We start from the raw sequence: 60,132 nt of genomic DNA, 5'->3' as shown, positions 1-60,132 counted from the left end.
AATAATAATAATAATAATAATAATAATAATGCCTAGGTACATTATAATATCATAATAATGTATTATTATTGTGAACCGTAGTCGTCGTTGCTCCCTCCGCCGCCGCCGCCGCCGCCGCCTCCCAGTCGCTCGCGAATTTTTTTCTCTCGCCGATATTATATTTTGTCCGTTTACACCGGTTCCACAGGTCTCCGGGATTATAATATTGTGACGAATAATAATAATAATAAAAAAAAAAAAAAAAAAACGTTAATTCGCCGTCACCGCAGTGCTTGTTGTGCCCGCAGTATATATTGCGGTCAACGGTATAATATGTACAACGAGCCCGGTGCGCTCCCGGCAGTTTTTCCCAGACCTAATCCTAGGACCCTCGCTGAATTTGTGTTTTGATCGCTATAAATTTGTTTGGAATTATAATAATTATTGTATGACGTACACACGACCGGTGGTCCCCCGGATCGTAAACAACAACGCCCCCGTGTACCGCATTAAAATATTTTTAATCCACGTTATCGACTGCGAAAACACTGTCTGTACAGGAGGGGGTAATATGCTATCATGATATTATTATTATTTTTGGGGGATGTTATATTATTATTGCTATATTACGGACACTGCCCCGTTTCGGGGGCACGGGGGTGCTGTCGCCGGCGTCAAAAAAAACAATGTCTTGTTTACTCAACCGTCAGATTCATCTAATACGATCCGATGCTTTGGATTGCGAGTCACATTGCGGGCAAAGGGATGAGACTTGTTTTTTCTCCCCTAAGCCACTGCCCCCCTCCCCCGCACACACGCCCCTCGACTTCTATTGTACCCTCACCCACCGGGGGCGCTTTTGCATTGTTGTTCCGTCAGTGGTTGGTCGTTATCTCCGGCCGGCAGCCGACACTTCCCCCCCCCTACCCCTCGACCACCGCAATCAAAGCACGCATCGGAAGTGTACGGCGTTATTTTCTCACCCCAAAAACACGGGTATCGCGTCACTGCTCCGGTCCGTTTGAAACTGTTTTGTCACGTCTCTGCGTTTCACCGCCCACGATTATAATAATAATGTATGGTACATTTTGTTTTCGGTGGGTCCCCTCCGAGGTAGTTGCTCTGACGAAATACCCGTCTAAATAAAACGAATGACGTGCGAATTGTTGGCAAGCATAAATATTCATGATGACCGCCGGAGTGTCGCGTGCGCCCGATAGTAACTCACGTCACATCACGATAATGACGTTGTGCATCTGTAAAAATGATAAAATGATTATCTCAGTAGTTTTTTATAATATCATTCAAATGTGTGCATAATGTATATGGTTGGTGTTCGCCTATTACCGGGAGTAGTGTTTCTCGTCTGATTATGATGTATCGCATTGACAGCAACAACGAGGGACGGTCAATAAATTAAGCTCTGTATTATTAAGCATAAACGCAATGCTCGTGTGTGTGTGTGTGTGTGTGTGTGTGTGTGTCGGTTTTATATTTAATAAAATGAAATGTTCTTGTGGAATTTCCGAATTGATGAGAATGTAGTGAAAAGAGCGGTTTTGGGCCTATTATATTCCGTGTCGAAAATAGGTAGAGCAGAGTCCCTCCCGCGTTTAAACAAAATAGCCGGAAAAAATTAATTTGTACGAAAAAACCAACCCTCCGCAGTGGTCCCCCACCCAGTCCCTCTCGAAGGACCGCTGCCGCTACCATTATAACGTGTTCATAAAAAACGTTTCGTGCAGTGTATGAATATCTCTTATATACTGTTATGTACATGCGTATACCGGGGACCTATCCCACGCACGTATAAATATAATATATATATATATATATATATATGCGCGTGAGTGTGTCTTCGAAGGGTCGGCGTGATTTATGAAACGTCTAATCGATTCCGGTCGTATACTCCAGGGTTTCGATTCGAAGCTTTAACGCGGTATAATGTGCGTATATACGAGGTTCGATTTTCCAATGCTATTATTTTTTTTATTTTTATTTTTTTTTCGTTATTCCCTCCCCTAACCTCGACCATATATACGCGTGCGTGTGTATGCGGGTGTGTGAGTGTGTGCGTGCGTGTGTGCCTCGGTTACGCAGTCTGCAGATGATTAACAATATACGTCAACCGAGACAAATTCAAAACCGGAGCGGTGTAGAAGAGTCCTCCGTTCGGCAACCCCTCTCCCGTGCATTTTACATAGGGTTGTTACTGTGTATATTTCCACAATTCGTGTTTGTGTGTAATAATACATATACACATATTCGTGTGTACACATTTGCTCACTCTGTATCTCTAACTCTCCATCAGCCCGTGCAGCATATACGCACAGCAATTTGTTAATGGGTAGTGCTCTTAATTTTCCATCCAGATCCGCTGCTATTTAGACACTCCAAAACACACTGTTTGCATTGGCACTGCATGACGTGTATTTTCTGCTACCTCCCCCCACCCTGCACCGCTGCACATTATCGCGTGCGGATATACCCCTCATCATACACACAGCGATACATTACGAGCGTAAACAAGGGCATTATACGAGTATATCGAATACCACGCGAATTTTAAAGACAATGGTGTCTTGTAAGTCGTAACAACCAAGAGACTATAAAAACATTTCGATATACTTGTGCAGTCGTTGAAAATAAACTTTTCTAGATTTCGGAAAATAAAATACATTTTAAGACTTGCTACACACAATAACATATCATCGTTAGAATTTTTCAACTTTTATTTCTCTTAAAATCGTTTTACTAATACACGTCATTAGAACTAATTGTCCCATAAACTTTCGACATTCATCGACGGTATACTTATACTCAATTATATATAAATTTCGTTTAGTTCATTCGCGTTAGGCATTGCCGGTTATCAGTTCGACATTTATTACTTTCTTGCCCCACCCGCAAGCGCAGACAGAACGGTTTCCACGAAAATAAATTGTTTTTTCAGCATTAATAGATATGAGTTGATAAAATTCAAAATGTCTTATATTTTTTTACCATTGGCTAGGAGCATACTATTTCAAAGTGGATTGGTGGAGTCAATGAGTGGTGATTTTTTTCGACACGAAAGTCGCGAGAAGCGCTTTTAATATCCGACACACGTCACCAGCGGGGGAAAAATAAACGCTGACGACGAACCCCGTGGGTCGTTATTATTGGCCTGGTGTCAAAATTTCAAACCATGGCGGTGCGGAATAGGTAAATACCGAAAGGTCAAACATAGCGCGACCAACTCGGATGGCATTTTGAGAGGGTGACATTTGTGAGTGTACGTAGTGGCAGTAGATGCGGAGAGTTCAAGGGAAGGTGCGTCATTAGAGAGCAAAGGCCGCGGCTAGGACGTGATCGAGTTGTCAACGGTTTTCGGTCAAGTCGTTAAGACGGTGACTGAGTTCCACCCCTATCCACACCGTCCTTTTCTACTTCCTGTTCGCCACCCGCACGCCTCCCTATATCCTTTTATAACCAGCTAGCCTAACGAACCGGCAACTGGACAACGAGAACGAAATTCCCTTTGTAAAGATGCATATACATACGCGCTCGCGTAAGCTACACACACATTATAAAAAATAAACCGACACGACTCATTGGACAGTAGGTTCATTATGCAACAACAAAGACAATTTTTCTTTTTAAAAATATTTTTCTCTTCTCCCTTATCCATTCTCATTCTTCATTGAACTTTTTTTTAAATCTGTATTAAGAAATTTCATCATTATTTCCACGATGGAAATAATGGATGTAATATTTTTTTCAGTAATGATGTGAAATTATCGACTAGTAACTTTTAAAGATGCAACTACGCATAATTATTATTATTCCGTGATAGTATTTAGAAATAGTTGTGCTTAAAATTGAATTATTTTCATTGTTTGCATATTAGTTTTGTTGCATACAGTTTGCTGTTTGGTATCCTGATGAAAGTAATTACCAAATCGAGGAATATATTTCCATCATAACATTTTTATAGTGAACATGTGTTCATGCTCCGGTTGAAACAAAGTTTGTCTTCCTGTGCCTTCGTTTCATTTAATGCAAAACCAGATTGTGTGTATGCAAATACTTTGAGAAAGTAACCGGGCGTGTTCTTCTTAAGCACCTAACGCTCGAGGGTTATCATAGAGACGTGATGTGCATTATACGGGATTAACAAACGAAAGCAGAACGTGACGTACCCAGATTGAATAAATGCAACTTAAAAAATAACCGACCATAAAGTTTTCGACCAAATGTTGAGGCCCCAAAAAGCCTAAGTTCAACCGGCCCGAACGATGCACACTATGTATTCTTGTCCTTTGTCCAGCACATTGTTTAAATCGGAAATAAATTGGAAAACTTTTAGCCATCGTGTACAAAGTATGACAAAAGAAGGCTGAAAACTTTTTTAATTCGTTTGAATTCGTCAGCTGAGAATTGAAGACAAAAAATTGGATATGACAAACTTATAATCTTTTTTTTTACCTACTGAAATAAATTGTAAATACATTTTACTGTGCAAGTTGTATGTTATTATAAAATATGGATAATTACATGTATTGACAGTCTATAAAATATGTAAAATCGCTTAGTTTTATTTCACTTAGTATATCAACATATTATTATAATATATTTGACTTAGAAATCGATAATGTGTTTCTACTTAAAATATTGCATACAGTGTGCTCTTATATTTTATTATTAATGGTTAAAATAAAACAGGTTTATCGAAAAATTGAAAATTGAAAATCAGAAAATTAATTTTGTTGTGACTAGCTTTTTATGAAAAACTTTTTAATTACTGGTATAGGTTTTATAACGTTTTTGTTAATTGTAATTTGCCCCGTTAATGGCTACAGTATAATATATTCTATGGGGTTCAAAAACCGTAAAAAGTTAGTTTCACAAAAACTTATCGTACGTAATAAGTTGTAATTACACCGAACTTCAGAATTTCAGCTATTGATGGTGCTCTATAATTATTGATAAAAACAGTGTTATATTTGTAATTAAGTATAGTACATAATGTTTCCCCATTATACATCTTTCTCTTTGGTGCTGCGCATTGTTATTGTTTTTATCACCCTTCTGAGTTAAATAAAAACTGTATTTTATTAGCAAACTCCAATACATTTATTTATTTTTTTTAAATCCGATTGTTTAAGCCACCCCACATCTATCGTATACATTATTGTAGGCAACTTCCCGTCCTGTTTGAAACGATAATCTAAATGTGTTTCAGTGCATGTGACTCACACGTCACCGAACTCCTCTCTTTCTCTCGATTTCTATTTGACGGATCACTTAATACCGCGTTCGTTCCTTCCTCATGTACATAATATATTATATATAGTAATCTTGTATATTATTCCAGCAAGGTCCTAATCTGATACGACACGCCGAGACGATGCGACGCGACGCTCACCACCCCTCATATAATACATATTATAGCGTACTATTTAATACTGCCCGGGATAATGTCCTTTATTCCGATTACAGACTTCACTCTTGTCGTCTTCGTCCCCACGGTTTTAATCCTGCCGCGAGCTCACGGTATTACGACCAGAATCAATTGCTATTTCGTGGTGGAGGGGATGGTGGTTGAAGGTGTCAAACGGGAACCGAATATACACGCTGCTCGGTGGAAAGTTATCTCTAGGTTTTCTTCCGCTCCCCTTGTTCCCTTTTTCCTGAAGTTCTAACTCAGTTTCGTTGAATTGTACATATGATTTATAGTGTTATAATATTAATGGCGTGCATATATTATTTATCCACGCAAATATCGAATTTTCCAGGAAAATAACCACTTACACATAACAATGTTTCATAAAAATCCTAAACATAACTATATGTGTACTATAGTACTATATATGTGTCGTTGGAATTTCAGTATTATTTATAGTGTTCATAAGCAAAAAAATAATACTACACATTATAGTTTAAAATTTAAAGAATAAAATAAATATTCATTGTCCATCTCTATACATATACATGTAAATACGTTGGATGTAATATTTATAAAAATTATAGATACTCATAATATAATTAGATTTTAATAATAAAATAAACTTAACGTTGATTTTAATCGCGTGAATTCTATTTCCAGGTTGTCTGCTAAACGATTCTCTGAGAAATCCACCAGATGTGCCACCGAGAAATCCCGGCACGATGAGTAGGTTGAACGGTCGGCTGAAGGGTTCCGGACAGGGATCCAATGCCGGCACGATGGTACATCTTGCAGGAGACCATCAACACCCGATGGACTTAGACTTTGAACCATCCAATTGTGTCATAAGAACTGCTTCCGGGTCCGTTTACATACAGCCGGGTATGGATCATAGTAATATAATAAGAGTTTTTCTTCATCTTTATTTCTGTTCCACTTAACTGAAAATATTTAACGATATCCTCTAAAATAAAATAAAAAAAAGAAACGCCATTAGCAAACAATGACGGTAAAAGACGGTTTTGAGAAAAGTTGGAGGGCTCTCAATTATTATTCCGAACACTGTCGTCGTCGGAGAGAACGCCGAGCCGTTAATAATGCATCTAGAAATTCTCCTTTTAAAAATCATACAGTTGAGTTAACACTTTCTTAAGTGGAGGGGGAGGGACTGTGATTTTGAACTGATTATAATATTATATAGTCTTGAAAATAAAAAAACATAGTGCAATATTAAATTTGAGTCCTTTTTTATAGTAAACCGTACACTACCGTGGAATATTTTTATAATGAATATAATTTAAACTTTTATGTTATTACAGACATGACGAAAAGTGTGTTGGACTACAAGAATACGTCATCATGCAGTAGTCCTTCTAAGACTGATATTCACAAATCATCGGAAAGGTTTGTTCAAAATATTCAATAACTGGTGGTGAAACACTGAAACGAAACATTATGTTATTAACGTTATCATTTAAGCTAGTAAAGTTGACTTATGGCTATATTCATTATTTATTATTATTTACAATCATTTATTTTGATATCTTGATCATGATTGATATACTTGATTTTTACCTATACGTAAACACGTGTCGGAAACAAGACTCGGGTGTCCCAGCGTCATACTTTTTTGTTTTGTTTTGGAGAGGGTTCGAAAACATAAATCAGTCATAATGAAAGGAGCCATTACGTATGGTATTGTTGGAATTACTTTATGGGGTTCGTTCTGGGAACCGTTTTGAAAAACGAATTCTAACTAGCAAATGGAAACGCCCGCAAATTGCTATTAAAAACAGAGAGGGTTCTGCTGACCACACGATTTCGCCCCTCATCGTTTCTGTACAATGATATTATTGTGATAGAAATCTCTCTGATATACATACATGTAACTTATCGGCATTTCTGTTGAGTACGTCACCATTGAACCGTGATACAAGCGGTCACTGAGGATAACTTTTGTCATAATAATTATTATTATATCTACTGTAGGTTTCGTTTTATCATCAAAATGATATATGTGTATAATTATAGTGAATTTAATACTATTATAAGATTGATTGCATTGGCACTAGTTTATTTTGTTTACTGCGTCTAAACATTTTTTGAGTGATGTCATTGATACTTGTGTTGCATTTTAGTTTTAATATTTTGAGTACAAAACATATTATTTAATATTTTGACTGTAACACTAAGATAACATTTTTAAAAAAAGTGGTTACAGTTCAGGAAATATAATGATTTATTGCACAAATACAAAAATAAAACAACAAATAAAACCATTGAAACAAATTATGGAAAATATTTTTTATTACAATTTATAGTAGGTACTGCGCCAATCAAATATGTGATGTCAAACAAAGCTTTTGAAAATTCAATATTATATTTTTCACTCAAGATTGTTTATGTTTTATAAATATAAAACACAATTTTATTTTTTATACCTAATACGTATTTTTAATTTTTATTTTATTGATATTCAATAAAACTTTTATCATATTTTAGTACCCATTTGTATAATTGTTGTCTATAATATCCATATTTAAGTATTTTAGAATGTTTTAACAAAATGAATACATATTATTTTTTGTTCCGTAATTATATGAATCCTAGCCCTACAAATAGGTATTTTAAACAAGATACAATATAATATATTATCTTGACCTTAAATCGCATTTTTTTTTCTGTTCACCTGAAAATTATTAAAGTATTTAATTGAAATACACATGTGATTACAGGTGCTCTTTAGGTTACGGTGTAGGCATGCCGGTACTGCCAGTCAGGAATAACCTGAGACGACCGACGTCTTCTCATCATTTTTCATCCGCGTCCCGGTTCCAGTTCCAAAAAGGTTTCGCTTCTCGGTGTTCATGGAAGTGTACGTCAATAGTATTAATAGTTGTGTGCTTATTGATGGCCGTTGCATTGACTTATATCACGTGTAAGTTTTCAAATTCGTACCGTATTAAAAATTTAAAAAAAAAAATACCCTTATCCATAACTAAAATGGGAAAAAAATGATTACCATAACATCACAAAATATGTTTACTGATTTGCAGCGTCAAACCTTTTGCGGTTATCGTACCAAGGTCCAGCATCGTGTTCGGTGCTGGTCGACGAGAACGGTGGAAATGGTGACTCACTGGCCATGCCGAAGTCGCTGAACCACACTAAAACTTCGGAAAACACAGGTAGGTGGCGTCCACGAGACCCAGAAACCCGTGCACGTAGTAAACGTAGTTTGGAACGACAACGTCAGAATCACCGACCACTGGACTTGCTTGACGGCGGTGATGGTGACGTTGGAGCTAACGGTGATGGTATGGTAGTGGAGCATGATAACCCGGTAAAAGATAGTTTATCCTCTCGCACGCTTTACGCACGTACTAACAGAGCTTTGGCCCGACAAATGAACGACGCCATGGTGGTAGTGAAGTCTTCCAAACGGCTACCGATGACGCGTAAGCACCGGAAACGGCAGGCGTCTGACATGATCGTGTACCGGAAGGCATCCGATGACGACGACGACCGAGACGATGGTGACGTCATGGCTGGAAGCGTGGACATCGTGCCGTTGGATTCCGAACACCGTATCCGGGTAAATCTGACCATAGCGTCGGACGATGACTCAGCCGGAAGTCCGATGTATTCCTTGTCCCTGTCGTTGCCCAGAGCCGAACAGGTTGAACCGGTAAGAGTCCCTGACGTCGTAAACCCGGTGAACTCTCTGCCGCCGTTGCTGCAATCGCCCGGCGCAGAGTGCGATTGTTTCTGTCCGTGTCTCGATCAAAACGACGACGACGAAGACGATCGGACGACCATGGCTAATATCGCACCGACACGCACCTCGACATTCTCGTCGATCGATAATATGACTTCCGATACGATTTGGACGACAGAGTATTCCACGACCGAATCTCCCGAACAGACTGTGGACGTAGTTTCGTGTCCTCCTCCCTTGTTGATGTTCTGTGACACAGGTAAGTCGCCACTCCCTAGCGTATACATTAGAACGTGACAAAAGCGAAGGCGACGACCACTGACAACTTTATAAGCTGGCCCGTATAAGTAACGTCATATATCGTTTGAAGTTTAGACACCTATTTTTTTTTTTTTTTTAATTGAATTTATTATATGATTAGTGCTTGGTGATTGAAACTATTGTATATTTCATATGCGTTGTTTTAAATTCCGTAGTTGGTTTTGGTAATGGTGCTTAGAATATTATCTTATTTCACTTTTTAGTAGTTTAGATGATTTTATTTAGTATTAATATAATTGATTACATATTATTAGTGTATTTACCTAACATAATTAATCGTTATATTTAAGTGTTTCGTAGAAGTACAAAAACTGTAGTTATCATATTATTAGCTGTTGTATCAATATTTTTTTCAATTTAATAATATCGTGAACATTTCTAATTTTCACAATAAACGTTTATAGTCTTCATTATATAATATTTTACAAACAGATTAACTTACAATATAAACTAGCTTAAATAAATTGCACACATAAATGTATTACATTTCGGAGTCGACAAATAATTTTAATTAATAATGACATTTTATTTTCAATAAGTATTCGATTCTTTGTTTAAATTGGATGCGATAAAAGTTTTAATAATTTTCACAAGGAAATATAATTAAAATAAAACGCACGTAGTTCAGGCAATTCATTGATGTTGCAATGTGCTACAAAATTACCTTGTTAACTTGAACGGTCATTGGTCAATATTAAAAAAAATTATTTCACATAATATTTATTTATTTATTCATAAACCCTTTGGTACAAGAAAAAAAATGGTATTTAATTTCCATATATTATGTATAGGATTTAATTACGTTTTCCATTTAATGAAAAAAATTAATATTAAAATACACCATTTGTTTCTCAGTAGTTGTATAAACAAATGTGAGTTATACTCTTTAAAGTATCGACACTGTAGCATATTGCAATTTTTGATGTGAATAACCATTAGTGAATATTTTGTACTTACTGTTCGGTTTGACGTGTATATATAGGGTCAAAGTTATTCCCAGTCAGGACAGCACCACCCGACGGCACTACATTTGCGCAGATAACTTTGGGCGATAAAATCGACGGAGAAATACCTGCATTCGGCTACTGGAATGTCCAGTTTTATCATCCTCGGGCTGCCTACGTAAGGTTCAACTACGACTTTCCGAGAGGCGCCAGCATTGCCGTGTACGGTCGAAGGAACGCACTACCCACGCACACGCAGTACGAGATATTGGAGTTGCTCAATGGCTTCCAATCTCGACAGACCCGGTCCACACACGTGAGTTTTCCAAACACTTTAATACTACGTATTTTTGTCCACCTGCCAACATCAAATTTAATAATTTACGCGTTCTATATCGCAGTAGTAAATTGTATCGACAATATCGAATATTCAAATTAAAAAAAAAAAAAACAACCGATTATACAAGACGACTACATTTAAATAAAAAGTTAAAAAAAAATTTTTTTTAATGAAATAAATTTAATTGCCTATTGGTTATGAGTTACCTGATTGGTTTTTAATGTATTGCTGAAGTAAATAATTTTAATTTATATTGTAATTATTTAATATGGGTATCCTCAGTTAAATATTTAATTGAAATTAATAAAATATGTATAGCATCTCGCCTTTTTTTTTATTAAGATTTCAAGAACATCAATAGGCATATGGTACTTACCTTAATAGTCGATTAAAATAAAATTGTTTTATTTATTGCAAAATGTATTTTTAAAAGTTATCATTAGGTATCATTTATTTTTGAAACACAGTTTTGAACAGTTTGTAGCCTGTAGAGTGTAGAGCATAGGTACTTGTACATCAAATATTATTGTGTCATGTTTAATTATTAATATTGACAATGATTAGGGATGTCCATTATTATAAATAAACATATAACAATTGAATGCAACAAAATTGCTGTTATTGGCATTTGGTAATCGAATTATATTTGTTAAGTACATATTAAGTACATAATTAGATAAATGCGTTTGTATAATTTCATTTCACTGCCATAATGTTATTCGAAATAACGTCAAATTATTATCGTATTATTGCGAGGAAACAACCAAAGGTTTCTGCCGATTATGCTTTGTATAATATTAATCGATAAAATACTTATTTAAATATAAATTATTTATTTATTTATTCGTTTGGTCAATGTAAATAATGTGTCTCCATTTTACAGTCGATCATTAAAAAAGAAGTCACACATTATCTGGAACCAGGTCACTGGTTTGTATCGATGTATAATGACGATGGAGATTTAACTACTCTGACGTTCTCGGCATCAGTGTCTCAAGATATGACTTTGAGCTGTCCTAATGGATGTAGTGGCAAAGGAGAATGCATGGTGGGCCATTGTCAGTGCAACGCTGGATTTAGCGGAGACGACTGCAGTGACAGTAAGTAGACTAACACTAAATTTCAAATTTTATTGATTTATTTTTTTTCTACAGGCGTATCTGAAATCCAAACTCTTCGGCCACTTTTAGATTTATACGTGTTTTTTTTTTAAATTTTACTAACAATTTTTTAAGCATTTTTGTTTCATAATATTTGATTGCTTTGTCATTATTGTTATTTCACTATGCATAATATTATTATTTAAAAACAATAATTGATGTCTGTGTAAAGAATGATGGTCATTTGTGTTACCACATTGTGTTACTAATATTATTTTAATTTTAAACGCATAATATTTGAGGTGTGCTTTAATGGCATGTCAACGTTTGTATTACGTTTTGCAACAAGTGGTTTGGAATCAAATGAGTAAATGGTAATTTTTATTTTTTTTATTAAAGGTGTCTGTCCAGTATTATGCAGCCAAAGAGGCGAGTACATCAATGGCGAATGCCAGTGCAACCCTGGATGGAAAGGCAAAGAGTGTAATCTGAGACACGATGAATGTGAAGTGCCTGATTGCAATGGTCACGGTTATTGCACAAATGGTAAATGCATTTGTGCACTTGGTTTTAAAGGGAAATTTTGTTCGGAAGGTAAAGTTTTGAAAAACCGATAAATTCAAAGAATAACAATTGATAACATATTTATTGAACTGTGTAGTGGACTGCCCAAATCCAAATTGCAGTGGCCACGGAGTTTGTGTTGAGGGAACTTGTATTTGCAAAAAAGGTTGGAAAGGCGTGAACTGTGATGAGATGGATAAAGATGCATTACAATGTCTGCCCGACTGTTCGGGACACGGAACGTTCGATTTGGAAGCACAGACTTGTCAGTGTGAACCCATGTGGTCTGGAGAAGATTGTTCCAAAGGTAAAATATATTTCTCTAGTTCTTTCCTCGAATCGAGTTCTTATACGATTACTAAAAAGTGAATGATTGGTTTTGTTTTTAAATAATTTAAAAGCTATGACTGTGTTCTTTGTCTGATGATAATTTCATGTTGTAATGTGGATAATATATTTTTTTTGTAGAATTGTGTGACTTGGACTGCGGTACACACGGGCATTGTGTAGGTGATACTTGTGCTTGTCATTCTGGTTGGTCTGGTCAGTATTGCAATTTAAAACTATGCGATAACCGATGCAATGAGCACGGACAATGCAAAAATGGCACTTGTTTGTGCGTCACTGGTTGGAATGGCAAACATTGTACGCTTGAAGGATGTCCAAATAGTTGTTCTGGACACGGACAGTGTCGGGTAAACACTGACAACGTATGGCAATGTAAATGTTCCGACGGATGGGATGGTTTGGATTGTAATACACAATTAGAACGAGACTGTAACGACAATATTGATAATGACAAAGGTATTTATTATAATTAAGACGTAGCAGTTATAGTATAAAACTGTAAAAATCTATCGAAAATATTTGTGAAATGTGTTCATAATGTATATCCTGAATTAGGCATAGACGTACATGATGTGGGCTTCTGTAACTATAACTCTCAGAAGCTCTTAGAGGGCACGCCCCTCCCCCCCATAAAAAATTTAATTTTAATATGACATCATTGGACCTGATACCATGTAAAATATTAATCAGGGTGCGGGAAACTTTACTTTGGATAGTGTGAAAATTCAACCAAATGTTCTAAAGAGCTACGAAAATTTGTGCTAAATATATAATTGAATAATAATATTATTGTGTTTGTTCAGATGGTCTCATGGACTGTGAAGATCCGGAATGTTGTTTAAACCATTTGTGTCGCAGTAGTCAGCACTGCGTGTCGTCGCCCAAGCCCATTGACATACTGCTACGTAAACAGCCTCCGGCAATTACTGCATCGTTTTTTGAACGAACAAAATTTTTAATCGAAGAAGGCAGTCTACAAAATTATGTTAGACCTGATACATTCAATGAAAGGTAATTTTTAACTATATTGTTATTATTAATTTTTATTTTGTAATGACTGAATATAATAAATTCATTCTTTGTTGTACTCGGGGAACAAATAGGACTAGTAAATTACTAGAAATTCCGTAGTTCTCTGAAAATGTTATAATATGACATTATTGAGAGAATATCGGAATGCCAGAAAATGATAAACACATATCGATGTATTATATAAGTTGAAATTCTTAAGTGACTGTGTTTATTGTGTATGGTGTTACCTTCAATGTTTTCTGTCTTGAATCTTTCTATTGAAACTGCGTTGTGCCCATGTGAAAATATCCTTTCCTCAATGTTCCAGTCTCTATTGATTAAATGTCTCTAGCATCACTTCTCAGCATATGCATATAAACGATAAAGGAAAATTAAAAAATTTAATCCATTTTTTTTATTAAATTTGTATATGCAAATGTTGAAAGGTAGTGCTTGCATTTAACATTACAACTAACGACTACCAAGCAGCTTAATGTGTACCTATGCTTAATGTGTACTAATAGGGATTCATATTTTTCATTAACAATTGCGAAAAACAAATAACTAAATAAAAATATCTATATACTTTTTTTTATTACTAAACTAAAGCCTAACGCTTTCTTTCGAATATTATCTTGTTTCCAGCATTTTCTGGAGTCACTTCAACACGAGGTAAGAAATGGCCATAGTTTGCCCAGAATGGATTTTGTTTTTGTATTATTTTTGAAGGGAAATATAACTCCTTTTATTTATTTACGGGTGTTTTTATATTCTCTTTCGTCTTCTCCTATATATTTCGCTTAGCAAAAATTAGCATTTATCACACAAATCATATTTTAATACCAAATAAAAAAAATTTAAGTCTAAAATTTATAAAATAAAATTCACATCAATTATTGTCGAATGAATAAATATTTTCAGTACCTATTAATTATAAAATATTGATAGGCCTTTCATCAATACTACACTATGTGTTTAATTAAATATATTTCACCATTTGATTAGGCATAAAATGAGCTTTTGCTTGCATGACCTATACGCTTTTATCCAAAAAAACCCCTTTGTATTGTGTACTCGTCAAAGCTTTATTCTTCATTTGTAGTTGTACATGTTTGTGTTGTTTTAATAAATTGTGACGTTTTGTGTTTGGTTCCATTAACTGGAAATAATTAGATACGTAACACAAATTCTACCACTTGATGCTTTGTCGTATGATTTTTATAATCATTCAAGTGAAATACATTTTAACTTTGTAATTTTGTGTAATCAAATTTAAAAATATATATGGGGGAGAAATGCATAAAATAAAATAATCAAATTAAAATTGTTTTTCAGTTTAAAAATAAAATGTGACTTCATAATATCCCTAAATAATTTTCTTTTACTTAGTTGGATATTGTTTATTATTATTATTATTGTTTTAATATTTTTATGCATAGCACGTTAAATACAGTAAATTAGATTTTTTGGTTTTTAATTCAAACTCAAAATAACGTTAGAATTAAACAAAATATTTATTTTATTTAGCCGATCGGCTGTTATTCGCGGTCGAGTTGTTACGTCAACTGGAATGGGATTAATGGGAGTTCGGGTTAGCACGAACATTGCACCCGAAGGATTCACATTAACTCGTGAAGATGGTTGGTTTGATTTATTGGTAAATGGAGGAGGAGCTGTAACTTTGCAGTTTGGTAGAAGTCCATTTAAAGCACAGACTCAAATTGTAAACGTTCCTTGGAATGAGGTAATGTTTATTTGGGTGATTGGATATTTAAAATTATGTAATTAATCTAACTTTTGCATTTAAATTGTATATCGGTAGATCGTTATTATTGAGACGATAGTGATGTCATTGACTGAAGATAAAGGTATTCAGCTTAGTGGACAAGCTTGCAAAGCTCATGATTATGACCTTATGAAACCCGTCGTATTAGCATCCTGGAAACACGGTTTTCAAGGATCTTGGTCTGATAAGAGTGCGGTTTTAGCTGAATCTCAGGTTAATAATCAAATTTGTTTTTGATATTTTAATAATTTATTCTTTCAAATTTTATATTTGAATATACATATTATATATACATTTTAATTTGTGTTATTTTTTAATGGATCAATATATTATTTAAATTAGGTCGTACAAGAAAGCTTTCAAATTCCGGGAACAGGGCTAAATTTGATTTATCATAGCTCCAGATCAGCTGGATATTTATCTACAATACAATTACAACTCACGCCCGAGACAATCCCATCAACTTTGAAATTGATCCACTTACGAATTACCATAGAAGGAATACTTTTTGAAAAAACATTCGAGGCTGATCCTGTTATAAAATATACGTACGCTTGGAACAGACTTAATGTTTATCGCCAAAACGTATATGGAGTCACGACAGCTTTGGTTAAGGTCGGATATGAGTATACCGATTGCCGGAGTATTGTGTGGGACGTTCAGACAACCAAACTGAGTGGAAATGATATGAGTATATCAGAAGTAGGCTCTTGGAATCTAGATATTCACCATCGCTACAATTTTCACGAAGGCATATTGCAAAAGGGTGATGGATCAAACATTTATTTGAAACAAAAGCCTAGAATTATATTGACTACTATGGGTGATGGACATCAAAGACCATTAGATTGTATAGACTGTGATGGTGATAATGGATTAAAACAGAGACTATTGGCTCCAGTCGCATTAGCTTCTGCCCCAGATGGATCTATATATGTTGGTGATTTTAATCTGATTCGACGTATTATGACGGACGGTACAGTGAAAACCGTTGTCAGATTAAAGTAAGGATACGATTTTATTTTAATTTCAATAGTAATTTGTATTACCTATAGCAAAATAATAATCGCATTTTAAATGTATTTTATAGTGTTACGAGAGTGTCATATCGGTATCATATTGCCGTTAGTCCTTTAGATGGATCACTGTTTATATCTGATCCAGAGAGTCATCAAATTCTAAAAGTTAAAAACCCAAATAACTTTTCCGACCCAGATCATAATTGGGAACCAGCAGTGGGATCGGGTGAACGTTGTCTACCAGGGGATGAAGCGCATTGTGGAGATGGTGCATTAGCTAGAGATGCAAAACTAGCTTACCCCAAAGGTATAACAGTCAATGAATAACTTTAAAATTAAATTCATTATATCATATTTTATTCTTTTAGGTGTTGCTATATCTTCAGACAACATTTTATATTTTGCCGACGGGACAAACATTCGAATGGTTGACAAAGATGGTTTAGTATCCACTTTGATTGGTAACCATATGCATAAATCACACTGGAAACCTATACCTTGCGAAGGGACTTTAAACACAGGCGAAGTGCATCTAAGATGGCCAACCGATCTTAGTATCAACCCCTTAGATAATACTTTACACATTATCGACGACCACATGGTACTGAAATTGACCACAGACAACAGATTAAAAGTTATTGCCGGCCGCCCGATGCACTGCCCACCCGTTGGACGTACTGGTCTGAATACGGATCAGGAATTAGCTATACAAACTGCATTAGTTATGCCTCAGAGTATTGCATTTGCACCTAATGGCAATATGTATGTCGCTGAATCGGATTCACAGAGAACAAATAGGATTAGAGTCATAAGTAAGTTTTGATATTTGTTTCAAAAATGATTTTGATGTATACATTTTAATTGGTTTATTATATGATCATATTTGTATATTCTTTGTGTATCTATAGTCAAGTACAACTGATAATAAGATACCATAGTTACTATTTAGTTTTAATACTATTTATTTCACGAGGTTATTTAAATTTAATAAACCCGAGTAGGTACTTTATTATATTTTTTGTAACTTTGTGCCTAGGTGTCATATGAACTTTGTCATTAAGTCAGTCACTGTAATGCCATATATGTTAAATATCATTGTAGGTACTTATACGAAAAACGATTCTGTGCTGAGACAGTTTTTCAGCCTGTATTTCTGAGAATATCTTATATTCCTATTAGTTCATTTTTCTTCTATTAGTAATACCATAGTTTGAATTAATTGTCGACTTAAACAAAAAGAATATATTATACATACACTAATAGTTATAATTTGATTTTATATATTATTTCACATAAAATTATTAGTTGTAATTATTAATAAACTTATAAGTAAATACCGATGTACCGTAGAGCAGTGTAAATAGTTCCATGACATAAATAGTTTAAAACTAATCTAGATATCTTGAAAATTTCATTGAGTATAGAAAATTATAATTTAAGTGACAGTAAATGTTTCATGTAATGTAATGTGATCTTATTATTTTTTCAAAACTGTATTTGTAGTATAATATGAACTAATTTAATATTACTATAACATAATTATTTAAAATATAATTATATAGTTATATAGTTTTCAAATTTAAGCATTTGAAATACTTACATAATATTTTATTTATTATCAACAAATCGATTACACTTTGAATGTATGACCCGATAAGTTTTAATTTAAACATAAATTATATTACATACAAAACAAGTTGAAATAATAACTTGGATTTAAATAATAATAAAATATTAATATTTTAGGTACTGAAGGTAAGATTTCTCGGTTCGCCGGTACCGAGTCAAAATGTAACTGTTTGGACCGTGGGTGTGACTGCTATGAAGAAGACCATTACTTAGCAGCAACTGCTAAGTTTAATACGATTTCATCAATAACTGTATCTCCCGATGGTGTAGTCCATGTAGCAGATCAAGCAAATTACAGGTAAGTTTCTAAAAAATATTGATTTTATTTTTATAATTTATCTATAATGTTTTATAAATATTTCAGAATAAGATCTATTATGTCAAGGTCCCCAGAAGCGACCGCTACCCGCGAATACGAAGTTTACTCACCAACCACTCAAGAACTTTATGTTTTCAACCGTTTTGGTCAACATATCACAACTCGTAATATTCTTACTGGAGAGACTAGCTATCAATTCACTTACAATCAATTCACCAGTAGTGGAAAACTAAGTTCCGTAACTGATGCAGCTGGCAATAAAGTTTTCTTATTAAGAGATCATGCTCAGCAAGTCAATTCAATCGAAAATACCAAAGGCCAAAAATGTAGATTGCGCATGTCTCGTATGAAACTATTGACGGAGGTTAACACTCCCGACAATTATAATATAACTTTTGATTATTATGGACCTTCTGGTTTATTACGATCTAAGTTAGATTCAGCTGGTAGGGGCTATGTGTACACTTACGATGACTTTGGACGATTAACTGGTGCTGTTACGCCTACTGGAAAATTGATTAGATTGGCATTTGACTTGAGCGCAAAAGGAGCAACTGTAATGGTGTATAACGATGATAGTCAACCAATGACAATGTTGATTAAGGGAACGTCTGTAGAAACAAAATTAGGTAAATTGTTTATTTGAATTTTGATCAGATAATATTGTATAAGATCAATTAGGGACTTGTTTATATTATATTATTCATTTTTTATTAGGTGGTTCAGAGGAACATACATCAATAACAAGTGAAGGTGATATTGTATCGGAGACGTCTTGGGGAAATCGAGTGACAATTGAGTCAGTTCCTTATGCAGTACTGATGGAAGCAAACTCAGTATTAGTGGAAAGCTACCCTGTGCCAGGAAAATTAAAAACTGAAATAGGATCTGAATTGGCCAATAGGTTTGAATGGAGATACTATTTAAGAGGACAATCAGGAGGCAAATTGAAACCTGGTGAAGGTAATAATATCTATATAAGAATAATAAATATGGTTATTGAAAGCAAAATTTTAAATAACTACATTTAATTTACAGCTAAATCTGTTGCACAAGTGGGAAAAAAATTACGAATTAACGGTGAAAATATAGTATCTCTCGAGTTTGACAGAGATAGCGGGACCGTAGCGGCATTTATTGACGAACATATCGAACTAATAAATATAACCTACGATATCGCCGGAAGACCGTTTAGATGGGGACCTAGGTAAGTTAATGTCAAATTATAATGTTATATATATGTTATTTTACTATACTAAACTGCGCCTATTTTTGTTAACAGGAACAAAATATATTCAGAAGTGGAGTTGACATATGATCGTTTTAGTAGACTTAGTGTATGGCGTTGGGGTGACCTTAAAGAAATGTATGGGTATGATAGAGCCGGTCGACTGGCTGAAATTCGTTATGCGGATGGGAAATCTACGCTTTACGTTTTCAAAGATATGTTTAGTAGTTTGGTAAGTTTTTGGATATCAAATTGGTGACCTACGTTTGACGATATTTAATAAACATGTATTATTGTGCAGCCGTTGAAAGTAACTACTCCAAGGGGAAGTGATTACCTATTACAATACGACGAATCTGGTGCTCTTCAGTCACTAACAACTCCTAGAGGGCACATACACGCTTTTTCAATACAAACATCATTAGGTTTCTATAAGTACCAATATCATTCCCCAGTAAGCCCACACCCATATGAACTAAGATACGATGACAACACGAATATTTTGGCTAAAATTTATCCACATCAATCTGGCCGTGTATCATACTTATATGATCAACACGGAAACATTGAAATAATATTAGCTGGTGCGTATATCAACTATTTTTTTGAATTGAGCAAAATTTTATACATAATTGTATTTTTTAAGGTCTGTTATCTATACACTATACCTATCAAGTCAATACAAATTTGGTAAAAAATATAAATGTAGTTGAACCCGGTTTTGAGTTAAAACATGAAATTCGTTATCATCTGGGTATGATCAAGGACGAACGTTATTTGTTTAGTGCAAAATGTGGATTACATAATACGCATTTGAAGTAAGTTAAATACCCAAGTATCAAATCTATATAACTACTATTTTCTTCATTATCTTATTTTGTAATTATTATTTTTTAGATATCAAACAGATGGAAATGCACGAGTAACTTCTATTGATGTCACAATCGGTAACAAAGAACTTTCCCAGTTAAAACTGAAATATAATCAAAATATCGGGACACTAGAAAGCATAAGTGACTTGAGAATTTACAAAAATACTTTTAATAAAACTGTCATACATGATACCGCTAAGCAATTTTTCTCTATATCTGAATATGACAACCACGGCCGTTTGAAGTCGATAATGACTAACATTAAGTCTATGGATGTGTATAGGTACGTTTTCGTGTAAATATTTCGGTAAGCATTTAATATCAAAAACTAACTGTTAATTTTTTTGATATAATAAATAGAATGGAATTAGAATATGACGTCAGGAATAGAATTTCGTCTCAAAAGATTACTCTGGGCAGAACAAAAATTCAAAACACCATGACTTATAGTGCTGATGGCCATTTGTTTGAAGTGGCTGGTAGTAGTGACTGGAAGTATATCTACGATGAAAATGGCAACATTATTGGTGTCATGGACTACGGTCAAAAATTGACATTGGGTTATGATGTCGGTGATAGAGTGGTTCAGGTGAGATATAGTTTAGATATATTATTTATTACCATGACTTAGAATACTCAGATATTACAAAAATATATTATAATATTCTTCATAACTAAAACGAAAAAATGTCTTATATTTGTAGGTAGCTGATGTTCAACTTTATAGTTATGATACACGTGGTTTTGTATCCAAACGAGGAGAAACTCACTTAAACTATAACGATATGGGATTACTCAGCGATGCTACTGAAAGTGACCGTTTTAGCGTTTCTTATTACTACGATCACAAGAATCGGTTATTAGGTATCAGAAACGCTGGCGAAAACGTAACTCAGTTCCTTTATACCGATCCTCAACGTCCTAACTTGGTAATGGCTATACACTACCCAAGTACAGGAAGAACTTTCCATTACCTGTATGACGATCGTAACACTTTGATTGCAATTGATTCACCTGAGCAAAGGTAAATTGTATAAAATACATTAATAATATGACATGTAATTAATCAACTCGTGTTTGTGCTAGATTCTTTGTTGCTACTGATCAAAACGGATCTCCATTGGCTGTTTTCGATGTTTCTGGAAACATAATTAAAGAGATCACGAGAACGCCATTTGGTGCTCTCAGAAAAGATATTCATCCGGACTTATACATTCCAATCGACTTCCACGGTGGAATTTTGGATCCGCATACAAGGCTGATTTATCTTGATAAAAAGTGGTACGACCCTTCTGTTGGTCAATGGATCACTCCTGACTGGGAACGATTATCGTCAAGACTTAGCTATCCCACAGACATATTTATCTATAGATTCCAAAATAATGATCCAATCAGCTCGAGTAGTGCGCAAAATATTAATTATATGACAGGTACGAAATAATATTGTTAAAGCATATTTTATGATACAAAAATAAAATATAGGTAGTTGTACCTATTCTATTATATAACGCTTAACCACTACAATTGTTTTGTTATTTGAAACATTTTTCGATATTATATAGACTTGAACAGTTGGTTGAAACTCTATGGTTATGACATTGGAAACATGATCGGATCGTCTTACACCAGAACTCAACTACATCAACCAAGTGCAAAGGTGTCTTCTCCACAACTTACTCCTCAATTTAATGTCGTATCCGGACTTCAGTGTATTGTAGAAAAGGTATTTTAAAAAAAACTACAAATGTTATGAATATGTAACTTTAAACTGTTCTGTTAATTTTTCTCCTGAAGGAAATGTCACTGTTCGGTGAATTTGGATTCATTCCCGAGCCACTGTTGAAGATGGAAACCCAGACGAGAAACCTGTTGCCTAGAGTGGCATTCCAAAGATCCATATTCGGTGAGGGCGTGTTGGTATCGCGCAGCAACGAAGGTCTAGCGTTGATATCTGTAGTGGACGGCGACAACAGCGTCGTACAAGACGTCGTCATGTCTGTGTTCAACGGGTCGTATTTCTTGGACTTGCATTTCGAACAACACGACAAGGACCTCTTCTATTTCGTCAAGGTACAGTTTTATCGATCAATCAAAGTAGTCCTATAAGATAAAATCACGAAAACAGCTAGTCCCGAGACAATAACTGAGAGTGTGTATTTTTACAGGACAACGCGTTGAAGCAGAACGATGACATGGAAGAGCTGAAACGACTGGGTGGCATGTTCAATGTGACCACACACGAGACAGCAGACGGCAAGGAGCTTAGACTTTTGAGTGCCGAGGCGCTGATATCGATTCGGTACGGTACGGACCCTCAACAGGAGCGTCACCGATTGCTCAAGCATGCGCACAAGCGAGCGGTGGAGCGGGCATGGGAATCTGAGCGTTCGCTGGTGGCAGCCGGGTCAAGGGGTGCCAGGGCCGAGTGGAATGCCGAAGAGCGCGAGGAGCTGGTGAATCGTGGCCGGGTGGATGGTTACGAGGGAGTAGTCATACATGACGTCAGTGGCCACCGGCCACAGCTTGCCGATGATCCCGGAAACATAAGGTTCCAGAAAACGCCAAACCGGAAAAAGCGAAACCGACGGACGCATTACAAAAAGACCAAGGACGAATGAATGGTACTTAACTAGGGCCCCATCGGATGTATAGTGCCAACGTTTACTTATTATTTATTTACGATTATTATTATTATTATTATTTTTATAATATATACTTCCACATGTTATTATTATTATTATTATTATTACTATTATTACCTATTATTATTATAATTTATTTATTTATTACTCGCTTAACTTATTCGCCGGTCTACGATCAATTTGTTCAATATCCGATCCGCCCTATCCCATACCCATAAACACCTGTATCGTCCATAACCCACCAGGCAAACGACTTTTCGATTCTAGACATTATGCATATTATTTTTAAATCTGTATTCCATTCGTTCCTGTGAACAAAATTAAGATTTTTAATCTATTATCACGTATTTTATTTTTTATCAAATGCTCAATTTCCGTCCATTCGATACACGTCTGATCAAATTCATCTTCCGGGCCGTGATTTGTTTTTAATTGGCAAAAAAAGAATAATCAATAGTATCTAGTCATGTTATGAGCGAGTAAATAATACGAGAATTTGATTTTTAAATACTCATAATTCTTCTTACGTCTTATTGATTTATAAAAAAAAAAATATAACGAAAAAAATCGAAAAATACATATATTTTTGTATTGGTACACTCAGGGAACCGTAAATTGGTACCATATTTCGTATGAGAATAAAATATCCCTACCTATACTGATCATTTTTTTTTGTCCTTTCAAATTATGTAATAAAATATATAATTTGTATTAATCAGGAATAGTTTGTTCTATTGTGATCTTGTTAAAACTTTTTCTTTTTCAATAAGACATTACACAAGTGTGTGTAATATTACACTTACGCGCATCATTGAAACATATGATTTGTATTTCCATTCAAACGGAAAAAATTAAATGTAAATAAAAATCAACTGAATTGTAAATATAGATTGTTAATTTTTTTTTTTTTGTGCAATTGTTTATTATTTTTGTTTTTCTTATTATTTTTACGTATTACATTAAAATTAAATGATATTTATATACCTTAATGATAATGTAATGTTACCATAATCAATAACATATGTCTATTATGATTATTAGGCTATGTTAATTAATTGCTTGCATGACAATTAAAAAAAAAAAGAAGTAGTTTATACAGTTACTCGTATATGGTGCGTTAGGCTTTATTATAATAATATATATATAGCAACCAACATGGTTAACTCTACGATAACAGCATAAAACAAATAATTAAATTTAGTAACTGAAAAAAAAAACGTACTATTAAGATAATATATTATATTTATACATAATTCTTTTTTTTTTTAATTTGTGAAATTTGCTTTACAATAAATTAAAGAAGAAAAATATGATCACACTAATAATTATACAGTATTATAGGGCCTTATATTTATCAACTGAGAAACATGTAATGTAATATACAAAATACATGTAGTAATAGTTATGTGTTTTATACAGAACTGACGTTGACGAGACATGAAAACGTTTCATGTTGTTTCTTAGCCTTAGCCTATAGATGACTTGTAAATATACTTTTTTTTCATGCAGACTTATTATGTACATAAATTATATATATATTTATAAATATGTATACTTTAAGACGATACATGAATTAGTTTGGAGTAATACATGATATTTATTATTGAAATAAAAATTGAATTAGTTATAATATGGATTTGTTATTTCCACTCCAAATGACATTTATCCGAACTGGCACATATTATTCAAATGATTGTTATACAAATGCCAATGCATTAAGTAAATGCCCCTACCAACAAAAAAAAAAAACCAAAATAATTAATGTTGTTCATGCAGTGAATATTTTAAACAAAGAAATTGAAATATTGGTTTATTACATGGGTAAGTAGGTGCCCCATAATACGAATTATATAATAATTGACGAAATAATACATTATTGTTTAGTTAGCTTATATACATCAACATTATAGTAGAGTAATTACTCCATCTTTCAATCTTTTTTGAAATTCTAATTTATAGTTTTAACTATATTTAATCCAAGCGAATATAAAAAACATTAGCAACTATTTTTACTATAAAATGTAATAAATGAATTGGTTGAAAACTATAATTTTTTTTTTTTTTCAATAGGTATTGTCATTGTGTTTAAATATCTTTATTACAAAATCATAATAACTACACACAAAGGGATTATAAAATAAAAGATACACTTTTTTTAGAGCATCTAAATTGTCAAAATTATCACTTACATTTTATTCATCTTAATAACTTCAACGACATTATGTTAACATTATTTAATGAACAAGTCGCATTGTAGTTATGTGTATACATTGTGGTCAACCACGTCAAGACATATAGTAAAATGTGACTCTAAAAAAGTTAAATTTAAAGTTAATTTCAGATTACAGGTTAAAGTGCCTTTGGACACTTGCAAGTTATTAGTTTTTTCATTAAAATATATTTATTTATTTTAACTTAATGAGAAAACATTTTAATTATGTTTAAAAAAAAAAGCTATTGTTTTTAACAATAAAGACTTTTAAAACTTATAAGTGATCTTAAATTTAACTGAAATGTCGTTAGACTAGTTCAAACTATGAAATATTTAACGTTAATGTTTTATTAGTTTATAGTAATGCAACGTAAATAATTTCACTAATTCAAGTCGAAAAATAATATATTGGAACTTCTGAATTGGTTTATTTATATTCTTTATGAGTCTTAAATTAATATAAAATAATATAATAGGTATAGGCAGTCTGAAAACGGTTAGCTTAATACTTCATATTATGTATAATGTAGGTGGAGGTATTATACATACTAAATTGAACTCCTAGGTATGAAATAGGATAACTATTTTCTTTACTCGTACGATCGTTTAATAAAAGTATGATACCTACCTATTTAATATTACAATCTAAAGTTACCTACGTGGTTATAAAATATTAAGTTTATGAAGTTTGTAATCGTCAAATTATAAAGTTTCAAGACTTAAATTGCTGACTTTTCATAAAGTCAACTAGATATTTATGATTTATCATAAGAGTTCATTGAAACTTTGGATAATATTTAGGGACCTATGAAATTAGTTGTACATATATCTTAGTTCCGTCGTGTACCTATGTATGTGTCCTATGCGGTTTATGAATAATTGTTTTCGTAAAATATGTGCAAATATTACACTATTGTTAAAGTTGATGATTATATTATCGATAAAACATAATTACGTTTGTAATTCTTTTGTTGATTTAAATTTGTTTGCGTAGTTGTTCACAAAACGTTAATTGACAATCAATTAGCACGCATCCGTAATTAGCACGTGTAGTTTGAAATCATAATAACATTATTGGTTCACACGGGTGGTCATAATTCATTCAAAATACAATAACCGTGACAAGTGATGTGGGGCGGTTTTCAATTTCCACGGGGACGGACAAATAAACAATTAAGAAATTCTCAAATTTTTAATAGCTCCTATGATAACATGACGTCAATAAACGTGTCCGTAAAACATGTACGGTAAACACAATATTATGCGCGGCACTGTTGAGTAGGCACGTCATGTTATTATCTAATATATAGGTAGGTAGTACTCGGGCAGTATGGAGAACTCCAAAACGCATCTAATGCAGTTAAAGGTTCTCGCCATAGTTTAATTGAAATAGATGTGCACCTACGTGTACATTAAGTAGGTATATAGAGACGTGCACATATTTGAGCATCGTGCAGTGCGTATCGCTTTAAAGTGAAAACGAATCAATTAGACATCAATCAAGATAGTTTCGTTTGGGTATAAACACAATATTATTAATGTTGGTTTATGAGTAGACATTTGATTCGAAGTAACACATGTAGATAATATAAACGGCGAATGGGGATATAATAATATGTTCATATCATAAAAAAGTAAATTATAGTATTTACTCGACCCACAAAAGTCATAATGAATGCATGAGTAATTTTTTTAAATGTGAGATGACTGCCGACAATTTATTTTATTTTAAAATAAATATTCAAACTACTTTTAACTAACCAAAACGAGTAACTGCATTTAACTAAATGTGCAACTTAATTTAAATGTTCAGAGACTACCAGATTGATTGATTCGATCGAACGCGTTAACTCTGTGGTAGGTATAAATAGATATAATAAATTGATAAGTATTGTATATCGAACTATTTATTTGGGTTAAACGAGTATTGATATCATATTAAATTAAACACAAAGAACAGTAGGTACATGTTAGAGAATAATACTGTAGTGGATAATATGGTTAATTTATACCTATTTATTCAAATCTAAGTAAGTTATTGCAAAACCCTATATAATATTATAATAAAAGGATATGAATACATTTATATGGTACCTAAACCACTGCTTATGAGAAAACGATTTTAAAAATGTGGATATGGTCTTTTGGGAGAGATTGAAACTAAGCTCAGTTCCGGTTACAATATCGCTGCGATGTTTCTCATTATAGCTATATATTCGTCCCACGTGGGGTTGTTAGAAACGTTCGAGGCCTGCCAATTTTAACGGAAAAACATAAATCTTAAAAAGGTATAGGTATAGATTATTTTAATCTCGAAAGAACTACTACTGGTAGTCGTATTAAATAAATTAAAAAAAAAAATTAATTAGGAACTAAACCTATTGTTATATTACATAAGAAAAAATGCAAAACACACATAATATGATCAGCCGATAGCGATTAAATGTATACATATAATTTAGTATAAAAAAAAAATACAATTCAATACAATGGTTCGATTTTTTTGTTTTCTTTCAGGAATATTTGTGTATTATATCAAAACAAGTTATTGAAATATTACACTATTCGCTGTCGAATAAAATTGACTAATAACTTGAAATCGATCGTATACACATAATAATAATATATAATATATAATATATATTTAAGTCATATCACACACAGACACACAAAACAAAGGTTGCGCCAATTTAATATCTACAGGCGATGATGACATGCCATCTACAAAAACGGTTTAGCATAAGACCTTATTCGTACAATAATAAACCACAGCTTTGAGTTCAAAAACTCCCTCCCTCCTACAAGAAAATAACTCATACTGCATACTTTTTATGTTGGTTTTGATAATTATATTGGGAGCATGAACTCGTTGAAAATGTTTGCCAAATTAAAACATAATATGCTTGTTTATTACACACACTTTTTATTGATAGGTACTACACAATGGCATTTTTAATTAATGAACAGTAAAATAGAGGCTGGTCTGTTGTAGGCATATGGTTATTTGTACAGTACAATATTTGATAATTTATTTTTGCGTCGATTCAATATTTTGGAATATTATTAAAAATGCTTATATCAATCGAATAACTATTGTGCAACGTGATTTTGGCTAAATTGTGCAGTGTTCAGCGGTAATAGAACATAATATTATGGCAGTTTTATTTCAACCAACCCACGATAAGTCTAAATTTTGAATAGTAAAAAAAAAAATACTGCGGAATACGGCTCTTAAACGAGTTCGTGACTCTCGGCGTGTGGTAACTTAAAAGCGGTTATCATGAATATAATATATAATATATAAATATATACACGAGGGACTTGAGGTGCGATACAGGCGCTTAGATCAACCTGCAAGAATGGGACTGCGAGCGCTTCCTGGACGACTTCGGATGTGTCTTGAAGCTCATGCAACACTGAGTCTTCCGGTTCAGGCTGGAAGTGCTAGCGTTGTCGTCGAGTGCGTCACACCGCCGCTGCCGGCCGTATATCTGGCCGTCCGACTTGGACGCGGTCACCGCTCGGGCACCGGTTGGCGACACCGATGGCGACGACGACGACGCGGGTAGAGGAGTGGTCGGGCCGACCGAAGACAGGTCCAAATCGTCGTTGTCGTCATCGTCGTCGTCGTCGTCCGGGGGTAGATCGTCGTCGGAGGATTCCGGGAAAGGGTGCGGGTGGTCGTCAGACCCTTCCGATCCGCCCAGGTCGACCTCGCGGGTGTGCAGCGATCGCTGGTCGTCCGAATCGACGCTGTCCACGCAATCGGACGAAACGTAATCGGCCACGTGCACCAGCACGGGATTGGACTTAGTAGCCGCCGGCGGCGGCGGCGGCGGCGGAGGCGGTGGTGGCGGCGGAGGTGGCGACGGGGATGGCGCCGACACCACCGAGGGTGGCTCCGGAAGTTCCACCGGAAGTATCGGTGACGACTCGGCCAACGTATCCTCTTCCTTGTGCGTCTCTGGCGATGACGGGGCCGTCTGAGTGCCGCCACGACCACCGCCCGCGTTTCTCACGAATCTGTGCCTCTGGACGGCGACGACGGCAGCCATGGCCGAAGTGGAGTCCGGCTTTGGCAACTGTTCGATTTTCCTTGCGAACCGCGACAGTGGCGACGAACTCCTGTTCAGACAGGTCAATCGTTGCAGCTCCTTCTGGGAAACGATGGGCGTGCAACTTATTGAGTTCGACCTGGACTCTGAAAATATGTACGACTACGGTTAATTCTTTTCTCTGCGCAAACGTCACTAGGACGGTCACAGTAAACTACCTTATTCGTTTTAAGGAGAAAACAAGTAATTATTTTAATTTTTTAGACTTTAATTTGTAAGCATTTTTATCGAATATACATGAAAAGGGTAGGGCATTAGTTAAATTTTTAGTTCCAGTAGGTAGTACACAGTAGTAGGTTTACACACATATAAATAGAAAACTATGAACACCGCTTTATTTTTCGATTTTATTATTTATACAGTGCACTTTCGTTTTAAATGTTTAATCGTGTCCGCCAATTGCTGAAAAGATTTTTTAAACAACACGCTTTTATTAAGAAAATGATTGTTTTTTATAATTAATTTGTATGGTTTTATGGAATTGTAAAAATTTTTAAATGCGTAATATGAATTATAAATTGCATAAGGTATGAGATCCAAACATACTTTTCGGCTAAATAAAATCTAAATTTGTAATTAGGTAAAATATGCAATTGTTCAGTGTAATTATACTTTTGTTCACAATATTAAATATGTGCACAATTTATTAGTTAACCTAAGTATAAATTAATTTATTGTTTGTTATAAACTATATACCTAATATTTAAGCAACTAATTAATATTTATAGGTTTTATAATATATTATTATTCCCAACACCATTGAGTATCATATCAAAAAAACAAACTGATAATCATTCAGAACTATTATAATAATCGACCTTATTAATGCATAATAATATAACCTACTCGTAATTCGAAAATATCGTTTTGGTGGGTATAATAAATTGTAATAGATGTCATATAATATTATTATGATAGGCAAAGCAAGATCTTGAACGTTGCATTTTGTTTAAATAAGTTTCTCAGCACAAACACTATCATAATAATTATTTAAGAGTTCGTTTAAAAAGCTTACCTATGGTACGTTTTCATTTTTCAACTCGTACGCAAACATATTTTATGTTATTTTTATGGTAATATAAAACACGAACTTAACATGATGTTTTATTTTTATTATTCTTATTCTAAAGTACAGAATAGGACATAGGTGCATTAAATAAAATAAAGTAGGTGCTTAAAATAATCTCAATAATATGTAAAACAATACATATAGTACCTGTATAATGTTTGTGCAATGAATTCTATATTTTATCACGTGATTCAAGTCATATCATTATTAATATTGAACGATGTTTTATTATTTATTGCTAAAACGGAACATATATTTTCAAAATAATTAAATTAAACAACTGTTAAATTGATGCTTAGAATAATACGCATAAACGTCGTAATAGATCATACGATTGTGTATTAGTTGCTATTATTAATATTCGATTAAAATCAGAAAATACAATATTGTTAAGACAATATTATTTGAAAGAATAACGTAACCTACAGATAAAATAAATCCTAATTGTTGTCGATGAATCCCCGTTTTATTGTCAAGATCTTTTTATTACAATAATAAAAACAATTCAACCCATATGAATAAAACACAAACAAACTTTCATAACATTCCGTGATTTACGAGTAATCAAAGAACAGCAAAGATTATATTATTATCGTAAATATTGTTATATCATTCAAATGCTTGTAACCTTAGCTGCTAAACATTAACGTTCGTAAAGAAAAAAAGGATTATAATATAATCTTCTACATTTTATTTTTCAATCTTCATTGCAGACATAAAAAGTATTACATTTCCTTATTTTAATTTCGGAAATTACAGTTTTGTTTTGAAAATGCTAAAATTATACATTTTTTTTCATACTTCAGAATTTCAGATTATTATTTTCTTTAATATATTATATAAAATAATGTGCATTAAAGGGTTTTCTCGTCTACCATTGTTTTATTAGAAAATATTATTGTTATCTGATTTTGTTTTCCTTTTATGATTTTCATTTATTCTTATCTAATTAGAATCGGTTTATTAATTCTATATTTTTGTTTAAGTAATTAATTCATTTTAAACTACTTGTGTTTTTTTGTATTTTTTATATAGATTATAGCAATTTTTTTCTAAAATTTAAACATTAATAACTAGATACGACAAACAATAATATTAAATATTTTGTGTGACCTAAAGTATATTATGGAAGGACTCATCACATTAACGTTAGAATTTTAATTAAATAAAACAATATAAATGGCATTTTGATATTGTATGTCCTTAAATATAATATATTTTACAATACGATGTTAAGCTTTTTATTTAAAATATTTTGGTTTTATTAATATAGGCACACCCAATTTATTGTGTTTAAGCCTTTATAGTGTTACACACGACTTAGATAGTTTTAAGGTATCCTTAAAATATAATGTGGATCACTAGTAGGTCGCTGTTAGACGTTTAAGGTGCTGTAAAGTATACTTTGAGGACCCATCGATATGTGCATTGAACGATTGTATGACTAGACATAAAATATTTATCGGATACTGCGCAACAATATTATTAAGACATCGTCAATAATTAATTGTAAATATTGGTATATGTTTTAGTGCAGTTATCATGACAGACAAACCTCGGTAATATTCTCTGACCGGCGAACGCGATATCGAGTGCCTGGCCACTTCTTGAAATGTCACCGGCGAGTACGTCCTGATCCTGTCTTCGGCCAACTGCATGTTCATGTCCGTGTTGCGCTCCACAATATCGAACACAGCATCGGCGCTGCGCTCCCACTCCAATTCCGGTACATCGGAGTTGGCCAGCGGCAGGACTCGACTCAACGGGGGTCGGCTTTCCCGGTGCTCCAGCCAATACGTTTTCATGGCGCCTGAAAAACGAATTTCAGAATCAAAACAGACCACACCAGGACCACAGCGATGGCGGCGGTCCTTACCTTTTCCTTTCACGTAAATCTCACCGCGTTCTTTGACCATGTACGACGCCGAAATCAGATCCCTGGTCGTCTGGGATATGTGGATTTTCATGGCTTCGCTCGTGGATTCCATCCGGGACGCAGTGTTGACCGAGTCGCCGAACAAACAGTACCTCGGCATCTTCAAACCGACAATACCAGCCACCACTGCTCCGGAATGCACGCCGACGCGGATTTGCAAATGAGACCCTACGAAATGTATAAGCGATTTCACTTCTAATTAAATTTTCTGTTGAAGGACATTGTAGATGTATTGACAGCAACTTGAGCTGTGTGTGCGTGTGTGTGTGTGTGTGTGTGTGTGTGTGCTTGAACAATTTATAATTAAAAATAAAAAACAAATAACTACCTGTCGACGGATCTTTTAGATCTGTTATAGCGTCGACCATATCCAATGCCATATCACAAACTTTCTCCGCGTGATTGTCTTCAGTCATCGGTGCACCCGAAACGACCATATATGCATCACCAATGGTTTCGACCTGAAAATGTATTTTTAATTTATGCGATCGTGATTAGCACACAAACTAGGCATGTGCAATATTATCATAACGTATCCGGCAATGTGCAACCTTATAAACTTTGTTTCGCTCTGTCAGTGTGTCGAATATAGAATACATGGCGTTCAGCATTGAAACCACTTCCATTGGGGTGATTCTGCTACATATTTCGGTAAACGTGACTATGTCCGAAAATAATATGGACACGCTGTCAAACATCTGAAAAATGATTTATGTACTGTTATAACCAATTCATTTTTTAAGACTTACTTGGCATGTGTCTATGGGATTTTCACCCGACCTCAGTCGATCGGCCACTTGTTTGGGTATCATCTGATAAAGCAGCTCATCAGTACGCTTCATTTCTTCATCTAGTTTCCGCATCGACTCTTCCAGTTTTTTTGACTTTAACTGCTCTTGGTCGAGTGCCAGCTTTAATTCAACCGACTGTTGTGTCCCTGCCAACATTAGGTCCCTAGGGTAGAACAGAAACAAAACGAGCGCCCATCAACTTGTATATTGTTATACACGTGTATCTCAGTAATCAGCCATCGTGTACAGGTTTATTGACAAAAATGAAATAGGTATACGAAAAGTTTCCAATTAATTATTATGTTCGCCACTAACCTGCTGAAGTCGTGCATGGAGAGATCATTTATGTATAGGCCAGTAGTTACTAGTGCATTGAGATCAGGCATTACGGGCGTACCCAAGTACATCATCATTTGCCAATTGTCCATGTAAATCATTTGTCCTAAGATAATCAATGGTTGTTTTTATTTTATGATCATTTTTTACAATTCAAATAGTATTATTCTTTATATGATAAAAGCTTTCAATACATAGGTACTTATTAGCGTCTACATAATTTATGATTTGTACCTTTCAATCGAAGTTTGTTTTCTTCTGGAGAAAAATAAGATTCATCGCTTAGAATGACGTGTCTGTCTGTTGGTCGATTGGAAAGCACTGGTTGAACAGTAACAAGTTCAAAAATATTGTTAGTTCGATTCAAAATCTGTTCCACAAAAAATGTTTGTCACAAGTTTTTTTTTAAATCTTTGAAACATTTAGTTATTTAAAAAACAAAAATTACCGTTTGAAATTTAAAAGCTATTAAAGGTCTGACAAGATCAAACCAATTGGTAATCCGTTTTCCAACTAGATCTGGTAAAATGACCATCAGTGAATTGCCAATGCTTTGAACAATCATGTTGGAGCTGTATGAGAAACAATATCAGTTCAATATATGTATTTTGGGTACAGCTATTATTTCCCTCCGCAGATTTAAAATAATTATGTGTATATAAAATCTTAAAAAAAAAAAAAAAAAATAGCTAAAAAAATAATTAATGAAGCGAAATAATATTAATTTTACGTCTGTTTTTTGTCATCGACCTGAACACAATGCAAAACGGAAATATTTCGAACAGCACCGATGCACTTATTGGAAGATGTTTTTCCTCCCTTGTCATTGTCATCGATGCTAATGTGAACGCTCTATTATCAAATTTCAATTGAAACGTCACGTGCACTGTATCCATTAAAATCTCTTCACGAACTAGCTCAATGCGCATTTCCTAAAATTATTACACGCCCGTTGAAAAGGGTTGACTTAAAGTTACACTTTTGGTTCGTGTTATTATTAACCTTGTGATAGAAATGCCTAGCCACTTCTTTTATTTGGCCCATTGTATAGTACACGAAGCCACGGCGTTTACTACGGTAATGCAATGTCAATCCTTGTCTAGACTCGTTTTCACAAATGAACGAAGGCGCTTGCATTCTTGGGTATGAAAACTTCAGATATTCGTGTAAATTGTCCAAACCTATGATCCCAATCATACGATAATACAAGTAATATTTTTTTTTTTAGCGCCAACATATTTGATATGTATGTTCATAAAACCAAATATAAACACAATTTAGATAGAATTGTTCAAAGACCAGTTTTTTTTAAGCACAAACAACAAATTTATACCAGTGTTGTATTATTTTTATTTTAGTACATACCTATATATATCTCAAAACACTACATTTTATATCAATGGTTTTTTTTCACAACATGCTACGGCTTGTTTTATTAGTTTTAATACCCAATCCAATCAATTTACTACAAATATATAACAATAATAATAATAAAACAAAAAAAAATTAATCGAGAGTCCCTGCCATTTTTTTTTATTGATTAAAAACATTAATAAATAACGGACGAGTAAAAAAAGTGTAACAATGTATGTTCTTAATTGCTTATATGTTTCCATAACGAATACCTCATTGAATACAATTTCTTATTTAAAATGTACTAAAAATTGACATAAAAACGTTTAGGTATGTCTAACAATTAATTAAACAAATTTAATAATTAAATACTTTCAAAAGAGTTTTAATATTTTGTGGGTTAAGATCATAAGAAATCATTTCAGTGGAAGTTCATAATCTGTGTTTGATTATTTTGTTGTTGTACAACCGCGTGTAACAATTATGAACATTATTATTGTATGGGACACTATAGGTTCAATGCGTGTAAGCCTCACCAGAAGAAAAGCACCCCTTGTTCTAATATACAAATATATTATAAATAAATAAATGCACCAAGCTTATGGTATTAAGTTAGTTTAGAGAAATGGAACGAGAAAAAAACATGAAAAATAAATAAGATGAGACTAGGAGCGAAAGAGAATGAGAAAATATGCGTGCGTATAATAAATAAAAAACGCAGATAGAATAGGTAGGTAGCAAGATAACAATACAGTTAAATTTTTGAAAATGCAAGTATAAAAATGTTACTCAAAATACTTTATTTCATATAAAAATGGTACTAAAATATTGCAAAAATGGCAAATAATTTGTCCATACGCCTAAAAAATTAACTGAAAAAATAGTGAATAACGAATAGTAGTAAAGTGTTTGGGTAAATCAAACAAATTCAAGAATATTGAACGAGAACATTGTTGAATAAAACAAGAGTAGGCAATTTATAATAATATGTATTTTGACATATTATATTTTTATTTTTCCGCGTACACACCGGAATATCTATTAAATGGGTTCACGGACTATTTTAATCATTACAATATCAAAAAATCGGCATAATGATCCTACCGCTGTGCACAGATTAAGAAGTGATACGAAACCTTATTATTTTTTTTTTTTCATTAATAAAAATCAATAGTATTCTATGCACAATGATAGTTTAATTTGAAGTGCATATTATGGCGAAGGTAGGGTTTCGTACATGTGTACATAATATGAACGTATATATTTTAAGGTCAAACGTGCATTATTGATTCAAGTCACGACTAAGCGTATGAATGAAACTTGTAAATCGTTGTAGGTACTACCAGGTAGTTCTATAAATAACCGTTAACGTGAAATTTAGATTATACATTCACTGCTGTGAAATGATTACAGAAAGGTATTGGTTTCAATGTTAAATTGAGCATCAAAACTCCAATAAAAATTATTTTAAAAGAGATTAAATAATAATACATTTTTAATTGAAATCGATTTTATACCATTTAGAAAGTCCCTCATGTGCCGCCCCAATACCGATAGTACTCGGTCATAGCCGTATTGGCCGACAAAACTGACAAAATGAACTCCCATTTGTTCGAAAAATTCTTTCTCCGTAATTCCAAGTACCTGAAAAATCACATCGAATACGATTTTAAACAAATAGTTAATACTAAACACATTTCAGTGACGATTTTTTATGAGAAAAAAAACGAGTTAAATGTGCATAATAGGTACTTGTTGGGATTTTTTCGCTAGTCGTGGAATAAGCGTTTCACAATAGACTTGGTGTACACTAAAACTAGGTTGATCCACATTGGCCATTCGCCGGATCTCTTCCCATCTGTCTTCGCCGTACATTTTTTTTATATACTCCGAAAGGTTTTCCAATAAGAGCCCGTACATTTTTGATCTGAAATAAAATAGTCGCTTTATGAATTGATATCGAAGTGTTTTCTACCAGAGTCTCGCGTTGAAGATATTGGACCAAACTGCCTGTGAAATTGGTTTAAAAAATACCAGAAGAAACGTTTCAACCCAAATGGTCCCTCCCCGTAAAATGCGTCCTTAGGTAATATACAATCTAAAGGGAACTTACGAAATAATGTTATTTTTACATATATATATATATTAATTAATTTACCAAACACAAAGTAGTCCTGTGATATCAAACGTAATTTGTGTGAAAGGGTTCCCCTCGTTTGATAATATATTATTTATTGAAGTCAATTCTTGTTTATCAGTGACACACAGCTTGCAGCTTTTATTTTTCTCTTTTTAGTTTCCCCGATGAGTTACGAATGACAAATCACACATTACCATCAATTTTAAAATCTTTTTCGAAACGATTTATGTACAAAACCTACCACTGCATCGATAGCGTTAAACATAAAAGACTTTTTGTGTTAATTATTAATCCGTTCACGACAAATTTTACAAAGCTAAGTAAAAAAAAAAACCCAACGGATCCGATCATATTTCAATCACGATTTTCCTTTTGTCATTCATTTTGTTATATAGTATGATTATAATATGGGTTTTATTATATTTCTATATAATATATATATATATATAGGTCTGTTTAGCATTCTTTATTATCCCGTTTTAAATTATTGAGTGAAAAAATACGTGACACAGCCGTTGCGTTTTTATTCCTTGAAAAATACTCGTGCTTAATTCAATTCCAATTTATTCAGTGATACGACCACATGTTCTGAAATCACAATTTTAACCGTTTGCCGTTTAATTCTAATTCCCGGGTTTTGATGAAAACATTTAATATTTAGCGGTACCATTGCGAGTTCTGAAATCGCCAACATCCCATCGAGAGTTTAATTTTATACCTGCCTATGTTTTGTTAGCGGCAAAATATATTTATTAATTTGAAATGTTTGGCCCGATGTAAACGGGACACTATTGGTGTGCCAATTACGTGGCAGGGTAGGGTGTTTCTTTTTAACGTACTTTCCACACAGGTGCAATGATTTCGAGCTATAAATTACTCCAAATGTCGTCGCCATAGAAACATCTGGTCATTGCATAAGCTCACTAGTCCAATATCCGAGATGTCGTAAATTTCCTTTCAACTATAAGAGTACGGTTACGAGATGTCGTTTTCAGACATCATATATTTTTGTGTGCCTCGTTTCAAAATGATATACAAATTTATAAACATTTGATGATCCTAAATCTTAATAAGCTTTAAGGAAAAAAAAAATAATTACGCTTAAGACATTTAATCCGACTATTAACGCTAATGATGTGCTATTATTTTGTCAAATTCCTTGAAAGTACGTTGAACGAGAAAAATTGGACGTTTGTTTACAACCAGTATTCATCATTATTTAAATTTGATTAAAACATAACAATGTTTATTTATTATTTGTTAAATATATAGAAACTGCATTTTAAAATAACCTTGCTAATTAAAATATTAATCTTATAGACATTTTTATCTTTGACTACTCTCTCTCTGAATATAGACGTATAGTTGCGAGCACATTTTTAGAAATTTAAAATAAGAAACAAAACTAAAAAATCTATAGATTTTTATTTCATCCTAAAAAATTCATTCTATGCTACATTTTGAATAAAACATTATTCTCAGACAATAAAAAAAGTTATTAGCATGAAAAAATGATTTCTATAGTCCCAACTTTAATTCCAGAGCTTAGAATTATTGTCTGTACTTTACAGTTGTAAATTTTCAAATGATAGAATAAATTTATTTTATTTGTATTTATGTATTTTATGTATAAAGTAATGAATTATTATTTTTTTTTTTTCATAACAAACTTGTTTGAAATTCATGTACAGAGTGAACCATCAAGTAAAAATTGTAGATGAACAATTATATTCAAACAAAATATAACGTTATTTTTTTTTGTATTCTTAAAATATAATATATTCCCTATAAATTATTATTAATTTATTATTTTTAATTAATTAATTTTATCGACAATTTTCTTTTAAATTATGTTTTATTAATTATTGTTATTATTATATTCTCTAGAAATAAATATTAAATCAAGTTTTCATTAAACATCTGCACACACAACAGGCAATACATTTTATAGGTTGGATTGAAATTTAAAAGATTTGTTGCAATGTTTATCCTAAAAATTAAATTGTTCAACGGAAGAGTATTAATCAATAGGTGGTTATTAATAATTACTATTATAGTTTAGCAAACCATCAATTTCGTCAAATTAAATTCTAAGCCAAATCAAACTTCGATCGGCTCACATTATCTATGTTTATTTGTATGGCAATTTCATTTACAATAATAGTGTTTCATGCCACTTTGGACCATGAAAATATGAGTTGTGTGCACATGTGTATAATTTTAAGATGAAATCGTGTGTGGATAAGCATACATCGCAACAGCAGGTAGGTATTCGAATTCGCCGTGATCCATTCCGATCACGTCATGTTCACTGTTCACAATATTCGTCTCCATATGACCTTCTACAGGTCCACAGAACCGACGCGATGGTTTACTCAACGACGTTTGGCAATGAATTTGACGGAACCCATTACACCTTATTCGTATAGGTGCGCGTAATTGGAAAATCTGGCAAAGCGTACGTGTAAAAAATATTCAGCGTAAAAAGCCAAGACGGCGCCAAATAAAAAAAAGAAAACAACTTTTAAGCACCGGAGCTGTTCGCGTGTAATACTTTATACGTCAAGTCATTACTTGCCGAGCACAGAAAGTAATTTGAAAAACGGACCGCGACACTAAAATGATATCTATTATCTCGTTCGAACAGCGTTCCAGCCATAAAATCGTAAATAAAATATTGAAATATTAAAAGTCACGGACAAGCCAGGTAATTAAGCACACCCAGCGGATCCGTGCACTAATGGAACTCAAAGGGAATGGGTTTGATGTGCAACCGTTCGCGCGGGAGAGTGTCTTCTGCGCCGACCAGACGGTATTCGAAATTATTGTCTTTTGTGCGGGTCGTAAAAAAAAGTTTTGAGCTTAAAAAAAAATAAAAACGGTAAGCTGTAAAAAATGAAAAAACCTCGTAAAAACAATAGTTTATTTTCGGGGAAATTGATGGCACCTGCAAGGTGTGCGCGGGCGTAGTAAAAATAAATAAATACCACAACGTCGAAACGATAATAATGCCGCACGTGTAAAAGTATATACACACAAATAATAACAATAATAATAATAATAATAATAATAATAATAATAATAATAATAAATAATGATAAATAATAACAACGCATTAATATTATTGGTAATTTTATTGACTTCTCCTGTACTCACGTTATTTGTTGCACTTCGAATGTGTAGTAATAATAATAATATTTTGGGAGTTGTCTGTCGGGTGGCCGGCTGAATTCGATTCGACTGCAACTGTATTTTTTATTTTTTTTTTCAAACAATATTGTCGCGGGTGACTCCTCAGCGGACAGCACGTGAAATCTCCACCAGAATCATAGTGCGTCACGGGCAGACCGTCGTCGAAATGTGTGTGTGAATCAACCAGTGTGGTGCAGTCGACGACGGCTGGCACTCGGGAGTCGGCGACGGCGTCGGAGGTGGCGGCGGAAAGATATAGGCCCCCCCCCCCAAACGGCGGCGGTGTCCTCGGCCCTCGCCCTCTGCTCCGGTGCCATTTCTTTCATTATTATTTTATCATTATTATTATTATTATTATTATTGGTCTCAGCTCTCGTCCGCCCTGCCCCCCCCCTCGCAGGCCGCGCGGCGGGGCGTTAAACACTCGTCGACAAATTAACGTGCGTTACGCGTTCCGAGTTTTCGATTGTCCCTTGCTCGAAACGTCGAGCAGACATATTATTATTATTATTATTATTATAATAATAATGGAAAATCGCACATTATGTATTGATAATAATAATAATAATAATAATAATAATAATATGACGATATTATTAATAGTAATGGCGGTCGAATTAATATTGCACGGATATCGTGAAACGTTTTATGACAAGACCAGTTCGATGGGGCCCTGGGTCGCGGCGGTGGTTTGGTCGGACGGTTTATCGGCATTACTGTGCGGCTGTCAAGGCGTGTGCGAAAAACAACCCATTCGGCGAACCATGTCAAAACATGCCACAGACAGTTATACGATTCGAACGTTTTAAAAGCCATGCATCGTAGAAGGTTTTTGAAATGGTTTTTTTTTTTTTGTAACTCTAAGAAATTACAAAACGAAATTTTAAGACGTTCAATTATTATTGAACGCGTGACTCCAATAATATCCGAAACAAGGACGAACCGTACATTTATTTCAGATCGTCATCCTGTCCGTACCCGTGAATCGGTTTAATGTTTTCGGTTTATAGTTAAATGTATTTTATTGTGCCGCGTAATGTGTTGTTTGTATGCGAGATTTAAGCGATAGTTTTTGTTCAAGAATTACACGTTTTATTTAAAAAAAAAAATCATAACCCACAATATGACATCTATTTTTCATTTGTCCGTGTTGATAGACAATAATATTATATCACAATAACAACAATCATAGTTAATAATATGATATCGTATTATACAATGCCAAATTATATAGTAACATCGCGTACACTCTGTTGATTTTCAATAAATTAACGACCAATATTGTGCGCAATGACCATTATTTTATTATCTACGCGTATTTGATATCATAATATTATTTACGGATTTAAAAACGATACCAATGTAAATCATTCGTTTATCGCGTTGTTCTGATGCTCACCTACCTACTGATAAAACACTAAAATGCGTGGTAAAAATGTAGCACCTTGCAGAAAATACTGATAGAAATAATGGTAACCGAGATATACAAGTCCACGTGGGTAGGTACTTGAAGGTTTCGTGTCGTAAAGTCAATGGTCCACTAGAACGACCATTTTTATTTATAGAAAATAAAAGAGACCGAGTGACATTTTTAAATCTCATAAAAAGAGCGGTGCATGGGTAGGCCAGTGTTCATCCGTAGAGGACACACGGTAAACGAACTCGGATTTATCCACAAGCTAGTAAATCGCGGTGAAAATGTTTGAGGATCCCACTACTGATACACATAAACAATACGATATTTATGGAGATAACCTAAGCAGCGATTGGTCCTAAAGCTATAAATTGGTTCTAAGGCTGTAGGTTTTATGCTCCCAAATAAAACCGGACATTTCTATAATATAATATAAAATACATATTGTGTATCCTTAACTTCAAAATCCGTGATGGCCAACATAACTTCAACGTAAATTAATTGACTTAATGACTATAAGAAGCTCACAAACATAACTTGTATACCTATGCATACAATTGTTTAACACTTATTTGTCACAGTTTTAAATATTGCGTATCAGTCGAATATGTTAAATGTTATTATGCAATAATATGTTCCATGTTTTTTTTTATGAAATTTGATTAAGGAAATTAATTTTATACGATCGATATCCCTGAAACGTTTTAAGTTTTTACATTTGCACGAGTTCAACGAATCAAAAATGTGCACGGTTAAAAGTGTTTAAGGAAATAAAAATCAAAATAAAATAGACATTTTTTATGCAGTAGCATGATATGCTCAATTTCAAGTAATGAAGTTATTGGAGCTATAAAAAGAGTGGGAGAGAAAGATGAGCATGAGAATAAATTGTGTCGAACGACGAACAGAAATATTGCACACTGTGCGAGTTTGGGTGGACCAATGAAAGTAATAAACTTGTTTAGCATGCGTAATCGATATTGATATTGAACACAGTACCGGAAATAAAATTGTTTTTATGTCACCTATTATAATATAGACCGATGCTATATTATAAGATGAGAGTCAACGGACTACGAAAGCATTAATAAAGGGTTCGTGGTATAGCGAGCATTCGAGGGAAAATAATCTGGATTAAATGTAGTGCAAAGGGATGCAATGCTCCAAAATAACTTTCTGGAGACAAAACATTTCTACATTGACTTTTTTACTATTTTTATTTCACTTTGATCTACAAGTAGACATTTTTGAGAAGTACCTATAAAATGAATTTATTGTTCACACACCAGCAATTTCGGATGAAATCATTGACTTCTTGTTATAACTCTTTTTAATAACATTGCGGTTTGTGTTACATTAAAGAATTTAGATCCCTTGTTTGAAAAAAAAAAACATGAAATAATCAGTGACTTGAAAACTCATTTTTTTCACCTCCTTGATATCACATACTAAATGAATAAAAAAAAGAAATTGTATTTTATAGCTAAACAAATAATCATAGTGAGTAAATAATTTATTACTAAATTGTAGGTGTTTCTAAAAAAATGTTTATGTCGTTTTTTGGATTATAACTGAACCATATGTTTGAAAGCAGTACCCATCATACTTTTAAATTCCCGTCGATTTAAATATTGAGTTAATTTTTTTTTTTAAATACAAGCTAGAAGAAACCAACAAACTCAAAACCATAGGTATATTATAAGAAAGAATAAAACACAATTTAAAAAAAAAACTAGTGGTAAACGAGTGAATAATTTATAGTTAAATATAATTTATGATTCAAGTTAACCAGCCAATTATTTATACAAATTGTAAAATAGAATAATTTAAGTAGCTTATTTATAAGGCCATAAGGTATTGTGTGGTTTGCAATAATATTGTATTTATAATTCAACTAAAATTAAATAATTATGTGAGTATAGCTTTAAATTTTTAATATTGCACTCGTTTTTATTCGCTGTATTTATCATCTGCATGGAAAAAATAAACGTTCTTAACAAATGAATACTAGTCAGTCGTCTATTGGCTATTATAATATAATACAAAGGTAATGTTTAAAATGTAAAATCAAAACATTGTAATCGTTCGATTAACGCGTATCGCACGATTATTTCTTCTATTATGTACGGGACGAAAATAATTAATAGATTCGTTTCTTATATCGATCACTACTATTCCCGTCTCAAAAATTGGCCGGCGGAAGTAATGTTTTTTGTTTTTTTAATACGCTTAAAGCCAAGTGCCGACCAAGTTTACTGCAGTGCAGTCGTTGGTGAATCGTATAGCAAAACTTTGTTAGGTACCGAAATCTATGGTGGTCATAACCAAAGTTTGTCGACCGGAAACATTGAACGCGTTCGGTGGACGTAATTCGCGCAGAACGGTGACGGTGGCACCGTAGGTACAATGGCACAATACATGTTGAAGAATTCATATTATCACACGACCGTCTCAGATAAGCGAAATAATTTGCCGCCGACGTTACGCCTAAGACGACGAAATATTATACGGTGCAGTATACGGAAGAAAAATAATTATAAAAACTGTACCTTTGGTAACCGTCCAATGGAATTTGCCCGGTGCCACATGTATTTTTCGGGCTTTGTTTTCATTCAGAAATCTCTTTGAACCATCCAAAGTAAACGATAGACTTCCGAAACTTTATGACTCAACCCGGTAAATCCATCATCATCCACCAAAAGTAAACATCACCATTGCGCTTCCGCGCCAGTGTTTATCTAACATATACAGTAGGTATACACATTGATTAATTGAATTCCGACGAACGAATGTGTTTTATTAATATTATTATCAACTACATTTTATTTAATTCAGTTAAACTTTAACGCTACGATGTAACTATATAATGAGTTATTCAAATCTCAAGTGCCACGCACCGCAAAACACTATTTTTCATTTCAGCTCATGTTATTGTATTATTATCTAAATTTAGTAGGTACCTTTAATGTTCGCGTGTATTATTAAATTTTAAAAATTAAAAAAAAAAATTAAGTATTTATAGTCATCCAGTTGACTTGGAGGTAATATAATAATGATCATGGGGTTGACATGGTTGATAGAATCACTTACTAGCATTACTCGGATGTCACCGAGTACTCAATCTTGTAAAGAATAGCTTTATTTTTTATTCGAAATACGTATTCGAATAAATGGTATTAAAGTATTTAGAATACACTAAAATATTTATAATTTGACAACATATGCGAATACTTTATCAAGTACTAACTACAGTATCCCAACACTATTGGAATATATTTTTTTTCTGCTGTTTTAGTACAGTTTTAAAAACGTTTGTCAATCATTGTCCATAACTTATTATGTGCCCGATTTTTAATTGAAAAATTAGTTTTGTCATAAATATAAACTATTTTGTTGAGTTCAAAAACGTGTTCTTTAACGAATAAAAGTATACAAAAACATTTAGAATAAGTATTCGTATATTTTTTTGCAAAAAATATTTTAAATACTAAAATTGTTTTCAAATAAAAAAAGTATTTCGATACTTTAATTTGAATATATTTTATTTTATTAGAATACTGCAATTGGGTAAAATATTAATTTAAAAAAAAATCACTCAGCTAGGATTAATATTAGGTTTCAAGTGTACCTTGTCATTGAGGGTTTTCAATGATGTATTACATTTGAATTCAATGATAAAATATCATTGCATTCGAAAAACGATTCTCGGCAGAAGTGAGATCAGAAGCTGATCCATCCTTTCAAAGATAGAATTTTATGATTTATTTATATTAATATGAGTAGGTAATACAATAATACGGCAAAATTTATTTATTTTTGACAAAAAACATCACATTTATTATATAATAATTATTATAGTATTATATTATCATATAATATTAACTTTTCCGACATATTTAGCTTAGAAGTTAAAAGTCAATAACAAAGTACCTAACTTATAGAACGGTCTAAATAGGATCATGGTATAAATGGTTTAAAATTAGTCTAAATATGTTTAAAATGTTAATGTACTTAGGTGTACATAGTAGGAGGATACTGGGTATACGTAATGGCAAGAAGTTTCTATTACAACAAAATAACTAAAACCGTTAAAGGAAAAATCATTATTTTTATATTATTATAACAAAAAAAAAAAAAATTAATTTTTTAGAAATTAATAATTAAATATTTTATTTTTCATTATTTGTGACAAATTTACTTGTATACAGACGAGTACAGAGAGTAGATAAATAAATTATTAAATGAAGAATAAAACAAATTAAGAAATAATATTATATCCAAAGTCAATAACCTCACTAACTGACTACACAAAAAATGTGGTTAATTATTTTCAAGATTTTTAAATTGTAGTAAACTTACTATAAACTTATAAACGTCGAAGCAAATTCTCCTGTGTAAAGCTATACAAATTACAAATCTAATAAATTCTTAACTACCAAAAAATTTCCAAATTTTCGTGATTTAGTTTAAATTTTAACTTCAATATCTAATACAAATCTCACTATGTTTTTTGATAGTTTCAAATTTCTGTAAGCACAAATCACAAGGAAACTTTTGCATTACATTTTCAAGCTTTTTTTACCTAGATGAAAATTATATCAACATAAATAAAAAAAAGTAGACAATAAAATATTATGTATTAAAAAAAGGATTTAATCGTTTTGCCAAAAAGGTTGATAATTGTATACAAGGTAAGTAGTTTAAATAACAGATGAAAAATAATATTAAAGATACATACGTTTTTTATAGGCATTTGAAGTTCAAATGTTGACAAAATTAGATATTTAAACGACGAATAATGATTTTAGTTAATTTGATGTAATTAAAACATTTAATCGTGGGTAGGTATTTGAAACTTTTAAAGTATAATGATAATAATAATAAACTATTATATTGCTAAGTTTTATACACACAATGACATTCTCAAAAAATGCAATTTTTTGGACAAAAATTGGTTGAATCTACTGTACTAATAGTGAAATAAATTAATTTCACAGGAATATGATATGACACAATGTATTCATTAGATTGACAGTCTTCGGTCAGGATGGTTTTTATATCATTGATTTCAAATTCAACACTTGCATACTACACTTCCAGTGCCTACTAGAAACTTACAGTGCAGCAGAGTACATAGCATAATAATACAAAAAATAATTAATCGATGTTGAATTATTCAACGAAACATATTATATTTGTGATCAATACAATTCAGTGTATCTAAGTAACACATTTACTTGTTATAAAAACTAGACAATTATCTGATCTTAAACGATAATTTGAACACTATTTAACAGAGTCTACAACTGCAGCAGAACTTAGTTAAAGAACTAAAGAACTTTTTAGTACGGCTGAAAAATGTTCGGCGTTTAAGGTTAACCGTTTGTGTGGTTATACCGTCTGGTCCACTATTTCAGCTTTCGCATCCTGTAGCGAATTCAGACAAGCGATCGGCAACACCTTCACATTTAGTTCAGTCTGCAGGATTTTCGACCCTACTATAGAGATAACCTTGTCAGACACCGCTTTGACTTCAATTCCGGTCGTCATAAGGTTAGGCAAGGAAGAGTATAATCTTTGCAGTCGACTTGCAGCCTCGACACCGTAACAGCTTTGATGTCTCGTGCTGGCGTCTTACGAATCCACGTTGTTTAACGAAGTCGAAGAAATGGCATACGATCGGCGACTAGGTCTTACCAGTTACCCGGTTACCACCGGTTCCACCGTTTCCGCAACAGTATCCTGCAGCGAGTCCAGCCAAGCGACCGACGGCATCTCTGCATTTACTCGGGTCTGCCGGATTTTCGACTCTTCCATAAGGACAATCATGTCGGACGCCATTTCGATTTTCGTTTTGGTCGTCATAAGGTTAGGCAAGGAAGAGTATAATCTTTGCAGTCGACTTGCATCCTCGACACCGTAATAACTCTTGCGCAGGCCTCGTCAAAATCCTCCGGGTTTGACGTACTCGAAGACACATAGTTATAACACGAAAGCAAGTTATAACATTATAATTTATTCGTTATACAGACAATTGCCATAACAATATTTAAATAATAACAATTGTGAGACGAAAGACAAAAATTACATTTTAACAGTAGCTGACCATTCTCGCGGAAACTATAATATTACATTAATTGTATATGGTTACTGCATTATGTCTAAAATACAATTTAGTTCAAATTTTACAAGTAAATAATATTGTGCCAAATAATAAAATACTGGAATATACAGGGTGATTTTCCAAGAATGATCATGACCGTATATTATGTTTTTTGCCAATTAAATACAATTTTGTACGAAAAAGTCGTAATCAGGTTTAGTCTTGTCTCTTTGCTATTGTAGACGTATATTATAATAGTGAATCCGTCATATAGGTGAAGTCAGCGGTGTATTTAGGGAGGTGGAATTTGAGGGATAGCTCCCCCTTTTTTAGATATTGAAAATTATTTTAGGGTACCTTTCGGTGGTTTTTTCCATCTCCGTAAATATTTTAAGAAAAGATTTACGAAATTAAAGGTAATAAATACTCAATAATCCTATTTCACTGTTGTTGCGCCGCCGTAACTGAGACTCCGTGACAATAGAATCTTGTACAGTCGTAAATTTGTAAACAATTGAATCACTTTAAGTGACTTAAATAATTTGAATTCCCTATATCCACGTCATGCTGTTACTACGTCATATTTAATTTCGAAAACGCTATTATAAATGTGATACATGACTTACAATTTAAATTTTATGAAAAAACCCAATAAATATAATGTCTGTGCATTCAATACAAATTAATAATTTTAGTAAGCAGAATGTTCTTCATAATCGAGTTAGTGCTCGTACGAGTAAGATTATATAAAAATACATTTAGTGTTATTTTTTGTTTTTCATTTTAAATTGTTATTTAATTATGTTCTGCGTAGAACTTCTTATCTTTAAAACTTTATTTCATATTTACAATTATTCAGAGAGATCCAAGAATACGAAATTGTAAATCGATCTGTTATAAGAGCTAAACTCTTGTCTTTGTGTTGTATAACTATCAGTAAATCACTTATGTAATTAATACCGATTATAGTAAAATGCTTTCAAATATTTAATCACGATAATGTTGTTGCGTTTAATAATGAATAAGTATTACAAATTAAAGAATAGTACGCATTATAACTTTAAAATGAAAGCAGATTGTTTAAATGATTAATTTATTCGTATTTTTAAGAAATAAAAATCTATTATACTTCGTATACCATCACCTATATTATGGGTAATACGGAAATATTTATATTATAATAATTATGTAACATAAAGAAATTAATATTTAAACTAAAGATGGAGTTTTTTTTTGTTAAGTATTCCATCAAGACATCTCGTGTTCATTTAATATAAACATATTGTAGTTAAAATCATTATTAAATATAGAACTAGTTGTTTAACTAATAAATTAATTAATTGCACGTGTCACCAGCGGGTGGCTTCTTCTGCTGAGCAATCGTGTAGGTACAATCAATTCAATTGGCACTTACCTACTCGTATTGTATATGAACCCACGTTTGTATGTATAAAACAAATAAAAGTAATTAAATATGAGATTGAACATTAGATGTACCAATGCTATGGAATAATTAATTTTTATAAAACTCATTTAACCGTACATTTCGAAATGAATTTTCAATCTTTAAGACGTACATTTTACTATGAACACCTACATTATTATAGTATTGTAAAATAGCACATTTCAGTAACATATTATTACGAAGTAACACTGATGTTTTTATTTTCTAATTCCAAATGTGTAACCAAAACCGTGAATGAAACCTAAAAATGTAAAATCTTTCACCCATGTGAAGGATAAAACAAAACCCAAAAATTTAAAAAGAAAACTTTTCTAAAATTAAATTAAAACCGTTAAAAATTAATATCGATTACAGCCAGTATTTCACAGCCGCGATCGTAAGCACTCAATATTGGCCATTGGAGTGTGGCCTAACTTACAAATTAGTTACAATGTTTTCCTACAATTCTTGATAAAATGTGTTCAATTGCCCTCAAATATATAATAGGTGTTTCATATATTCATTCAATTTATTAATGATAATAGTAGGACTATTGGGACAAAATTCCAATAAAAAACAGGACGAATGACAGTAACACTCTATTTGATAAACATTAAATAACTTTGCAGATAGTTTGTGTACTGTATTCTGTGATTATACAAAAATTATATATTTTTACTATTTGTTTTAAATTTATTGTACTGTCATTCCGGTTTCTGTTTCCATTAGTTTTTTTAGTGGTTCGTTCTCAGTATATTATCATGCACCTATTATACTATTGTGACTACTTTTTAGTACACATAAAACACTATTAATGTTGAAAAAAGTATATTTTGCAGTCATATAGTTATTTTGATTTTACAGTTGTACAACACCTATTCCAACGTCAACTGCACTATATTTCGATAAATACATTTTACTTGATAAAAATGATCTGTATAGTTTTCACAATGAATCGTGTTAAATGGTCATACTTGTTGATTTTTTTCGTTCAACTCTATTCTATTATTCGCACTTCTGTAAGTGTCATTTGAGAACATTTAAGTTACAGCTTTTTTGTTATTTTCATTTGAAAAATAAATATAATATGTATACTTCTCGCTAGCACTATCGACTTCAAAACATTATAACTCAACCTCAATATCCCAAGAGTAAGATTTTAAATAACTTTATATATAATGTAACAAGTGTGTTAAGTATTATACACAAAATAGATTGCTCAGGTGTAAAAAACAACACTATTCTCTGAAACTCTTAGAATTGGATAACTTTTGCAAAGTACCTTTTTAAGTGAACACCTTTTATCTTTGGGAAATTTTTTTTTTATGCTTGTGGTTTTGCTAACGATATTATAATTATTTAGCAAACCAAAGTCACAAAAAATGATCTATAGGTATCCTCCAATAGGTATTTTTGAATACGTAGTGTATACATGTTAATAAAAATGTGTTTCAAAAACGTTCAATTAGTTATCTTTTATTATTTATTCGGATAAATTAAAACATTGATTTTATATTCTAATAATATTAGAAATAAATAATAATATATTTATATCATGAAGTAAATGGTAGAAGCTACTTCAAATCACATGTTCCTAAATTATTGAATTGTTCTAAAAATGTATTGGACGTTGAATCGTAACCAACGTTCACAAATTGTGAGTGATCTACCTACATATTTTGTCTTGTTCCTCAGATAAGTGTTAAAGGTCCGTTGCCACGTTATATTTGAAAGTCATTATATTATTCTGAAAACTATTCGGAGCTAAACTGTTTTTGCAGTTTTTTGTGACTTTGAAATGGTACCGGAAATTCGATTTACGTTCAATTTCCAATTGAATAGACATGCTACATATGTATAGGCTTTAGAGTATTTTAACCATTCTAACCTTATATAATCTCTTACATGTATTATGTCCAAAAACTTAAATAACAATGACTATTTTGTTTTGTGTTATTGGATTAAAATAATCGTGAAAAAATGTTTTATTTTAATCTCGCACTTACGGAATAATGTTTGGTATAATTGCATAATTATTTCACCTAGGAATGTCAAAACCAGTGCATTATCCAAGCGCGTGTTTCAATATAATCATAAATTAAATCAATTAAAACTTGAAGAACTACACGAATTAATTATCGTTAAATTATATTAAGCGACTTGGGCTGGATAATAAAACATTATTTTGATCATATGCATAATATTAAAACGTAAAGTTTGTGAAAGTCTTAAGAGCCAGTTAGTATACCTTTATGCATAACAAGCAACGATATACTATATTCAAGTTTAAGTTTTTCAATTACTTACTCCAAATTTATATTAACTTAGAAATGGTGTTCAAAACTTGATCCATATTGTACATCTTTCGCTTAGATAAATAAAAAAAAAACGGGATGATGACTCATTAAAAAATATATGTTGCTTAATCTTAAGTAGGTATATCATAATATAGTGATTATATCATCAAAGAAACTGTTTGTAGTCTTTAATCTCAGTTTAAAATTTAATAACCCTTAAGATGTACGTTAGAATGTGATTTATTTCAAAAGAATTATTCACTTGTGTATTGATAATAATTTTACCATGTTAAGTAAGTTATAATTGGATCTCACATTTGAATGAGCCTAAAACTATTAAAAAATACTAAACAAAATGCCTTATGAGAAAAATAATGCCCTTCACAATTGACCTGAGACTCAAAAAAATAGTGAAAAATTCATAACAAATTTTTCCTTCTCGAAGTATCCGTTACATTCATCGCATTATGTGTCGATCAATCCACGGGTCTCAAAAAAAAAATTTTTAAAATTTAAATGCTGGTTCTAGTTATGAATTAAAGTTTATGAATTGATGGGATTTTTATAATATGACTAAATAATGTTTTAAATACTTTATCACAGAATGAATAAATAATTCAAAATAAAAAATACACTCACAAATAATTGGGTTTTTATTTGTTTATGACTTAATTATTATAGTATCTACTATTATTGTTTAAAATAAAAACAAGATTGTGGCTTGGTGAGGCCCGGTCTTAAGCTCAATCTGCGGCAACGCTCTGAACGTACGTACCGGCCGTCGTTACTAGCACTCGGATGGGTGACCATCTGAGTTTTTTGCAACACATCCTTGCCACACACACAAACGTGTTCCAGCCAACCGTCCCCCTCCCACACAGTACCAGGCTAATGACTTTAGTAGTTGAAGCCTTAATCCCCCCCCCCCCAAAAAAAAACAAGATTATATTATAAGGTAATATTGGCTTTAGTTGTTTATTATATGTTCATCATTTAATTCATATCAAAACAATGTAACTAATCAGCACATTAAATAATTTCCCTTGTATGTGCCATATTAATTTTTTATATCAATTTAAAAAAAAAACCATTAAATTAATCCTAGAGAAAAATGTATCACAAATTAAAATTGTTGGAGATTTTATAAATTAGTAGGTTCAAGATGAACAGCAAGTTTTATTGAATAATTGTTTAAAGGAGTTTAGTGCAAGGCACTATACTACATTACTTACAGTTTTAATTTTTAAATATTATATGGTATACTAAAAGTCAATTAAAGATTAGTACTATACAATTACATGTCTTATAAATTATATTAAATTCAATAGACGGTCAAAAGCTATTAAATTTTAAATAAAGTGATGGCTAATCATTAAAAATGTTATCCAAAAAGATAACTGTTTCTTAACAATACATGAACCGGAATAACGAGAATCACTCGTTGTATAGTCATTCCGGTCAGACTTATCTCCAACTTACTAATCTTAAAGCATGTTAATTTTTTCTATTATTTTTTTTTTTTTTGTTTTAAGACAACGCATTGATTTGGAATAGTTTATGAAGTTTGGAGTTTTCACTAAAGTGCTTAGCGTTAATCTGTACAAAAACAAAAGTTTAAGATGTTTAATCTTGGTGGCCTTTTATTTTACTGATTTATCAAAGAACGTTCTATGGGGCCACGGTATTGTATTGTTATATTTGTCTCTCACATGCATGTCCCCTCACAAAATGTGATTCCAGTTATAGGAGCACGTATATCAAAAATTATAGAAAACAATATATTGTGTTTTCTGTAAAAAATAATATTATACATTAAATTAGATTTTGAAAATCTTGTATTTAATGGGTTTCTTGCTAACATATATTGAAAAAAAAGGTAATAAAATGTATTAAAACATTATTTTATTACTATGTATTTTGATCTAAAATCATTTTATATTCATGAACGATCTGCATAAATAACACGCGTTGTTTTGATATGTCACATATGTGGCAGAGAAAAATAATAAATCATTGTATGATGTCTTCTTGATAAAATGTATTCATATTTTATTACGCAGATGAAATCAAATATTAAAATACAAAGATTTTGGCCACAATAAAGAAAAGTAAATTATAAGATGTTGTGTGCGTAATAGTTTAACAATACACCGGAATATTGTTTATTATTAAATTTGATGATAATTTATTGGTTGTTCCCTTTATTTATTTTACTGTCAGCAAAAAGCAGAGAGAATTTTCTTTTTATTCCGCTGTATCAAAATATAAACAATTCTAAGGTAACTACCTATTTACAATGAATAAAATGTATTTCTGTTCTTGTTTCGATAATCTTAAATTGAATAATATTTAACGCGTCATAGGGTATTTCTGTAAAATAAGAATTTTAATTATTTAAAAATTTCTATGAATAAATCAGAAGTTTAAAATAAAATGTATATATAGCTTGTGTATATAATATACCAATCTTAGTTTATGCCCGACTTCAACACAGTTTAGTTGCTTATAAATATAAAATATTAATTTCACTGTTTAGTGTTTAAAGTGTTTAAACTATGTAAGAAAAAATGATTAAACAGGCACTGCGAAATACTAACAAATGTACGTTTATTAACAGATATTATTGAATTATAATTTATTATTATATAACTTATTTGATGTCTTAGGCAACAATTAGTTCAACATACCGTGAACTATTACTAATAAAAAAATGAATTACTTGTAAAATAGTAATATGAATAACTTATAGTAAATCTAAGAAAAATATGATAACATATTACACCATTTTGAAATGTAATCTATAATAACATAGATCCTATAGAAACCAAAATCAATATTAGCACATATTAATAATGTTAACTATAAGAGCACCCTTACACTATATAGTATAATGTGTTTTCGCAGTCTTACAAAATATGCAAAAAATAGAAAAAACGGTTTTCCGAGGGTAAGAACCATTCAGGATGTAGTCCAAGCTAAGCGACACTGAATAAAGAGGAAAACATTTACTGTGCAATGTTGTTTTTATTTTTTCGATATCAGAACTAAAAAAAAAAGTTATTCAAATTTAAATAACTTAAAAATAATGAATTATTTTGAAACAAACAGAACTTTTTTCGTATTTGTGACATCTAAAAAATAAGAACAACGTGGCAGTCAATGATCTTCTCTTTATTCGGTTGCTTAGCTTGGACTACAGCCCGAGTGGTTCTTACCAGTGAAAAACAGTTTTTTCCTATGTCTTGCACTTGTACACATAAACCTACATAATATATGCTCTATTTTTTGTCAACGAACTAATAATAATTTATCATTCAACACCATCAAGTATTATGATTACGTGTATCGGAGAACTCATATCCAGAACTCATATGTATTTGTAAGTGGATAAACTGTTATTAGTTTGTCCTACGGCAGACTAATAATAATGTTATTTACCTACGCCTGTGCATTGTATCATTCATAAACACTGTTACTCTCCTGAAGGCCTTTACTAGTTTGACCAAATTTAACGCATGCATTACTAATGACATCCAAAATCGGTTGAATAGTTCAACATCGCGGGCTAAGTACAATGACGTGCTAAAGCAGACTAAGCCGTTGTTAACGTTATCCGTATTCACTAAATTCAATGTTGACTGATTATGTTCGTAAATATAATGTATAGGTGCACGTATACATTATTTCGAAACAATAAAAGTATTGATTAATACTTGTGAAACATTCATAGTAATATTTATAAGAAATGGAAACAAAAAATTATAGTTTTCGATTCATAATATTAAACTAATAAAAAGTAGTTACATCATTTAATGTTGATTTGGACTGATACATTTAAATAATACTCAAAAATATATTTTGAGATACAGAATTTAGTGCAAAATATTAGACTTATAATACAATTAAATTAAATTTTAATGAATCAAATATTTTGAACAAAGAAGAATATAAAAAAAAATAGTGCTTCATTAAATATGTCACGTATAAATGACTTCATACACATTTTATTTATATTATCAAAATTATCGAATGGACGTGTTTTTTAAAATTGATCATTCCTTTTAAACATTTTATATTGGCATCAATGTCTGTTTCACCTATTAAAATATGTCACAGTAATGAGTTGAATAAAATTTGTTCGGTATGGGACATTAATAAATAATATAACATTTATGAAACAAACTTGTAGCGCAATCTATTCGTAAAAATACAATTATTTTTTTAATAGTTAATCCTCATAAAGGAACTGATTTGTACGTATCAATAAAATTGTACTCGAGAGATTTTTTAAAACAGTTTTGACACAATAAGTTATGCATCCATATTATGTTTGAGAATTTTATAAATACCGACGTAAAATTCTATGGCCAATTATTTTTATTTATTATTATCCGTGTAGTAGATTTGCCAATGTAGTTTAAGATATTCCCTACGGAACTTCGTCTAGTCGATATCTCTATAAAAAGAAACACATTACCCATAGTCATAACAAAATATAGTATTATAAAATATAACATAATATCGAATAGTTTCGAGTAATGATTTTTAATTTATTCACCGTCTGTTAAAGAAATAATTTCTCAATACGGTCGATCAACTATAAAGTAAGTAGACAACATACCAGGTACATAATACGTAATAAAATTACAGTGCTAATAAGATCAAAAATAGTTTTATATTTAATTAAAATTATTGCAGCGATGTATTATTAGATAATATAACACCTAATGTACATATTTTTAAGTAGGTATTATAAAATCAATCGTGTTTCGTATTATAATTTAATCTGAGAAACAATTAAAACAAACAATGATACAAATTTAAATATCCGTGTAATATTTGTGAACAAAACAAAATTAATTTTATCATTTATATATATATATATGTATACTTAGGTATTATTTAGTATTTACACTTAAAACCATGATTATGTTATAGGGCAACAAGGACAGTATGTAGTTGAATGGGCAAACTGATAATAATTATTTTAATCCATTATTTATTAAAATAAATTTTCTATAGTTTCACATGGTAAGCAAAGAATGTTCTCAAGGTGTATACCTAACTACATTTAATTTTATGTATGCACATGATCATATTTCATATTATAAAATTATGACATAAAATTAAAAAAAGAAGATTTATATTTTATACTTTTATAGGTCAGATATTATAGGTCAAAGTGGTAATACGAGTAGATTGCAGACACATACATTTAACAAATAGGTATGTTATAATTTCAAGTTTTAAAATGACAAGGTAAATTAATATTTGAAAATTATTTATGATATGTACTTACTAAAGACCGGTGATTACGTTGGTAGAAGTAATCCAGAAGTGCTTCATGTTGCACCTTTTTAGATTGGAAATTTCATATCGTTGGTTCCATAAATGGGTTGTTTTTAAATTTTAGAATAGTTTCCTTGAGAGCATGGAAATATTACCTATACACTGGCAAAAAAAAAATGGACAATTTTACTACACACCCGTTTTACCATAATCGATTTTGGTCATTTAGTGGTAAGTGTAGTAAACCGAATACCACTCAGAGTCGTTTATGATAAATTACTTTTAAATTTATTATTTAAACCCCAAGCTAAGTGTCACTAATGGGTGACTCCTTAATCCCACCAACCCCAAAAATGTTTTTATCCTCTACCTACCTTACATTTACTTATTGTGCTTAATTGTATATTTTGTATATTTCGTGATGTGTAAATTTAAAAAAAAAATGCCACCTTTCGTATGAATATGCTTTTTATTAGGTCAATATATTAACTTAACCATAAAATCTTAGCTCCAAGTTCGCAATATCACTATTTTTGCATCGTAGAAGATAAAATATAGGGTTCAATTTGGTAGAATAATCAGTTATGGCTCATTTTTCAAGCATTAATACTTAAATTAAAATAATATCTTCTAGTTTCGACGAAGTTCTCATTTTCCATTCCACAGCAATCACTTATGTCTATATTATATAATATTATATACCATGGATATAAAGAAATTGGAAATTATAATATTATATCTAGGTGTTTATGAATAATAATTATTGAAAATATGTTTTTTTTAAATTTTATTAAAATTGATAAAGTAGAGCAGGCGCGCCTAACCTATTTGATCTAAGTCGACTAACTTTTGGAAAACGTTGTGAGTTTATAATATTACCGCAAGCCGTACACATACATTAACTTATACATATATGTATTATATACTACTACATATTTACATATGTTTTTTTTGTTCATTATGATAAATACAATATATTTTAGATCATCTTTGTCCACTTATCGAATTTATCTAACCTATCGACAAAATATATCGTAAGGTATTTTGTAATCCTTAAAAGTCCATTAAAATAATATATTTCTTAAATAATAATTTCGATTTTGATTTATAAAACTAATTTTATAAAATGTTCACGAGCTAGAGGAATATTACCAATGGCCACGGGTTGGGCATGCATGGAGTAGAGCATCACTCTGAGGATAATCTTGGCCATCTAATTAAAATTTAAAATTATTTTATTAAATCAACTGAAATTGTAAAACATTTTCATCCCCCACAAGAAAGTACATTAAATATCACATTAAGCGATTTAAATATAACTTCAATAATATTACTAACAGCGTAATACTATAACAATAATATAATTATATGTCTACTTATAATCACTATTAAAATAATAAACTTTTTTTTTTTTAAATTTCGTTCAATTAATGAAAATGTAGAATCTATTGAGTGTGTACAATGAATAAATGAGTGGAATACTATATGATACGGCGAATAAATAACAGTGAGTATGGTTTTCACATTAGAAAACCCTGGTAGTCTGGAGTGGTAGTCTCAGGGAGGAATAATAGAAAAACATGTTTAATATGATTTGCATTGAGATGATCTCTGAGCCATTCGCATTTCAAGTATCCGATCGGATTTTCCGGGAGTGCACTAGAATGGAGTTGAGAGATGTGGGTGTTAGAGTGGTGTTCCATTTTGGAGTGTGGGCGTAAGTAATATGGGGTAGATGTTTGCCCTGTGGTGGAAATTTGAAGGTCATTATGCAGCGCGATATCTGTGGCGTACCAAGAGGCTTTAGCAACCACGTGGAGGTAGATTACTTGGATTTCTTGTATGGTTCTAGTGTTTGGGGGGTACCCAAGAGGGTGATTCCATACGACCAGATAGGTTGGAGCAGTGTTTTGTAGGGTATATAATGGATAGTTGGAGATGTACATTGTACATATAAGATTTTAGAAGAGACCGGGGATGTGCAGGGGGCTGTTCAACGTGGTTTTCATTTGGTTTTGAGGTGGTAACTATATATAATTATAATATTGAAATTATATTTCGTAGTAAAATGATTTATTAGACATAATTTCTGTGTAATTATAAAAATACAAATCGATAGATGATTGGAAGAATTTCACAATATTATGTTCGACTTAAGTATAGGGTACCTAAAGTACATTTTAGCATTATTTGTTATGATATTTCGATTATTATCATTATAAAAGTTTTGTTGCATGCAGCATCCGGTAATACAATGCGAGTTTGTTGTTTTGGACTTTATCAAACGATTCAAATTTTTGTCGTATGTTTGAAAATATGTTCGGACAACATTGTCTTGATTTATTCATAGTAGGTACCTACTACCTGCCTAGAAAATATTAATTAGTGTATGCCATGGTTGTTTATCACTTCAGAGTTAGGTAATTACAAATAGTTATAATATTGATAACAGCGTGCTTATTTTGGGAATGCTTTCAGAAATGCCCACGAATATCTAATTAATAATATCGAAAATTAGTGGTCCTTCGATAATACTTAATTATACCACGTATACAATAATACGTCGTTATCGCGGTCCAACCACTGAACCACTCCTTTACCTGCACCGGATTAAGACGGTTGCCGATTTCGCGACACTACTGTCACGACGTATCGAAATTGATAGATACACTCGATAAACGTGACGGCTTCCTCCGAACAAAATAATATGGCATATCTATGCTGCCGCACAACACGCTGTACAAGCGTGCATATGGATTACGGATAATGACGAGTGTGCCAGTATTGTTAAACTCTCGTGATTTCCGGCATTCGAAGACTGCTGTTGGAAGAGTCGCGGTGGTGTGTATCGTTCCTCGAGTATGGGCGGGCCAAATCGAATGTAAAATCCTTGTTTTAGTCAGTTATTCGATGCGTTGGTGAGAGTGGTGTAAAATCACTGCGGTCCGACCATCGAGGACCAGTGTTGGGAATAGATAACTAAAATATTATCTACTAGAGAATAGATTATTGGTAGGAATTTATCTAGATAAAGATAATAGATAAAAAAAATTAAAGTATCTAGATAAAGATAATAGATAAATGTGATTTATCTAGATAAAAAAAATAAATAAATATTTTTTTGCTGTTTTTTTCATACTCGGCAATAACTATTCAGTGGCATATCCAGAAATATTTTAATGTGGGGGACCGG

At 32.2% G+C, this 60,132-nt stretch overlaps 2 protein-coding genes across 6 annotated transcripts in view; one reads left to right on the top strand and one right to left on the bottom strand.

The window, feature by feature from the left end:
- Nucleotides 1-24,465, top strand: part of LOC111039816 (teneurin-m) — a 69,599-nt gene extending 45,134 nt beyond the window's left edge. For 2 of the 4 annotated variants that reach the window (XM_022323451.1, XM_022323452.1), the window contains exons 3-32: nt 6,068-6,289; nt 6,727-6,811; nt 8,143-8,345; nt 8,464-8,595; nt 10,429-10,706; nt 11,614-11,830; nt 12,230-12,424; nt 12,492-12,701; nt 12,863-13,198; nt 13,546-13,753; nt 14,399-14,425; nt 15,281-15,497; nt 15,576-15,752; nt 15,882-16,543; nt 16,630-16,865; nt 16,927-17,370; nt 18,305-18,485; nt 18,552-19,135; nt 19,224-19,469; nt 19,545-19,713; nt 19,789-19,966; nt 20,036-20,318; nt 20,381-20,552; nt 20,632-20,889; nt 20,967-21,195; nt 21,311-21,630; nt 21,693-22,036; nt 22,169-22,329; nt 22,401-22,676; nt 22,772-24,465. In XM_022323451.1, coding sequence (XP_022179143.1) covers nt 6,068-6,289; nt 6,727-6,811; nt 8,143-8,345; nt 8,464-8,595; nt 10,429-10,706; nt 11,614-11,830; nt 12,230-12,424; nt 12,492-12,701; nt 12,863-13,198; nt 13,546-13,753; nt 14,399-14,425; nt 15,281-15,497; nt 15,576-15,752; nt 15,882-16,543; nt 16,630-16,865; nt 16,927-17,370; nt 18,305-18,485; nt 18,552-19,135; nt 19,224-19,469; nt 19,545-19,713; nt 19,789-19,966; nt 20,036-20,318; nt 20,381-20,552; nt 20,632-20,889; nt 20,967-21,195; nt 21,311-21,630; nt 21,693-22,036; nt 22,169-22,329; nt 22,401-22,676; nt 22,772-23,224 — 7,703 coding nt within the window. In that variant the 3' untranslated portion in view covers nt 23,225-24,465. The remainder of the gene's footprint in view (nt 1-6,067; nt 6,290-6,726; nt 6,812-8,142; nt 8,346-8,463; nt 8,596-10,428; nt 10,707-11,613; nt 11,831-12,229; nt 12,425-12,491; nt 12,702-12,862; nt 13,199-13,545; nt 13,754-14,398; nt 14,426-15,280; nt 15,498-15,575; nt 15,753-15,881; nt 16,544-16,629; nt 16,866-16,926; nt 17,371-18,304; nt 18,486-18,551; nt 19,136-19,223; nt 19,470-19,544; nt 19,714-19,788; nt 19,967-20,035; nt 20,319-20,380; nt 20,553-20,631; nt 20,890-20,966; nt 21,196-21,310; nt 21,631-21,692; nt 22,037-22,168; nt 22,330-22,400; nt 22,677-22,771) is intronic. The other 2 variants (XM_022323453.1, XM_022323454.1) reach the window with 2 other exon arrangements.
- A 3,470-nt stretch (nt 24,466-27,935) lies between these two features.
- On the bottom strand, nt 27,936-40,592 carry LOC111039817 (soluble guanylate cyclase 88E-like). 2 transcript variants are annotated; one of them, XM_022323457.1, is made up of 14 exons: nt 40,357-40,592; nt 36,813-36,987; nt 36,578-36,704; nt 34,710-34,888; nt 34,458-34,639; nt 34,156-34,279; nt 33,942-34,077; nt 33,687-33,813; nt 33,330-33,534; nt 33,132-33,278; nt 32,909-33,041; nt 32,545-32,748; nt 32,200-32,454; nt 27,936-29,661 (listed from the first exon to the last, which is right to left on the bottom strand). In XM_022323457.1, exons 2-14 carry the CDS (start codon nt 36,978-36,980, stop codon nt 28,802-28,804), a joined length of 2,847 nt encoding a protein of 948 aa, XP_022179149.1. In that variant the 5' UTR covers nt 36,981-36,987; nt 40,357-40,592; the 3' UTR covers nt 27,936-28,801. The 2 variants fall into 2 exon arrangements, with proteins under 2 accessions (XP_022179149.1, XP_022179148.1); XM_022323456.1 differs by lacking the exon at nt 40,357-40,592 and having other exon boundaries at nt 28,802-29,661; nt 32,521-32,748; nt 36,813-36,980.
- Nucleotides 40,593-60,132: the final 19,540 nt, after the last annotated feature.

This window comes from Myzus persicae, unplaced genomic scaffold (assembly GCF_001856785.1).
Source record: "Myzus persicae strain clone G006 unplaced genomic scaffold, MPER_G0061.0, whole genome shotgun sequence".
Classification (NCBI taxonomy): domain Eukaryota; kingdom Metazoa; phylum Arthropoda; class Insecta; order Hemiptera; family Aphididae; genus Myzus; species Myzus persicae.
Note: the sequence above shows the minus strand (reverse complement) of the source record. Positions and strands in the feature narration are given on the sequence as shown.

Bases quoted from the DNA above. Each gene is read 5' to 3' on its own strand.
- LOC111039817 (XM_022323456.1), bottom strand. From the start codon at position 36,980: ATGTACGGGCTCTTATTGGAAAACCTTTCGGAGTATATAAAAAAAATG. The intron at 34,078-34,155 runs GTAATTTTTGTT...TTTGTGGAACAG, and splicing joins TAGCTTTTAAATTTCAAACG to ATTTTGAATCGAACTAACAA. The intron at 33,279-33,329 runs GTAAGTCTTAAA...ATCATTTTTCAG, and splicing joins ATCCCATAGACACATGCCAA to ATGTTTGACAGCGTGTCCAT.